Genomic DNA, 72089 nt, shown 5'->3' with positions numbered 1-72089 from the left:
ATCTGGGGAATCAGTGCAATGCTGAGCCAGTCCGAGTTTCTGCCTGGCCCAAAGCGGGTACCTGCCTGGAGGCACCGAAGAGAAATTGCGTCCCAGAGTAGGCATCTCACTTACCTGTAGGTGGTTCATGGGGTGGCTGCTACCTGATGAGACAGAAGCTAATTAACAGTATCCCTGGTTGTGAACTCTCATACATACTATGCACAAGGAAAAAGGTGGAGATCTCTATTGTTCACTTTTTGCCATGAAGTCAGTTATTTGCCTGAAATTACTTTTTCATCGCTTATAATGTCTTCCTATTTCAAAATGATGGTACAAAAACGATGCAATTTAAGCAATAATGAGGCTATTGTATCGTATTGTCAATCAATACATCTGGTTATGATTACTTGGAAAAAACTATAACTATGAAACTATTTTTAATATTTACATGGCTTCACATAAAAATCAGAGACTTTCATCAGAAGTTGTACTTTTTAACATTTGTATCGCTTCATATTAAAAAACCTCACCATCTATCATTTCCTACACACATGCTCAACAACCTCTATCAGTAAATAAACTACACATCTCTGGAGTACAATCAGCTAGTGTACAGATCATGCTACACTGCTGTAGCGTTATGTTGGGTGTATTTTGATAAGAGCATTTGGGCTCTGAGCTGAAGCACTGATCTAAAGAAGACCTCTCCCCCCAAAAGTAATCAGATTTCCTTAGCTCATCAGCTTGGAACTGGTTTGCATCAAAGTGACAGTTTTGGGGAGGATGGCACCGAGAAGAGGCCAAATAGGTTGGAATCCTGCTATGAAATGTCTGGAGAAAGGGACGAGAGCCGAAATCCCGACATAGAGCTATGAACCCGGGCCAACCGGCATTTCCAAAAGATGGCATGGATTGACATCAGTCATAAATCAAGCCCCCCTCCAATAGGACACTGGGGGCTTAAACCGAAATCCAATCTCAAAAATTCAAGAACCAATCACCTATTGATCTGACAGACTATAAGGAACAGCGCACGGCCTTTCTCTCTCTCTCTCTCTCTCCTGAACCAGTAACTCGCTGCCACAGCTCAACCTGTAGCTCTGTTGCCCGAACCGGAACCAGAAACCAACCAAGTCTTTGCCGGCAACAGAAGAGTTAAACTGGGAGAAGGAGATTGAGCCGTACGAAGAATTCTTTTAAAGGACTTTATTAAATAAAGAACTTTACAGACTGTGCATGCCGCCTGTGCCCACCTGATCAGTGGAGATTTACAGCTGGACAATTGACTAAGTCGACTGTATACGAAAGTGTCAGTCATTTAAATAGCTATTTGAGTCTTAAGAAACTTGACCCTTGGAACCAAACAGGGCCCTGCTTTCCTCAAAGACTTTGTCTTCAAGTAACTATGGTGGAACCCTGCTTACAAAGAAGATTTTGTGCACAACCTTGGAGCCTTCAAACCAGTGGAAAATCTGTTTGGAAAAGACTCTACATTCGCGAAACCCCAACTTCCAGGTGCATCAACTGAGTGGAAGTTCTTGGACAAAGCCGAACCGGACTGCCTTTGTTCCAACCACACGGACCTCGTGCCGTGTGCTGTTATCTGAGCCCGAAGACAGAGAGGCCTCTCTGCGACGAAGTTCATGATTCATGACATTTGAGAAATCAATTAGAAATGTTAATCTGTGATTCATAACTCTAGAATGTGTAATATCATTTAGTTTTCTTAAATATAAACGTGTGTTGCATTAAACTGTTTTGTTGATAATTTTAGAAATACAATCTGTCAACGCCGATAAATATCTTCTCATTCCTGTTTAACTGTTTAGTCTGAAATTGACACAAGTTAATAGACATTAGATTATTGGTGGCCCTGCCTATCCTTAATCATTGAATAATAATCAGTTAAGGGAAATTGTGGTAACAAGTAAAGATAGGATCTTTCTCGGCACCTAAACGTAAATGAGACTGATATATATATAACGAGAAGTTACCTGACATTAAATACTAACCTGCGTAGTTATTTAATGTCTGACTAACAATACTAATGAGAGACTCACCTTCGTCTTACTAACCGGTATTGTAGTCAATGTGTTTATAACCTTTTTTGTTGAACGATTTGTGTGATATCATATGCGATCCCATGGTCTTTGATTTGGTCACAAAAGTGATTTGTCTTTGATTTGTTGATCTAGAGTTGAATTTTAATTAGTTTTTCCCTTTTGTATAATTAGTGTAGTGCTACATTTAGTCTTGTTTTTGAATAAATTTGACAATTTATATCTTTGGAATTGGTGTCTGCGTCCAATTATTACAGAAATTGAGTTCTACAAGATTCCAGGATTCGTGATAAGGTGATACTATAAATTCACTTCTTAAATTGAAATTTATAAGTGTACCTTATGCTACACTGCTTCTCCCATGTTGATTGCTGTGTAGGGCATTGTTGACTTGATGTTTATAAAAGGCTGATGTCTTAGACCTCTACAAGAGGGATTCAAACCACTGTCAGAGTTATAAGAGCCAGAACAAGTGGAGAAAAATGTTGTACTTCATATAGGAAGCATTAATTTCAACTTTACTGCACTTCAAACGACCCGTGTATGCCTATAATTATATTTTGGTGAGTATCAGCAACAGACATTAATGTTGTATAATATTTCAATGCATTTACATTTTGAATGAAAATAATAACACTGAATATTCTTCAAAAGCAATTATGTGTGTGAAAAGTGGATACAAACTCAAATACTTGTTTAGGAATTGAAAAAACCCTCTGTTTTACAAACACCATATACTGTATAAAATAGTGCTTTCCTGTGCTCTTTCTTCCTTTCTATTTCTTGCCAAATGCATGCTTTGTTATTGGATGTCATCCTACAGTAGTATAGTTTCTATTAGCCTTAATACTTAAGGGAATTTTCAGTTTTTTTGACCTGAAATAATTAGTAATAATATTAATAATAGACTGGGGATTAGGAAAACGTGTTATAAAGTGGAGATGTTGATTATTTAAGCTGAAATTTAAGAAGGGAGCTCTGTCTTTATTCATCACTGTGGTTCCTATATAGAAAACAAACACTGTCTTCTTGCACAAAAAGGTAAATACAGGTACTAAGCTGTGTCTTCACTAACGCATCACTTCCACTCTCCCCTCCAGCACTTGCCCTTTGCTTCCCAATAGTTGTGCATGTCTCTTGTTCAGGTATTCCAGTGAAGTGTAACTTAAATCCCCAGCTTGTATAGTTGGGAGATAGAGTCGGGGGTGCAGGTGAAGGGACAGCAATGCAGGTGAGTCCATATGAAAATGTGACCAGGCAACGTGCACTTGGCAATTCATTAAATTAAACACACATCCAAACCTTAAACCAATTAAAATGAAATTAGGAAAAAGAAACATACCTGAAACCAAAAACAAGGTTAGAAAGCATTTCAAATTGACAAGGAAAATTTTGAAATATAATATTAAAGTGCAAACATTAAACAAAGTGAAAAACAAAACCATAAATAATTGAATAATAATAAGTGGTTAAAGCCAGTCACACCCCGCTTGTGACATTCATTCAAGAAACATACATAACAAACATATAATTCATGGAAAACACTTTTTATTAAACATGGTAAGAATATTAAAAATGATATCACATGTACTGTAAGTAAAGCTCATCACCCAATTTGTGTAACTAGTGCTCAACAATGCATTAGGTGTACTGTAGATAATGCAGATTTGCCGCACTAAAGGAATGCGTAAATTGGTGCCATCACTGAGGTCAGAAGTACTGATTGTCTTTAGACTGTATCTGTTTATCTTGTCTTCTTGCTCTCATCACCCTCATATTATTATTATTATTATTATTATTATTATTATTATTATTATTATTATTATTATTTATGTATTAGCAGACACCCTTATCCAGGGCGACTTACAAAATATAAGATCAGAGAGAGGACAGAGAGAATCAAGGGAGGAGGTGAGGGAGGAGAACAAAGAGGAGGTAGCACAGTTAACAGACAGATGGGAAAAACAGTCAATGGAAGGTAAGAGAGTGAGAGCAGTGGAGGCCAGGGTGGAGGGGGAGACAGAGATTATGGCGAAAGGTGACAGGGGTGGGTGGGGTGCGGAGGAAGGGGAGAGAAAGGTAGAAGGAGATAATGTGGTTGTCGGAGATGTCCAGGGGTGTCACGGAGAGCATCAAAGGGGAGCAGCCTCAAGAGCAGATGAGATGTACAGTAGCTGCTGGCCTGCCTGTGAGTGGGCGCAGATGGGAAGAGAGAGAAGTTAAAAAAGTGGAGGAGGGGAATAAATCCAGAGAGTGGGGGGGTTGGAGAGGTGGATGTTGAAGTCTCAGGAGGATGGTAGGTGAGGACAATGACAGAAGGGAGGAGAGTAGGAAGTCCTGTTCATCCAGGAAGGAGGCAAGTGGACCGGGATGGCGGTAGAGAACTAGAAGGAAGAGGTGAGAGGGAGAGGTGAGTTCCACTGCATGGAATTCAAAGCTGTTAGTCATGATAGAGGAGAGAATGGGGGGACAGAGAAGAGGAGAGAAGGGGAGAGCAGGAGCCCTGTTAATGACATAATTAATGGCCGCTTTTGATCTGAATACAGACAAGGGCAGTGCCAGACGCACAGTTACACTGATCAATAGCTCACAACAATACTAATAATAATAGCCTTCAATGTAAATGGTTCTGATTTACAGAAACTGCGTCGATATATGGTCAAAGTGTGCTAAGTAAGTCTCTAACTAACTAAAAAACAGTTGCTACCGTTACTACAATATAGGTGCAATATATATATATCTCTTAACTAAACAAGTAAACATGTAAAACTACCGATACTTAGCTGAGCTGAGCTAGGCAACTGCTCTGCTGGCTTGTGTGGACGTCCTGTGGCAAACCACAACAACAACTACACAATGGGTTAAGACTGCCTAATTTAACGTCGACAATAAACTCACAATTAATGGCCACTTTTGATCTGAATACAGACAAGGGCAGTGCCAGTCGCACTGTTACACTGATCAATAGCTTGCAACAATACTAATAATAATATTAGGGAGGTTGAACGTTCCCTAACAGCATTCATCAAAGAGTGTAGAAGCTCTCTGTGAAGAGGTTACAAGCATTTACATGCGCTGTTTTCAAATTACTATTAAGAAAAATTAAAATAAACATCCAATCCAAATACTAAATAAAGCTGTGTCTCTAAACTAAAGGCTTTTTCTCTGCACACCGGTGTGAAAAACCATCTTGTCCTATTGAGCGACAGAGAGCAGCGCCCAAATGGTGGTTTCACGTACACCTCTAAAGAAGGTATAATTTGATAGGTTACAACCCCACCAATAGCAGGTTAACAGGCATTTTGTACCCAAAGTCAGGAAGTTAGACAAAAATAGGTTTGTTTACTTTAACACGAGCGCTGCTAGTCTGAACATAAAACACCACTGATTGCCACTGATATGAGAGGTGGCCGTACCAGTCTAATTAAAATTTTATACAGACCTAAGCCATTCTTTGTGGGCTCTGTAATTCACAGGGTTTGAAATACAACATATGCCATACATTGCTGGAAAAGTATTTTTTTTAACATGAACCACCATTTCTCCTCAGCAGTGGAAGGCTGAACCCCAGAATTCCATTTACAAGATCAATGACTGCAATCATTTATAATGGGGTTAACCCACTGTTAAGTTTCGGCTCTTTACTATTTACTATTTAGTATTTTACTATTATTTCAGTTCATATTATGACTTATGTCGCTGTATATTACCACAAGGAATGCATTTAGAAATGACTTATTTGTAATATAAATAATATTTTACAAAATATGTGCTTGGAAAGGCTTGTGAAAATAAAATGTAATGAGTAAAGATCCTGTACGCTCACTCCATGCAAAAGTGAGTGGTCATCATAAATGACCATTACATTTATTTCTTTTTTATATCATCAGCTCACGAAGCTCATTTTAAAGTTCTCCAGACATTACAAACAGGCGAGGCTGTTAACAAGTAATGAAATTGAAATTATTTATGTTATTTAATCAAAGGACTTTAAAACGAGCTCTGTGAGCTGTGCTATCCAAGCACTGATGAAAGCATGAGATATCTGCTTTCAGAGCACGTTTTGCACTTCAAGATATGATGATTGTTTTAAATAAATAAAGGTAATTTCTCATGTCTGGTTGTTCTTTTACACACAGCTGTGGTACAATATCATGTTTTTTGCTTCCAATTTTGTATGAAATGGAAAATAATTGCTGATGTCAAGTTGTATACTATTTTTGGAAAGAAACATTTAATTACCAGACTGTCAATCTGTAAATCGATAGATTGCGATTGCAACCCCGTTAATCTGAAAAAGGAAGCATTTCCCAAGAGGGAGGGGTTTCTGTGCACTTCCATAGGAACCCAATCGAAAATGTCACTCTGTCAAAGTTGTCATTGGCCCCTGCGCACGTCACTCAAAACAGGTCCCTTACCACTTCTTGTTCCAGAGAACATTACGTCTGCGCAGGTTCATCTTTTTCCGGGAGCTAGGACTCCCACGCAACCTTGCAACCCTTGGGCAGTGCTTCCTTTTTCAGATAACCAGGGTTGCATTCGCATGGGTGCTCGACTGGAAGGCATAGTCCGGTGACAGGGGAGACACGGTTCAAATAGCTCCATCAGGATGCACTTAACAGGGGGGAGGAAAGGCAGCAGCCAGAGCCCATAGGCTACTGGGGCTCAACTGTAGTCAACACCAGGTTCCAAATGGAAGGGACCGGTCCCATCACATCCAACCTGTAGAACCGGGCAAATGTAAGCGGCGAGGCCCAAGCTGCAGCCACACAAATGTCTGCCAAGGGGGCACCTTGAAAAAGGGCCCAAGATGAGTCAATGCCTCGAGTCAAGTGGGCCACCAGGTGTTCAGGCACTCGGGTGGTGGAGGAGGTGGGGTTGGGCAAGGCCCCCTCCTATCACGAGCTGCCGTGGGCTGCCAGGGCCAGGGCGGCAAGCCTGGGGGGGCTCCTGCCTGCCAGTGAGATGCTGGCGGAGATCGGCAGTTGGGCAGAGCTGTGGGTGCAACAGGGCAAACCTGGGCTAGATGCAGGGCCTGTACCCTAACCTGGGAAGTGTGCATCAGCATCTCCTCCATTGAGGGACCAAAAGTAAAGCCCGGCGATATGGGCAGGGCCAGGTAAAGGGCCAGCAGGCTTTCAGTGTTACGCAGGCGATCCGCTTGGGCTTTGAAAGGTAGTGTATATACACTAATAATTATACACTATGTATCCAATTTCTCAATAGAACAAATATAAGGTGCACACAACCCATTATATCGACATATGAATCAGTTTAATTAGCCTATATTTTACATCAGATCAAACTTTTTTCAGTATGCCTACCAACAAAGATAGCTCATCCTATTTTATGTAACACAGGTGTGAACCTGTACTGTACATGTTAAATATTGGCCTGAACAGTTTCATGTTTTCCAGGATAAAAAAGTGAAGGTAGGTGCTGATGCTTTATTTATTTTAATTAACAATACATCAGAATTCCCGGCAATGTAATGAGACATATACAAAACAGAACATGATTCTGTACTGTAATGTATTTAAAATAGCTGCAAAATATATTGCAATTCAGGTATACATCAGTTAAACCAATTTATCAATGGTACTTATAAACTTATATCTGTTATATCACACAACAGTGCTCTTCCATAGTAATGGCTTCTATAATTAAGGATTAGAAAAACTATGGAAAGTCAGTCTGCAAAGAACTCCACAATTTCAAAAGTTTCTCAGAATGCTACATTTGTTTGACTTCTGTTCGTTTACTAGTAATTTCTCAAAATGGAAGGAAATGGATGAGGAATCCTTGTGATTAAGTCAACTATGCCAACTAAACTGTGTGAAAGCCATGGTTATTGAGAATTAGATTTCATTGTAATGAGCTTAGTGACTTCTAGCAGAAAATATGGAGGTTATTCGCTTAATAATAATAACAATAGTAATAATACTTTCATCATTGTAAACAGATTTCATTGAGTCATAGTCTATTCCATGTAATTCAAAGTGTGTGTCTTTATTGACAGGCTTGAGAATGTGGTTGTATGCACTATCAAAATGGTTGATCTATTAACAATTTGGACCCCAGCAGGCACCTTGATATCAATTTGATGTCAAATATTAGTCAAGACTTGATCAAGATGCTGTATAACATCATTTTAAATTCAGTTTGGATGGCAATTTCTTCCAGTGGTAATTGGGTGAAAATAGGAAGTTAATCCCACACTGAAACTGTTTTAATGTATATGTAGGCCAATACGTATGACGTTCAATATACATCAAATCAATGTGTGATTTTAGACGTCAAATTGATGTCATATAGACATCACATTGACATCAATGATTAGTATGTTTAATTAGGATTTATATAATATTTTGGCATAATATGAATTTGTCTGCAGCTTGATTAAGTTTAATTAGCATTTTTTCTTAACTGAGGCCTCGAAAACGCATCCATTTGGCACATCTCCTTTTGAACTGTGTATAGCTTAAGCCCCGGAAGCTCAGGTCTAACGACGCCACTGCATAATAGCCCGCCCTCTCATATCTTGTCATTGGTTGACTGCGTGTCTGATTGACAGGAACGACAGTTGAGGCTGTTAGTCTGAGCAGACAGTAAGTACGTATGTGTGCACTCGAGCATTCAGGCCTATATTATTTTATTTCTTTTTTCATTCTTTGAATTAGTTAATTCTATTAAATCTTTTGATTATTCATATTTTAATTTTTAAATATTGTTATAAATAGATTTGGCGATATGCGAGCCAGCTCTAGAGGTGACTCGTGAATGGCCTATCACTATTGGACAGCCTACATTTCGTTTTTCACTTTTGGAAAAGTTGTTGTGGTTCGGAGCTGTACACTGTGTGTGAAGGTAATTTAAACTTTAAAATAAAATGCTAGTTAGAAACAGAGAGTAGCTCATTTGAAAGTGTACATTTTCACTGAGGTAATATTTTGCTGGTTATATCGAGCAACATGCTAAAATGCTTAATTATGCTAGGCTAGAGAGCTATAGCTTTAGCCGCTGTTGAATATGATATATGTATTAACGTTTTTTGAATTGTGTGCTATCTCTAGCTATTTCTTCTATATATGCCGACTAGAACAGATACTCAAATGTCATGAATCACAAACTCCAAACTGTTAAACTTATCTGAACTTCGTCGCAGAGAGGCCTCTCTGTCTTCGGGCTCAGATAACAGCACACGGCACGAGGTCCGTGTGGTTTGGAACAAAGGCAGGCCGGCTCGGCTTTGTCCAAGAACTTCCACTCAGTCGATGCACCTGGAAGTTGGGGTTTCGCGAATGTAGAGTCTTTTCCAAACAGATTTTCCACTGGTTTGAAGGCTCCAAGGTTGTGCACAAAATCTTCTTGGCAAGCAGGGTTTCCATCATAGTTACTTGAAGACAAAGTCTTTGAGGAAAGCAGGGCCCTGTTCGTTCCAAGGGTCAAGTTTCTTAAGACTCAAATAGCTATTTAAATGACTGACACTTTCGTATACAGTCGACTTAGTCAATTGTCCAGCTGTAAAACTCCACTGATCAGGTGGGCACAGGCGGGCATGCGCAGTCTGTAAAGTTCTTTATTTAATAAAGTCCTTTAAAAGAATTCTTCGTACGGCTCAATCTCCTTCTCCCAGTTTAACTCTTCTGTTGCCGGCAAAGACTTGGTTGGTTTCTGGTTCCGGTTCGGGCAACAGAGCTACAGGTTGAGCTGTGGCAGCGAGTTACTGGTTCAGGTGAGAGAGAGAGAGAGACTGTGTGCTGTTCTTTATACGCCTGTCAGATCAATAGGTGATTGGTTCTTGAGTTTGTGAGATTGGATTTCGGTTTCAGCCCCCAGTGTCCTATTGGAGGGGGGCTTGATTTATGACTGATGTTGGCCCGGGTTCGTAGCTCTGTGTCGGGATTTCGGCTCTCGTCCATTTCAAAGAGTTTTTATTACCTACAGGCCCCCTTCCCCAGACATCTCACAACAGGATTCCAAACTATTTGGCCTATTCTCGGTGCTATCCTCCCAGACTGTCACTTTGATGTCAACCAGTCCCACGCTTTAAGGAAATCTGATAACTTTGGGGGGAGAGGTCTTCTTTGGATCAGTGCTTCAGCTCAGAGCTTAAATGCTCTTATCAAAATAACCCATCATAACGCTACACTGTTAACTGGTGGCGCTAAAATTAAACCAACTAATGCGGGGTGGCGGGAAGGTCTGTAACCTATATATAGACTATAGGGCTGACTTTGAAACATGCATGCAATGTTGACTTTGTCCCTAGATTTAGTAATTTTATTTGTTTTCAAATAAGTACCAATGCGACTTTTTGGACAAACCCTAGATATTTTCTAAAAGTCACCAGTACAGCCCCGCGAGCGTGAGGTCCTGTTTCCCCCTGTAGCTTAGGCTAGGTTTTAGCTTAGCTTTCCCGCTTTTTGTCTGTGCTCTGTGCAGTGAGGGGCAGAGAGAGGAGCATCACATTCAGTTGATGCTGTACTTTATAATGTCTTAAAACGGGTGATACAAATTGCTCCATCTTCATTCAGGTGCTGTACAGCAGTCAAAACCAGCATCGTCAGAGGCTGATATAAAAAAACACATGAAGAACCATCTCCAGTCTGCTCCCGACAGATATGGGGGTATGGGATGCCAAAAGGGCCGGACAGCAATTGATCTGTGTTCAGATTCAGAATAGGTAGCATTCGTCCATTTATCTTAATCCATCCATAGGCCTATATCATCTATATATTATCTTTTTTCCATTATAGTCCATAGTATTTTTAAATGTTCTTTTACATGCACTGTAGTCCCTTCTGTAATCCAGTTTATGTTTGTATTTTTGAATTTGTAGCTTGATTAATAAAACTTTTCTAACATTTTATTACTTTTGTGTCGTTATTTTGTTGGTCAAGAATAGGACAGTGTGTGGATCAGTTTGATTTGCATATTTGACCTGTGTTTTGACGTCAATGTTTGATGTCGATTTGATGTCTTTTCAACATCAATTGCCCACTGGGATACTTACACAGCCATCCCTATTAAAGGACAGCTCAAAGAGCAGTAAGGCTTAGTATGTTCAGTTCTTGTTATGTTTGAAGTTGGTATGTGCAGTGGCCAGTGTGCTTAACCTTGGTTCATTTGAGAAATTAAGAATTGTAGTGAAATAAGAAACCTAACACACTTCAGCTTTTTGGAACTGACCTGAAGAAGCCATTGTTCCCATGTTAAACAAAACTGCTTTATTAAAACCTAAAAAAAAAAAAAAAGAAAAGTGGGAGAAAAAAAAAAATCAACCACACAATTTAGAGTAAAGGATCTTCTGTAAGTAGTGAAATTCTCCAGTACAAAGGAAAAATTAATTCTGTCTCTGTAAAAACAGGTAGGACAGACTGTGTATTTGGGGTCCTCATTGAAGCTAACATTGGCCTACTTTACATCCTGCTGCGTACACTTTATTACCTCAGTGAAGTACTGCCATGAAGTCAATTAATTGCCTTTTTGATCTTTTATAATGTCCTCCTATTTGCAAATGTTGCTTCGTCGATTATGCACTGTAAGCAATAATGAGGCTATTGAATGTTGTCACCGTCGATCAATACATCTGGTTATGGTTACTTGGAAAGTAAAGCAGAAATCTTATCTTGTAATATTTTCATGGCTTCACACAAAATCTCACCATCTATCGTCTCTTTTCCTACAGACATGCTCAACCACCTCTATCAGTAAATTAACTACACATCTCTGGAGTACAATCAGCTAGTGTACAGATCATGCTACACTGCTTTCCCCATGTTGATTGCTATGTAGGGCATTGTTGACTTATGTTTATAAAAGGCTGTTGTCTTAGAAGACAGAGAGGATTTTGAACCAGTGGCAGCCAAATACAAACTGAGAAAAATGCTGTATGTCATACTTTTCTTGTTTTAAAAGAAAAAATTGGAAGCATTAATAACAACTTTACAGCACTTAAACTGACCTGCTTATGCCTATAGTTATATTTGGGTGAGTATCAGAAAAATACTTTAATGTTGTTCAATATTCCTCTATTTCAATGTATTTCAGTCTTGAATGAAACTAATAACATTGAATATTCTTCAAAGTAACTGTGTATGTGAAAAGTGGATAAAAACTCAAATACTTTTATACCCTGAATTTAAGTAAATGTGTGATACTTTCAATGACAGGGATATTAGTTTTTCATGACCTGAAATAATAATAATAATAATAATAATAATAATAATAATAATAATAATAATAATAATAATTATTATTATTATTATTATTATTATTATTATTTTATGTGTAAAATAGACTGGGGAATAAGAATACATTGCTATAAAGTTGAGATATTGATTATTTTAGTTGACATTTAAGAAGGGAGCTCTGTCCTTATTCATCACTGTGGATCCTATATAGCAAACAAAATACAAACTGGGAAGACACTTGCCTCATCTGATTACAACAACCACCTGATCTTATTAACATGAATTTAAGTTTTGTCTAGAACATATAAATGTTATTTTGAATTAAATTAAATAAATAGACTCATGGCTCTTACACTTACAGGTCAGAGAAAGCCCTGTGAAAAAAGTCTGCAATGAGCTCCTTCAATTCAGCAGTTTCTCCAAATGCTACAATTGTTCGACCTCCATTCTTTTTTGTCAGTGGCTTTTCCAATATTCCACATGTGAAGTACTATTACATTTTCATGTGTTTTGTTTATGCTGTAACTGTATTGGGAAACTCCTTCATCATGCTCATTATATACATGGACAGAAATCTTCACACCCCTAAGTATGTTATTGTTTTTCATTTAGCTGTAGTTGACTTGTGTAGCAGCACAGCTCTTATCCCAAAGTTTATTGACACTTTTCTCTTTGATAATCAGTTAATTGCTTTTGAAGCCTGCTTAGCAAATTTTTTTTTTGTACAATGCTTTACTTTCATGCAGTCACTTACTCTTATTCTTCTAGCTTATGACAGATTCATTGCCATATGCTTTCCACTGAAATATCATGTCATTATTACTAATGTTGCAATGGTTGTGATTCTTGCAGTGCTGTGGACTCTGTCATCGGGGCTGGTAATTGCGGCTGTAGTTTTCATGACCAGGCTTTCATTCTGTAAATCAATTGTGATTAATAGCTATTACTGTGATTATGGACCAATGTTTCGTTTGGCCTGTAATGACAATTCTCCAAATTACATAATATCCATAATGGGTATCACAATAATGTTTGTTGGAGCATTGGTTCTGATTGTAGCAACTTATGTCTGCATAATATTTGCACTGTTAAAAATTGCTTCTGCAGAGGAACGATTAAGAGCAATGAAAACCTGTACCTCCCATCTTATTGTAGTGGCACTGTTCTATCTTCCAATTTCTAGCATCTATATTGCTGCAATTGTCACCATCGTTCCTCCAAATGTCAGGATAATAAGTACATCTCTGTCTTACACCATTCCTCCAATGCTGAATCCTATCATTTATACGTTAAAGACAGAGGAGATTGTGCAAGCAATTCAAAAGCTTTTCAAAAGAGTCAAAGTAATTAAACCAGAAGTGAATCAATATCAATGAGCATGTTTTGAAGGACTAATAAATATATACTGTTGGATTAAACTTTGGATATACTTTTGAATATTGTATATCACTTTTCATTCTAACATACACAAGAAAATAAATGAACTCATTCCTCTGCTATCAACTTTTTTACAGGTAAGCAGGTTGCTACTGTCAATGTTTTGTTGTGGTTAGATCAATGTGTATATAAAGAGGACCTGTGCAGGTGTGAGTCTTATTTACTCTTCAGCACTGGTAGTCTGTAATATGTAGTAAACTTCAAAAGAGCTGGGAGATTGTATTTTTTCATAACACTTTAGTTTATCAGTTGCAATTCAGTTTATTAATAATAAATAAACACGTTTATTAACACTGAATTAAAAATGAATAAAATCTTGACATATGTGAACAAGATACCGTTTGTCAATATACAATTACATTGTGAGATGTTGGTTAATGCCAGGGTAATAATACTATGTCACTGATTTAATTTTACTGAGCTAACCCCTAATTAAAATGATCTCAATGTATTTTATTTTAGAGGATGGCTTGTATGTAACATTCCCATTTTACAAATTTGTTTGTATGTGTATTATTTGGTTTAAAAGATGTTTTGGAAATTGCATAATCGTCAATATGGTCCATGATCTATGAAATTCTGGACAGCTCATTAGAAACAAAAAGCACCACATCAGCAATGTTTCATCAACATTTTGAAATGGTTTCAGATTTTATGTAATATTAATGTAAACATAGCTATAATAAAGACATTGTTGTCATTGTGTGTTCCATTATTCAGTTCACAATTGATGGTGTATTTGTAATTTTGCATGTACATGTTCTGTAAAATAAACACAGTAGTGAAATAGGGTAATGACTTTTATAATTAAACATTAGAAAACTGAAAGAAAATCAGTCTTCCAAGAACTATTTTCTATTAATATAAACAGTGAAATAATATATTGTATTTACAGGTCACTAAAAAACTATGTATAAAAAGTCTGCCAAGAACTCCCCAAATGTAAACAGTTTCTCACAATGCTACATTTGCCAACTTAACTGTCTGAAATTATAATGAGCTTAGTGACTTTCCAGATCACATTTTTTGTAGAAATGAATGAACTGGAGAATAGTCCTTGATTAGTATGCCCCTCTGTACTAAACTAGTAATATACCCATTGCAATGAACTTGGTGGCCGAAGTTAGTCCTCAGCTGTGGACTAAGAAAGGTTTCCATTGCAACGAACCCCAAAATAACTGCTGCTGCCCTCTAGAGTACAAGACTAACTTGATACTAAATCGTAGGACAGTACTGTATTAAGGGGAACAAATTGTGAAAAATCATGTACAAAAACATTTTAAAAGAAGTGAAGGAGGCTTTGAGTACAGAAAATAGAATCTTTATTATGAGATCAGAAGAATTGCATTTGGGGACAATCCCATAGTGAGACTTTACAGATCAAATGATGTATGGTACTACATCCGGTATCCAATCACAAGATTTCAAAAAATGTGTGGGCTATATGTCTGTGGTGGATCCTCCCTGTCATGGAAGCAGATGTCTTCCTGTTATTGCATCCAAAATGTCCAATCTCATGTTTTTTAACAATGTAACAATACAAAATCTTCAGCCTTGAGTGAAAAAACAGGAAGTCCACAAAGGATGCCCACAAAGGAAGTATTGCAGAATCAGCTTATTTCATAGAAAAGTTTTAGTTTAGTCTTGGTGACCTTTAACATGTTAAGACAAAACATTTCATACCATATTAATCATTACACTGGTTTATTCAGTACAAATCTCTGTAGCCTGTTTAGTCATATTTTTTACATTTATTCCAGGTGGAACTACATTTTTTTTTTTAAAGTGCAAAAAGGTTTAAAAAAAGTTTTTATAGCAATAAATTAACTTTAGAATTTTACAAAACCTACAAAACATTTTAGATTACTTCACATATCTCTTACAAAGGTAACCAGCAAAATCAACATACAAACATTTTGTGCATCACTTTTTACAACAATTTAGATGTTTGAAAACAAAAAAGAGGAGAAATATGCATAAATATCACAACAATATACAAAAACAAAACAATCACCTACAAACGATACATTGTGCAATTGTGTTACAATGCTCAGTACCCTCTGTTGTACTTGAAGAACCCAGTGAAGAATTGTCTTGAAGCACAGAGGATATTGTATTTATTTAACATGCCCGACCTTGAAGGCCCCGACATGGAAGCTCTCCACCTGAGCAGTCTCTCTCAAAAATGTAACAGCCTTTATACATAGCATGACATGTAGTTCTGTGGGCAGGGCCAGTCACATGCTTCCCAGAAGTATTGCTTTGAGGTCAGGTCGCTAACCTTTGGATTGTTCGTGGTTGTCTTCCTGGGGGAAGGTGTGGGATGCAGAAACCAGATGCCTTCATTTGATATACTCCAAGAACTCTGGTCCCACGGTCATCATTAACAAGTGTCAATCAATCACTGTGATGTGACCTCTACAGCCTGAGGATAAGCCAGAGAACTCCATGAAGCCAATACTGGGATGGACTTCTGCAGCGTCAGCACTCGTAAAAACAGCCTTGCTAACATTTGCTTGTTTGACAATTAATACAATTGGCTTTGTTAACATATTAGTATTTCAAATATTAATATAAAACATTATACCAGCTCTTCAGTACTTTTTTAAGCATTCACCTAGGTGTAAGCCAGGCTTTCTGCTGCAGGTTTCGCAGAAATCTTTTTTCTGCCTCCTCTCGTCTTCATGACACTGCACAATCTTTTGTGCGTTTGGATTCATTCTTTTGGACGAAGTAGGACTGTCCATTCAAGCGCTCCTCTGTGTCTGCAGACGATAGGTTGCGTATGCAACCCCGGTTATCTGAAAAAGGAAGCACTGCCCAAGGGGGAGGGGTTTCTGTGCACTTCCGCGGGAACCTGATCAAAACGTCACTCTATCAAAGCTGCCATTGGCCCCTGTGCTCGTCACTCAGAACAGGTCCCTTCCCACATCCTGTTCTATAAAACGTGATGTCAGCGCATGCACATGCACAACACATGCACCACCGCAACACAATTATAATGAAGGCACTATATACAGGGCTGCCTCGTAAGGCAACATGCCTGTAGGCCGCACGACAAGCATCCGACAGACTCCAGGCAATCAATCACTCCCACTCAGAGGCCAGGTCCAGAGCTGGAGGAGGCCCGGATTTAGGTGCCAAAGCGTGCCCTGCACCTGGGACAACAAGTCCGCTCTCACTGGGAGCTGCCAAGGAGGAGGAGGATGGCGATCAGGTCCGCGAACCAGAATCTGCGAGGCCACCGTGGGGCTATCGCTCATTCTCTCCTGACCTGCTCCAGGACCACTGGGAGAAGGGGGAACAGTGGGAACGCGTAAAGGAGACAGCACGGTCACGTTTGGGCTAGCGCGTCGATCCCTAGGGTTCCTGAGAACCTTGGACGGAGAACCATAGTGGGCAGTGTGTGGACTCTGCCGAGGCAAAGAGATCCACGTCCACCCTGCCGAACCGACTCCACAGCTGTTGTACCACAAGCGGGTGGAGGCACCATTCCGAGACCGGGGGGCCTCCCCGAAAGAGGAGGTCCTCCGTTGTGATGGACAGGCCTGGGAGGTGAACTGCTCTGATGGAGCAGAATCGTGGTTGAGCCCACAGAAGCAGACGGTGTACTAGACAGTACAGTCTGCGTGACCGGAGACCTCCTTGCCTGTTGATATAGGCAACCACCGCTGTGTTGTTTGTCTGGACCAGCACATGTCTGTCCCACAGGACTGTCAGGAAATGAAACAGTCCAAGGAGTACTGCTTGTAACTCCAGGATGTTGATATGGAGGGCCCGTGCGGTCTCCGTCCACCTGCCTCGGACTCCACTTCCGTCGCAGACTGCTCCCCAACCCTGCTTGGAGGTGTCTGTCATCATGACTGCTCAGTGGTAAACTGGCCCCAGGGGCACACCAAGGGTCAAATTGTGGGGGCTCCGCCACCAACGGAGCACCTTCCAGCACGCCGGAGTGACTGTGACTCGGTGTGCTCGATCGCGGTGAGGGTGCATCCTGAGAGACCTGAACCACCACTGCAATGGCCTCAACTGGAGGAAGCCGAGGGGGAGAGTCTGTGATGGAGCCGCTAGGAGGCCCAGCAGCCTCTGGCAAAGGGACACCCTGACACGAGCTCTCAGTCGGAAGAGGGAGAGACACGTGTGTATTGAGGCAACTCTCTCTGGCACCAGCGTGGCGAGCATGGCAACGGAATCGAGGCGCAGTCCGAGGAACTGTGCCTGCTGAGTTGGCATCAGGCGGCTCTTCTCTCTATTGACCCGAAGGCCCAATTCGGAGAGGCAGCCTAAAATCAGGTCTGTGTGTATCCGAACCTGCTCACTCGAGTGAGGACAAACCAGCCAGTCGTCTAGATAATTGAGGATGCGGACCCCCTGAAAAAGTGCGTGGTGCTAGTGACAGGCCGAAGGGGAGAACAGAGAACTCGAACGCTCAGCCCTCGAAGGCGAAGCGGAGAAACTTCCTGTGCGCCTGCGCAATGGGGATGTGAAAGTAAGGATCTTTCAGATACACCGTGGTGAACCAGTCGCCGGGCTTCATGGCCTGGGACATGGTGCACAGGTTGAGCATCTTGAAGCGCAGCACCTTGAGGTGGTGGTTCAGACGCCTCAGATCCAAGATGGGGCGGAAACCGCCATCTTTCTTCAGCACAAGGAAGTATGGGGAATAAAATCCCTCGTGCTGCCCCGGCGGGGGCACTTTGTGGATTGCTCGCTTCTCCAGGAGAGCGGCGATTTCGACGCAAAGCGCTGCACACTGCAACGGGTCCCTCACTCGGGTCCACACCACGACCTGGAAGCGGGGTGGACATGTCTGAAATTGCAGGGAGTAGCCAACTGATACAATTTGGAGCACCCAAGAGTCTTGGGTGCAGAGTTGCCAATTGGGGAGTTGCTGGGGGGGTGTAAGGGTGGGCCAGAGGCTTCTGGGACGCCTCAGGGGCGGGGCTTGGATGGTGGAGGAGGCGGAGTCGGGCCAGGTCCCCTCTTACCACGAGCTGCCGTGGGCCGCCGGGGGTTAGGGTGGTGAGCCTGGGGGGGCGCCTGCCTGCCAGTGAGACGCTGGCGGAGATCAGCAGGTGGGCGGGGCTGTGACCTGGGCTGTGGCCTGGAAGCCACGATCAGGGGGCCTCCCCGCCGTCAAGCTGCCGCAGACGGCCTGTGTTGCTGAGCCTGAGGTGCCACTGGATACACTCGGGCCAGGACTGCTCCCTCTCCTGGAAGATGCGCGAGAGCATCTCCTCTACAGAGGGGCCAAAAGTAAACCCGGCAAGATAGGGGCATCCATGAGGCGAGTCCTGTTCGGCTTAGGGACCTGCCGTGCCTGGGACAGCCAAAACTGGCGGCGTGCTGCCACAATGGCTGCCAAGGATCGCCCTGTCGCCCTTGCCCCCTGGCGCATCACCATAAGCAGCTGATCCGCCGCCGCCACTATCTCCGAGATAAGGGGCGGGGTGGGTGATGCGCCATGTTGCTGGGCCAAGTACAAGGCCGGCAGGCTTTCCGTATTTCGGACCGGGAGGGCTAGCAGTGCTCTTTCTAAGCGAAATGAGAGAGCTAGATCTCCTACAGCCGCAGTTGCGGGCTGTAGTGCAGGCGCAAGCCGGCGGAGGAGCACCTCACAAGGGCGAGATCTCTTACGGCACACCGAGGCTCGGGCCGGGCAGCTGGGCCTCGGATTTTACTGAAGCTGCTAGCGCTCCTGCTGTGGAGGAAAAAACCCTGTGGACAAAAACCAACACAGCAAGCAGACGGAATATATAAGACACTATGTAAGCACGACTATTATTTTTATAGTGTGCTATTTGTAGCAGAAACTGAAACAGAAGCGCACCGGAGCCCCGAAGTGCGGACGGAACAGAGTCAGACTAGCTAATAAAAAGATAATAACTAATAACACAAATGGACACAAACAATAATAACAACGTTGGTGACAGCACAGCCGTGAAGCCAACCAACCGAGCAATAATAATTGTTAATAAACAATCAGAGTCTAATGCACAAGACAAGACACGGAGAGCTCATGTTCTCAGGTCAAGGCGAAGAGGCAAAAGAGGACGAACCTGCGCTGACATCATGTTTTATAGAACAGGATGGACCTGTTCTGAGTGACGAGTGCAAGGGCCAACGCCAGCTTTGATAGAGTGATGTTTCGATCAGGTTCCCGTGGAAGTGCGCAGAGACCCCTCCCCCTTGGGCAGTGCTTCCGACTTGAAAGATAACTGAATTAAATGTATGTAGGTTTAGTTTACTAAAACTAACAAAGATTTTAGTACGTTTTTGTAGACTAAAAATTAAGTGCATGACTAAAATGTGACTATATCTCAGACACTTTAGTCAACCAGACAAAAACTGGTGACTAAATTAACACTGAGTACACGTCTCTCTGGAGTACAATCAGCTAGTGTAAATATCATGCTGCACTGCGTCCCCCATGTTAATGGCTATATAGGGAATTGTCTCTTTATGTTTGTAAAATGTCTTAGACTGCTACAAGAGGGATTCAAACCACTGGCAGTGTTATAAGAGCAAGAACAAGCAGAGAATTTTTTGTACTTCATACTTTTCCTGTTTTAACCGAAAAATATAGCAAGCATTAACATCAATTATACAGCACTTAAACTGACCTACATATGCATGCCATTGTATCTTGGTGAGTATCAGAAAACAGATTTAAAGTTGTTCAGTATTCCACTATTTAATTGTGCATTTCAATCTTAAATGAGAAGAATAAGCAATTATGTACTGTATGTGAAAGATGGATAACACTGAAAAACTTGTTTCAGAATTTAAAGAACAAAAGTTCTGTTTCACACTCTTCCTTCTCCTTTAAAAGTAATATTTACAAAATAAATGTTTTGATTATGTCATGCTATAGTATATTATGTTACTCTTGAATTTAGTTGATGAATGTCCTTTTGTGAAAGGAGTTTTCATTTTCCTCATCATTGAAGTCTTATTTATTTTAAATTATTTATTGAATGTAAAATAGGTCAGAGAAAACCCAGTGAAGAAGTCTGCCATGAGTTCCTTCAGTTCAGCAGTTTCTCCAAATGCTACAATTGTTCGACCTCCGTTCTTTTTTGTCAGTGGCTTTTCCAATATTCCACATGTGAAGTACTATTACATTTTCATGTGTTTTGTTTATGCTGTAACTGTATTAGGAAACTCCTTCATCATGCTCATTATATATATGGACAGAAGTCTTCACACTGCTAAGTATGTTATTGTTTTTCATGTAGCTCTATTGGACATGTTTGGCAGCACAGCTCTTATTCCAAAGTTTATTGACACCTTTATCTCTGGTAATCAGTTAATCGCATATGAAGCCTGCTTAGCCAATATGAGTTTTGTGCACTTCTTTACTTTCATGCAGTCACTTACTCTTGTTGTTCTAGCTTATGACAGATTCATTGCCATATGCTTTCCACTGAAATATAACGTCATTATTACTAATGTTGCAATGGTTGTGATTCTAGCAGTGCTGTGGACTTTGATAGGAGGGCTGGTAATTACATCTGTAGCTTTCATGACCAGGCTTTTGTTCAGTAAATCAATTGTGATAAACAGCTTTTACTGTGATTATGGACCCATGTATCGTATGGCCTGTAACAACAATTCTGCAAATTACATAATTGCAAAAATTGACATTGCACAGTATTGTTTGTTGGACCATTGGTTCTGATTGTAGCAACTTATATCTGTATAATATTTGCACTTTTAAAAATTGCTTCTCCAGAGGAACGATTAAGAGCAATGAAAACCTGCACCTCACATCTTATTGTAGTGGCACTGTTCTATCTTCCAATATCTTCCATCTATATTGCTGCAAATGTGACCATTGTTCATCCAAATGTCAGAATAATAAGTACATCTCTATCTTGCACCATTCCTCCAATGCTGAATCCTATCATTTATACATTAAAAACAGAGGAGATTATTAAAGCAATTCATAAGCTTTTCAAAAGAGTCAAGGTAATTAAACCAGAATTGAATCAATATCAATGATATTAGGTTGTTTATACTTTGGACCCTTGGCACAGAATATTGTATATTCATTTTAATTCCAACACACGGAGGAAAATAAATGAACTCATTCCCCTGCTATAAACTTTAACAACTATGCAGATTGCTACTGTCAATGTTTTGTTTGTGGTTAGATCAGTGTATATCCAGAGGACCTGTGCAGGGTTGAGTCTTATTTAATCTTCAACATTAATAATAAATAAACAAGTTTATTAACACTGAAGTGCAAATGTATAGTCTTAACATATGTGAATGTGATACCATTTGTCAATTCCATCGGTTAATACCAGGGTAGTAATACTATGTCAGTGCTTTAATGATGTACTCAAAACACTGTGGTATCATGGTGGGTTGGACCCAGTACCGGGGATCACAGGCATGGGCTTACGAAACACATAGGCAGTTTTACAGTGCAAAGTGTGATTTCTTGCATCCAGTGCGCCATGCTCAAAACAAAAGGACAAACGGAAAATGCCATAGAAAACTCTAGCTCGTCTCGAGCCTAAACAGTTGAATGAATCCCTACTCTACACATATATCTAATCAAAACAGGAACAAGATAAAACAATAACCAAACCAGTCCATAATACATTGTACAATGCAAGGCCAAATCCCATACCATAAGCAATCCTTCTTCTCAATTCTCAAACAATATCACTCCTCTCCAACTCCTTGGCTTTCCTCCTACTTCTCCACATCAGGAAGCCATCCTCTTCCTGTTTTATTGAGGAGGGGAGCCATTAATCAAACTACCAGGAAATTGCCCCCACCAGGGTTCGGGGACTGCCAGAGCCTAACAGTGCGGTCCTTTACTGTAATGCCCGTCACTGCATCAAAATACTTTACAAACTATCATTGATCCTAACCCTTAATTAAAATGATTTCAACGTATCGTCTTCTTTTCTAGGATGGCCTGTATGTGACTCTCACCTTTTATGAATGTGTCTTTTATGAATGTATATTATCTGGTTAAAAGTATGTTTTGGAAAATTCAAAATTGTCAGCATGTTCCATGATCTGTGAAATCTTGGACCATTCTAATTCATTATAAACTAAAAAGCAGTTTTAGATCAAGATCTTGAAATGGTTTTATATTTTTGTAATACCATGTAAGCATATCTATAATAAAGACATTGATATTGCTATTGTGTTCAATTATTCACTTCACTATTGATTGTGGTTATTTGTATCCATACATGTACATGTGGTTTCAGAAATTCTCAGGATACACCAATGAAGAAGTAACAAGTTTATTACAAATGATAAATACAAGTTAACCCGGAGCCCTCTTCTCACATGAAGTGAAGAAAAGAACTAAGGTTGTGAGTTGGAGAAGCCTTTTTACATCTTCAGATAGACAATATATATATATCCAACACATGGAGGAAAATAAATGAACTCATTTCCCGGCTATAAACAACTATGAAGGTTGCTACTGTCAATGTTTTGTTTGTGGTTAGATCAGCGTATATCCAGAGGACCTGTGGAGGGTTGAGTCTTTTTATTCTTTAGTACTCTTCAGCATTAATAATAAATAAACACGTTTATTAACACTGAAGTGCAAATGTATAGTCTTAATATAGGTGAATATGATACCATTTGTCAATTCCATCAGTTAATACCAGGATAGTAATACTATGTCAGAAAGAAAAAAGAAACCTCAGAATTTCAACTTTTAAACATGATATATCAACTTTAATAGTTAAATGGTGGAATTCCCTCTTTAAAACTGCAAAGATGTAGCTCCAACAAATGCTAAAGTGAGGATTGCATTGTGCTTCTACTTTAGACGTGTTTAGTAATAAGAAGATATTGGCAATGGTAGCACATGTTCTTGGTGTTATCATAACTTACAGGACTTTGAAGAGAGTTTGACATAAATGTGGGACTTTACAGGAGAAAACCATATTCAGACTTGATTCATTCACAAAATGAAATTGAGAAATTAGGACAGATGCAGGGTTATCGGTGGTTACATCTATGCAATCCAAAGAGGGTTATAGTTACACAGGATCCAATAAGGCCAATTCTAGATGTAACTGATCCTCAGGGTGTACAACTCAGGTGAGCTTGCTGTTTAGGAAGACGGCAATTAGTATATTTATGGAGTTATCATCTAAAGAAACAAAACATTTTAGCTCGTATCAGAAAGTAAATAGTCTCCACTGAGCAGGAAAGAATGGAATCATATGAGGAAATAGCACTACACATAGACTGTTGCTGGAGGCCTGCATGGTCATTGTGTTTCTCCCTTGCTAGAGTGGTAGTCTATGTGCATGGAGATCAACACAGAGGCAGTGGTATCGATTGTGTCAGACAGTCACCAAAAAGACATTGAAACTCTTTCCACTTCACCCAGCAAACGTGGTATTAAAGACATATATCTGAGAATCTGTGGCCATGAAAGGAATCACTGAGGTTAGAGTTCAGTTAAATGGACATACACTCACCTAAAGGATTATTAGGAACACCTGTTCAATTTCTCATTAATGCAATTATCTAACCAACCAATCACATGGCAGTTGCTTCAATGCATTTAGGGGTGTGGTCCTGGTCAAGACAATCTCCTGAACTCCAAACTGAATGTCTGAATGGGAAAGAAAGGTGATTTAAGCAATTTTGAGCGTGGCATGGTTGTTGGTGCCAGACGGGCCGGTCTGAGTATTTCACAATCTGCTCAGTTACTGGGATTTTCACACACAACCATTTCTAGGGTTTACAAAGAATGGTGTGAAAAGGGAAAAACATCCAGTATGCGGCAGTCCTGTGGGCGAAAATGCCTTGTTGATGCTAGAGGTCAGAGGAGAATGGGCCGACTGATTCAAGCTGATAGAAGAGCAACTTTGACTGAAATAACCACTCGTTACAACCGAGGTATGCAGCAAAGCATTTGTGAAGCCACAACACGTACAACCTTGAGGCGGATGGGCTACAACAGCAGAAGACCCCACCGGGTACCACTCATCTCCACTACAAATAGGAAAAAGAGGCTACAATTTGCACAAGCTCACCAAAATTGGACAGTTGAAGACTGGAAAAATGTTGCCTGGTCTGATGAGTCTCGATTTCTGTTGAGACATTCAGATGGTAGAGTCAGAATTTGGTGTAAACAGAATGAGAACATGGATCCATCATGCCTTGTTATCACTGTGCAGGCTGGTGGTGGTGGTGTAATGGTGTGGGGGATGTTTTCTTGGCACACTTTAGGCCCCTTAGTGCCAATTGGGCATCGTTTAAATGCCACGGCCTACCTGAGCATTGTTTCTGACCATGTCCATCCCTTTATGACCACCATGTACCCATCCTCTGATGGCTACTTCCAGCAGGATAATGCACCATGTCACAAAGGTCGAATCATTTCAAATTGGTTTCTTGAACATGACAATGAGTTCACTGTACTAAACTGGCCCCCACAGTCACCAGATCTCAACCCAATAGAGCATCTTTGGGATGTGGTGGAACGGGAGCTTCGTGCCCTGGATGTGCATCCCACAAATCTCCATCAACTGCAAGATGCTATCCTATCAATATGGGCCAACATTTCTAAAGAATGCTTTCAGCACCTTGTTGAATCAATGCCACGTAGAATTAAGGCAGTTCTGAAGGCGAAGGGGGTCAAACACAGTATTAGTATGGTGTTCCTAATAATCCTTTAGGTGAGTGTACTGCTCTATGTTGTTAAAAGTGACTACCCTTCTCTACTGAAATGTTCATGGATGGAGAGTATCAAACTGGACTCATGGAGACCCCATCCCGGTGTACCCACCATTTTAAAGAGACATCACAAAGTTTTTAAAACTGAGCTGGGCAGCATGAGAGGCATTACAGTGAAGATTGATATTAAACCAGACAGCAAACTGAAGTTACTAGAAGCTATCAGACTGAAGGTGGAGACTGACCTCGATGCTCTAGTGAAGGACCGAGTATTGGAGCCAATCAACAAGAGTGAATGGGCAATGTTCATCGTACCTGTCCTAAAGAAGGATGGGTCAGTCAGAATAAGTGGAGATTAGTGTTGTCAGCTGAGGAGTATCTGCTACTGCACATTGATGATCTGTTTGCAGCCCTAGCTGGGGGTCAAATGTTCAGTAATATCAACCTCTGCCAAGCCTACCTGCAAATGCACGTGGATAAAAAATCAAGGAAAATGTTGACTGTTATAACACAAAGGGCTGTTCAAGGACTACAGACTTCCTTTTGGAATCAGATCCACGCCAGCATTGTTCCAGAGGGCAATGGATCCATTCTTAAGTGAACTGCCAGGAGTCCAGTGCTACCTGGACGATAGCCTGGTTACTGGAAAGGATGGAGAGGACCATCTCTGGAACCTGGATGCAACCTTACAGAGGCTGCAGGACTGTGGACTCCACATTCAAAAAGACAAATGTGAGATTTTCCTGTCATTGATGGAATATCTAGGACATGTAATCAATGCCACCGGTCTTCACAAGGTCTCCCTCCAAGACCTAAGGTTATCTTGGATGCCCCAGCGCCTCAGAACATCAGCCAGCTGCAGTCCTTTCTGTGCTTATTGAACTATTCAGACTGCTTATTCCAAACTTAGCAATGTTGCTAAAGCCACTACATTTGTTACTGAAAAAAATTGAAGAAGCATTAGTTAAAACAAAGCAAGCAAGTCAGAGGCCCTGACACACTTTGACCCATCACTGCCACTACTACTTGTTTGTGATGCATTACATTATGGCGTGGGAACAGTCGTATCTCACCTAACTCCAAATGGTGAGGAGAAGCTTTAGCATCTAGAACACTGAACAAAGTAGAATATAACTATACCCAAATAGAAGGAGAAGCCCTAGGCCTTGCTTTAAGCATTTGCAAGTTCCATCAGTATCTGTTTGGGAGGAAGTTTAATCTTCTGACAGATCATCTTCAACTGACATGTATCTTTGAGCTGCACAGGGGAATTCCATCACTGGCAGCAAGCACAATGCAAATGTGGACTTTATCTGCTCATACCTACGACATCACATAGCGCAAGCCTGAACTTCACTACATTGCAGATGGAATTTCCAGGTTGCCATTACCTGTGGGGAAACCAGACACACGCCAAGAAGTGGAAGTGCAATGGAAGTGGAAAACACACCTATCACTTCAAAGTAAGTGCATAGCTACACTCTGCTATCTGAAGTGATGGTCATAATCGTTCAAGGCAATGTGACGGGAGGCACTGCTGAGCTGCAACCATACCTATCCAGGAGACTGTCAGTGCAGTCTGGATGGCCTCTGTGGGGAAGGAGAGTGATTATTCCACTATAGCTGAGGAAAGCAGCGTTGCATGCAATCACAATAATGCTTCTATTGAAAAGACCTTTGCACACTAACTTTGACCTTCCCAGACCACATAAGGAAAAGGAAGTAGTGAGGCATCAACAGAGGATCCAAGTCAAGAGAAGAGAGAAAAGATCCTACAGTCCTCATGCGCATGTACTAGCATGGAACTACCTCCATGGACTGAAATGGGTTTCTGCCACAGTCATCACAAAGACTGGTCCTGTATTGTATACAGTAAAAACTGCAGACAATCTTATCTGGAGAAGACCTACAGACCAGCTGCTTTTGAGGAAGGAAACACCTGCAGAGCCGAGAGCTGTGGGTCCAGAACTGTTTCTGGATGACACCTTGAACCAACGGCCTTTGCTGATTGGCTCATCTTCCCAACAATTGTATATTTGATATCAGAAAGCATGGATTAAATGTCACACCGGCTTGCCATAAGATTGTCTACATTTTGTATTTCACTAGGACCAGAAAACATTGCCACACGGATGCTAATGTTAAGTCATTTACATCGCAACTTACATCAAACTATCATTGAATGAAAATTAAATTCATATTTGAAGAGAAATTGAAAAAGAATATCAGGTTACAGCTGTATTGTTGAACCCTTCTTGAAAATAATTGGAAAAGGTGTTGAGATAAAGCAAACAGAAACGGTCTGCATACTATTATTAATATAATCATAATACAGTCTCTTCATGTATTTACAAATTATTCAGTTCTTTTATATGCAGACATGAACTCTGGTGTCATTTTTGCGAGACACATATTGTATAAGCAAGGATTGCATAAAAAACTAAAAAATCCTCTATAGTTCATTTGAAATTGTAATTAACAGGAAAGGTTGTGACAATATCAGGAAACAATAACACTTGTTTACAAAATACAAGAGATGCGTTAGAGATGACAGGAATGTGTATTACTGTTGTCATTATGCTTAGTATGGGCTCAAATTAGCACCAAAAGTAATGAATTAAAAAAATGTATATATTGTAAACAAAAAAAAAGGTGAGAAAAAATTGATGTTGAGATCAAAAATAAAAACATCGAAAGCAAAATGTATAGAATTGTAAACAAAAAAAAAAATATCAAAAGCAAAAAAAAAACCTTTTAAGCAAATAATGTTAAATCGAGAGCAAAACTCGAACTGATTGAGTCCATTTCACTGACGTGCTCGCCAGAGTCCCTGTCTTTGGTTGCAATGCTGCAGTCTTTGCTTTCACCACCAGTTTTTTTGCTTTCAATTTTTTATTTTGTTTACAAGTTTTGGCACTGTTTTGTTGTGAGGGCGGGATTTACAGGGAGTGGATCATGGGTCTCCATTGGTCCAGTAGGTTTGAGTGACGTTCTTCCTAACCCAATCAGGATGGGCTGGTCTGCGTTGGATTTCTTGGTTCTCCGGTGATCTCCGGTGTGGGACGGAAATCGATTGTCTCGGTTTCAACAGTAGCGCCAATTCTAGCAACACCTTAAACATCCTGTGTGTGCATAGCCCTGCAGTCAAAACCTGGAAAATCCCCACACTGGATCCCACCGCCTTCTTCAAAATATCCTCCCCCCATACAGCACTGAAACAAAACACAGGATTCACCTGCTAAGTGCAGAGTAAAATGTTTAATATGTTCATATTAATGTAACCTACAGAAGCACTTTAATTCAGCTCCTCAGATAACATAGCGTCAGACTGATGGAGCTCACATCATTTAGCAAGAGGCAAATGGAGGGGCATCATATTCATTAAGAGCATGTGATGGCCCAGTTTATGTTTAGGTGATAAACACAAACACACATACATACATACATACATACATATACATACACACAAGCACACATACACATATATATACACCGATCAGCCATAACATTATGACCACCTGCCTAATATTGTGTAGGTCCCCCTTTTGCCACCAAAACAGCCCTTACCCATCGAGGCATGGACTCCACTAGACCTCTGAAGGTGTGCTGTGATATCTGGCACCAAGACGTTAGCAGCAGATCCTTTAAGTCCTGTAAGTTGCGAGGTGGGGCCTCCATGGATCGGACTTGTTTGTCCAGCACATCCCACAGATTCTCGATTGGATTGAGATCTGGGAATTTGGAGGCCAAGTCAACACTTTGAACTCGTGATTCATCAGACCAGGCCACCTTCTTCCATTGCTCCGTGGTCCAGTTCTGATGCTCACGTGCCCATTGTAGGTGCTTTCGGCAGTGGACAGGGGTCAGCATGGGCACCCTGACTGGTCTGCGGCTATGCAGCCCCATACGCAACAAACTGTGATGCACTGTGTGTTCTGACACCTTTCTATCAGAACCAGCATTAACTTTTTCAGCAATTTGAGCTACAGTAGCTCGTCTGTTGGATCGGACCACACGGGCCAGCCTTCTCTCCCCACGTGGATCAATGAGCCTTGGCCGCCCATGACCCTGTCGCTGGTTCACCGCTTCTCCTTCCTTGGACCACTTTTGATAGGTACTGACCACTGCAGACTGGGAACACCCCACAAGAGCTGGAGTTTTGGAGATGCTCTGACCCAGTCGTCTAGCCATCACAATTTGGGCCTTGTCAAAGTCGCTCAGATCCTTACGCTTGCCCATTTTTCCTGCTTCTTACACATCAACTTTGAGGACAAAATGTTCACTTGCTGCCTAATATATCCCACCCACTAACAGGTGCCTAACGAGATTATCAGTGTTTTTCACTTCACCCGTCAGTGGTCATAATGTTATGGCTGATCGGTGTATATATATACATATGCACAGTCACCTACAAAATTACTGGTGCCACTGATAAAGCTGAGAATAAGGGTTGTATAAAATAAACACATGTAATATTTAGAAAGCGATTGTCCACAACTTTGATTAAAAACAATCTTTGTTCATAATTAAATTCTGAAGCCATGTATTTGCACCCACTCAGTCTATGGGTACAGTCAGTGGTAAAGTCAAAGATGTGTTGCAGAGTTGTTACTGGCAGACCAGAACCGTGAATTCCAACGCCAATCAGCCCACCCTGCTCACTGATTGGATTAGGAAGAACCGTCACTCAAACCTACTGGACCAATGGAGACCCATGATCCACGACTCACTGTAAATCCCGCCCTCACAACAAAACAGTTCCAAAACTCGTTAACGAATAAAAAAAATCGAAAGCAAAGATTACAGCATCGCAACCAAAGACAGGGACTCCATGTGAGTGCGTCAGTGAAATGGACTCAATCAGTTAAATTTTTGCTCTCGATTTAACATTATTTGCTTTCAAGTTTTAAATGTTTTGCTTTTTATATATTTTTTTGTTTACAATTCTATACATTTTGCTTTTGATCGTTTTATTTTTGATCTCAACATTAAAAAAAATCAACTTTTTTTTTGTTTACAATTTGTTACTTTTGGTGCTAATTTGAGCCTATAGCTTAGGACCAGAACTGAACTAACTGTGATGACCTTAAAATGATTGACAGGAGGGAGGGACTAGTGACTCGATTACTACAGTCTCCTAATAGGAAGATATTTTTTACATTGCCTAATGTTTATTAATGTTTATTTTGTCTCATTCTGAATGGGTGGGGAGGGGGTGACTACTCTAATAGTCGCCGACCAACAGTTGTGGAATTATCAATAGTCAAAATATTTGCCATGCACATGCACAACTAAGATCTGATTAAAGACATGAAGGACATACTATGTCTTTGGGATCCTCATTGAAGCTAACATTTGCCTATCTTACATCCTGCTGAATGCACTTCATGACCTCAGTGATCGTAGAAATAACAAATGACAAAACAGACTCCCAATTAAAGTGTTTACTAATTGAAAACCTTCGCCTTAATGTACCTTGCTGATTTTATCAATACATACTATGCATGATGAATCAGGTATAGATCTCTATTGTTCACTTATTGCCATGAAGTCAATGTATGGCCTGAAATTACTTTTTTATCTCTAATGTCTTCCTATTTGCAAATGCTGGTATAACAGTTATGTACTGTTAATAGCAATAATGAGGCTATTGAATGTTGTCACCATCAATCAATAAAGCTGGTTAATGTTACTTGGAAAAATCAGAGTAAATCAAAGACTTTCTTCAGAAGTCATACATTTTAATATTTTCATGGCTTCACAAAAAAACTATTAAACAAATCTCACCATTCATCTTCTCTTTTCCTACACACATGCTCAACCACCTCTATCAGTAAATTAACTACTTGTCTCTGGAGTACAATCAGTTAGTGTACAGATCATGTAACACTGCTTCCCCCATGATGATTGCTATGTAGGGCATTGTTGACTTATGTTTATAAAAGGCTGTTATCTTAGACCTCTACAAGAGGGATTCGAACCACTGGCAGAGTTATAAGAGCAAGCATTAACTACAACATTACAGCACTTAATCTGACCTGCTTTTGCCTATAGTTATATTTTGGTGAGTATCAGAAACAGACTAATGTTGTTCTGTATTCCACTATTGTAATGCATTTAAATCTAGAATGAAAATAATAACATTGAATCATCTTCAAAGCAATTGTGTGAAAAGTGGATAAAAACTCAAAAACCATATGCTGTATCAAATAGTGCTTTCATGTTCTCGTTCTTTTAAATATTTGCAAAATGCATGCTATGTTATTGGATGTCATCCTACAGTAGTCCAGTTTCTATTAGACTTGAATTTAAGTAAAGATTGTGCGATGCTTTCAATGAAAGGGATTTTCATTTTTCTTGACCTGAAATTATTATCATTATTATTATTATTATTTTGTGTGTAAGATAGGGTGGGGGTTAAGAATACATTATTATACAGTGGAGATTAAGGATTAAGCTGCAATTAAGGATGGGAGCTCTGTTGTTATTCTGCACTCCGTTTCCTATATAGAGAACTGAGAAAAATACAAACTGGAAAAAATTACCTGATCTGGAACTATTCTCTCTAGAGGTTTAGAAAAATACATAGTCTCATGACTCTTACAATTACAGGTCAGAGAAAGCCCGGTGGAAAAGTCAGCCATGATCTCCTTCAGTTCAGCAGTTTCTCCAAATGCTACGATTGTTCGACCTCCGTTCTTTTTTGTCAGTGGCTTTTCCAATATTCCACATGTGAAGTACTATTACATTTTCATGTGTTTTGTTTATGTTGTAACTGTATTAGGGAACTCCTTCATCATGCTCATTATATACATGGACAGAAATCTTCACACAGCTAAGTATGTTATTGTTTTTCATTTAGCTGTAGTTGACATGTGTGGCAGCACAGCTCTTATTCCAAAGTTAATTGACACCTTTCTCTTTGATAATCAGTTCATTGCTTTTGAAGCCTGCTTAGCCAATATGTTTTTTGTACAATTCTTTACTTTCATGCAGTCACTTACTCTTGTTGTTCTAGCTTATGACAGATTCATTGCCATATGCTTTCCACTGAAATATCACATCATTATTACCAATGTTGCAATGGTTGTGATTCTAGCAGTGCTGTGGATTCTGTCAGCAGGGCTGGTAATTGCAGGTTTAGCTTTCATGACCAGGCTTTCCTTCTGTAAATCAATTGTGATTAATAGCTATTACTGTGGTTATGGGCCGATGTTTCGTTTGGCCTGTAACGACAATTTTCCAAATTACATAATGTCAATAATGGGTATCACAATAATGTTTGTTGGAGCATTGGTTCTGATTGTAGCAACTTATGTCTGCATAATATTTGCACTGTTAAAAATTGCTTCTCCAGAGGAACGATTAAGAGCAATGAAAACCTGCACCTCCCATCTTATTGTAGTGGCACTGTTCTATCTTCCAATATCTAGCATCTATATTGCTGCAATTGTCACCATCGTTCCTCCAAATGTCAGGATAATAAGTACATCTCTGTCTTGTACCATTGCTCCAATGCTGAACCCTATCATTTATACGTTAAAGACAGAAGAGATTATTAAAGCAATTCAAAAGCTTTTCAACAGAGTCAAGATAATTAAACCAGAAGTGAATCAATATCAATGAGAACATTTTAAAGGAGTAATACATTAGGTGGTTTATATTTTGAAGTCTTGGCTTCAAAATTGGCTTCTAGTATATCAGTTTACTGTTTACTGTAATAGTTTTCATTCCAGCACACACAGGAAAATAAATTAACTAATTCCTTTGCTATAAACATTAACAACTAAGAAGGTTGCTACTCTCAATTTTGTTGTTTTTATGGGGTTAGATCAGTGGTTCCCAACCTATTTAAGGCCTCTTATTTAAAGCCTTATTAAAGCCCCAGATCATCTTTGATCAACATTTTGAAATGGTTTTATATTTTATTTAATATTACTTTATGTAAACATGGCTATAATAAAGACAATGTTATTGTTTAAAATTTCACTATAGATTGTTTATTTATAATTTTACATGTACAATAATTAATTTTAAGTGTAAAATAAATACAGTAGTGAACAAGGGTAATGTGTTCTGTAATTAAACATCAGAAAACTGAAGGAAAATCATACATCATTTTTACATTGCCAACATATTTTTTATGAGTCATGAACAGTGGCAAATGCTCTGGTTTATATGGATATAATTAACACTACAGCTAACAATAAAATAAAATAACCAGTGTAATTATTGTCGATTGAAAGGTTTTATTAAATACCTCAGAATACATTTTGAAAGCTGTAGAGAAATGATTATGCGGCTGGAATTTGAATGTAATATTATATGAATAATATATTTGCAGTAATATAAAATAATGGTCTGTATGTAACCTAGAGCTGACATGTGTAAATAGAATATTAGTATACCATGCCCGGGGCAGGATGTGGTTTAGTTTTGAGCTCCAGCTGTGTTGGGAGGTGCCAGGTCCGAACCTTTAAATAAAAAAAAAAATGTATTTAAAATAATTCAGACCAACATCGTATTAAATGTTTAATTTAGATAATAGGTTTGAGGTCTCGTTTGGAAAAAAAATAAAAATGCAATGGGAAATACAATTTAGCCTAAGCTATGTTTTTGTGTACCATAAAAAACTAAAACAAATATTCTGAAGAGAAAATATGATTGACTTTACTTGTTAAACAAATGTACTTTTAAAATATAATATGCTGCACACGATCTCAGAATTCACTCTTCAATGACTTTCCATTTGATAACATTTGAAAACTTCCTTAGCACCATACTAAAGCTGTTAATCAGCTAGTCTCCAACTTTGTTACGCTTCTTCTCTTGTTGCAATAGGTACTAATTTAGTACTCACCCGGGGGTGATCCCAAGACCGTACTAGCTAGTATGCAACTTAGTATATTGCAATTGACCCTAAGAGTCTAACAGAATAAAAATCTTAACACAATTCAGCTGTCTAGAACTAACCTGAACTAACAAACATTAGAGTAAAGGATATTCTGTGAATAGTAAACCTTGCAGTACAAAGCAAAATATATTGTGATACATCTTATGCCTCATTATCAATAGGCCGGGTACGAGCTCCTGAACTTTTTTAACCACTTCAACTCCAGATGAAAAAATGAAAACCCTTCACAGGTACCAGATTTAGAAAATAATTATAATAATGTTTTAATGTTTTGAAATTGTTTCAAATGTGAACATACAATGAATGAAATACAAAAAATAAACCAAAATGTGTTTTTTCATTAACGCTTTATGATCCCGTGTACTACATATGCATGTTCAATAAAGAGATAAAAACAAGGGTGTTTTTGTTTCAACAAAGAAAACAAAATGCAATATAAATAGCTTTTTAGTTTACAATATTATACTTTATAATGAATAACAAACTTTTGTAGTAATAAAAGCAATGCACTAAAATGCAAATAATCATAATTACCAAAACACTTGAATCACAAATACAAATAATATGTCATAAAGTGGAACTCATATGAAAATAATAAACAATACACTGAAACGCAAATGAAAATAATACACTGAAAAGCTATCATAATAAACAATTAAATGTAATTATCAACTAAAACGCAGTCACTATCAAAACCTGTGCAATTTATTGAAATGTTCAAAATAACAAGCTTGGACTGATGCAATACAAATACGCTACAGGTCTTTGCGCAGCATTGTGATGGATCTTGCTGGTGCAGATGCCTGCGCTATTACTTTGTATTCAGCACTGTTTTCTTAACGTATCTCATCACATCATTTGTCACCTGTCTGTATGAGCTAGTAGATATGCCTTTCTGTAATTGATTGAGGAGACACCGTTTGTGGCTTTTAAACAGTGAAACTTGATTCCCTTAAATTATTATTCTCTAGATATGCATAGTATAACTGCCAACATATTATTATTGTTATTATTTTACGTATGCCCTTGCCCAGGGCAAATTACAGCTGAAACAAAATAAATACATTTCAAGAATAAACGTATTGTAAGAGCAGGTAGAATATAGCAGTTTTTAATTTAACTGTGTACACTTTTCAGTCATTGCATTTATAAATGTAAAAACTAGTCCTACTAAGTGCATAGTGCATTTGAACATAATATACACATTTCAATAATCCCATTACATTATATGCACTGTAAGCAATAATGACGCTATTGAATGTTGTCAACATCAATCAATATCACGTTAATGTTACTTGGAGAATACTATAATCAGAGAATTTCTTCAGAAGTCAGACCTTTTAATATTTGATTGGCTCCACAAAAAAAAAAAGATTAAACAATCTCACTATACACTCACCTAAAGGATTATTAGGAACACCATACTAATACTGTGTTTGACCCCCTTTCGCCTTCAGAACTGCCTTGATTCTACATGGCATTGATTCAACAAGGTGCTGAAAGCATTCTTTAGAAATGTTGGCCCATATTGATAAGATAGCATCTTGCAGTTGATGGAGATTTGTGGGATGCACATCCAGGGCACGAAGCTCCCGTTCCACCACATCCCAAAGATGCTCTATTGGGTTGAGATCTGGTGACTGTGGGGGCCAGTTTAGTACAGTGAACTCATTGTCATGTTCAAGAAACCAATTTGAAATGATTCGACCTTTGTGACATGGTGCATTATCCTGCTGGAAGTAGCCATCAGAGGATGGGTACATGGTGGTCATAAAGGGATGGACATGGTCAGAAACAATGCTCAGGTAGGCCGTGGCATTTAAACGATGCCCAATTGGCACTAAGGGGCCTAAAGTGTGCCAAGAAAACATCACCCACACCATTACACCACCACCACCAGCCTTCACAGTGGTAACAAGGCATGATGGATCCATGTTCTCATTCTGTTTACGCCAAATTCTGACTCTACCATCTGAATGTCTCAACAGAAATTGAGACTCATCAGACCAGGCAAAATTTTGGTGAGCTTGTGCAAATTGTAGCCTCTTTTTCCTATTTGTAGTGGAGAGGAGTGGTACCCGGTGGGGTCTTCTGCTGTTGTAGCCCATCCGCCTCAAGGTTGTACGTGTTGTGGCTTCACAAATGCTTTGCTGCATACCTCGGTTGTAACGAGTGGTTATTTCAGTCAAAGTTGCTCTTCTATCAGCTTGAATCAGTCAGCCCATTCTCCTCTGACCTCTAGCATCAACAAGGCATTTTCGCCCACAGGACTGCCGCATACTGGATGTTTTTACCTTTTCACACCATTCTTTGTAAACCCTAGAAATGGTTGTGCGTGAAAATCCCAGTAACTGAGCAGATTGTGAAATACTCAGACCGGCCCGTCTGGCACCAACAACCATGCCACGCTCAAAATTGCTTAAATCACCTTTCTTTCCCATTCAGACATTCAGTTTGGAGTTCAGGAGATTGTCTTGACCAGGACCACACCCTAAATGCATTGAAGCAACTGCCATGTGATTGGTTGATTAGATAATTGCATTAATGAGAAATTGAACAGGTGTTCCTTATAATCCTTTAGGTGAGTGTATATCGTCTCTTTTCCTACACACATGCTCAACAACCTCTATCAGTAAATGAACTACACGTCTCTGGAGGACAATCAGTCAGTGTACAGATCATGCTACACTGCTTCCCCCATGTTGATTGCTGTGTTGGGCATTGTTGACTTATATTTATAAAAGGCTGTTGTCTTAGACTGCTACTAGAGGGATTTGAACCACTGACAGACAGACAAGAGCAAGAACAAGCTGAGAAAAATGTACTTTACGCTATTATTGCTTTAACAGAAAAAAGGAAGCATTTACTACAGCTTTGCAGCATTTAAACTGACCTGTGTACTGCTGTAATTATATGTGGGTGAGTATCAGACACAGACTTTAATTTGTTCAGTATTCCTTCATCTCATTGTCCACAGAACACAAATCAAAACAATGTATGTGAAAGGTGGATAAAAACTCAGATACGTGTATCAGGATTTAAAGAAACTCTTTCACAAACAGCACATACTGTAGCACATATAGTGCTTTTCTGTTCTCTTCCTTCCTCTTTTTAAGTAGTATTTACCAAATGCATGCCTTGTTGTTTGATTACGCCGTGTAATACTTTTTTTTTTTTTTGGTGTTCCTGGGTAGTAAGTGTTATTTCCTAATTGCTTATGCCTCAAAAGTATAGAAAATGGCTATTATTCCCTACAAACTTTTGTGACCAGGACAGTGACATTTTGAAATGTAACTATTTCCAATGAGAAAATGGGTAAATTTTTGTGTCTTTTCGTTCGCATAAAGTCAGAAATAACAACGTATGAATCCAAATTAACATGTATTTTTACTAAAGTAATACAAAAATGACTACAAAAGATTTAGAAGTGAGTAGTTTTACAAGATTCACGATAATACTGTAAATACAGTATAACCGTGAATCTTGAAAAACTACTCGCTTCATATGTTGTTTTTTTCTGACTTTAAGTGAACGAAAGACACAAATTTGCCCGTTTTCTCATTGGAAATAGTTACATTTCAAAATATGACTGTCCTGGTCACGAAAGCCATTTTCTATACTTTTGAGGCACAAGCAATTAGGAAATAACACTTACAACCCAGGAACAAAAATTGTGTTACATAGTGTTATTATTATTATTATTATTATTATTATTATTATTATTATTAATATTTATTTATTAGCAGACGCCTCTTGAATTTAGTTAATGAATGTCTGATGTTTTCTTGTGAAGGGAATGTTCATTTTTCTCAATGTGGAAGTTTTCTTTATTTGTATTGTAAAATAGGTCAGAGAACCTTGTGAAGAAGAAGTCTGCCATGAGCTCCTTCAGTTCAGCAGTTTCTCCAAATGCTACAATTGTTCGACCTCCGTTCTTTTTTGTCAGTGGCTTTTCAGATATTCCACATGGGAAGTACTATTACATTTTCATGTGTTTTGTTTATGTTGTAACTGTATTAGGGAACTCCTTCATCATGCTCATTATATACATTGAGAGAAGTCTTCACACCGCTAAGTATGTTATTGTTTTTCATTTAGCTGTAGTTGACATGTGTGGAAACACAGCACTTATTCCAAAGTTAATTGACACCTTTCTCTCTGGTAATCAGTTAATCACTTATGAAGCCTGCTTAGCCAATATGTTTTTTGTACACTTTTTTACGTTCATGCAGTCACTTACAATTGTTGCTCTGGCTTATGACAGATTTATTGCCATATGCTTTCCACTGAAATATCATGTCATTATTACTAATGTTGCAATGGTTGTGATTCTCGCAGTGCTGTGGACTCTGACAGCAGGGCTGGTAATTGCAGCTGTAGCTTTCTTGTCCAGGCTTTCGTTCTGTAAATCAATTGTGATAAACAGCTATTTTTGTGATCATGGACCCATGTATCGTATGGCCTGTAATGACAATTCACCAAATTACATAATTGCAAAAATTGCTATCACAATATTGCTTGTTGGACCATTGGTTCTGATTGTAGCAACATATATCTGTATAATATTTGCACTGTTAAAAATTGCATCTAGAGAGGAACGATTAAGAGCAATGAAAACCTGCACCTCCCATCTTATTGTAGTGACACTGTTCTATCTTCCAATATCTATCATCTATATTGCTGCAAATGTCACCATTGTTCATCCAGATGTCAGGATAATAAGTACATCTCTGTCATCCACCATTCCTCCAATGCTGAACCCTATAATTTATACGATAAAGACAGAGGAGATTATTAAAACAATTCAAAAGCTTTTCAAAAGAGTCAAGATAATTAAACCTGAAGTGAGTTAATGATTATATATATATATATATATATATATATATATATATATTAGTATACACCGATCAGCCATAACTTTATGACCACCTGCCTAATATTGTGTAGGTCCCCCTTTTGCCGTCACAACAGCCCTGACCCGTCGAGGCATGGACTCCACTAGACCTCTGAAGGTGTGCTGTGGTATCTGGCATCAAGATGTTAGCAGCAGATCCTTTAAGTCCTGTAAGTTGCGAGATGGGGCCTCCATGGATTGGACTTGTTTGTCCAGCACATCCCACAGATGCTCGATTGGATTGAGATCTGGGGAATTTGGAGGCCAAGTCAACACCTTGAACTCATGATTCATCAGACCAGGCCACCTTCTTCCGTTGCTCTGTGGTCCAGTTCAACGGATGCTCACGTGCCCATTGTAGGCGCTTTCGGCAGTGGACAGGGGTCAGCATGGGCACCCTGACTGGTCTGCGGCTACGCAGCCCCATACGCAACAAACTGCGATGCACTGTGTGTTCTGACACCTTTCTATCAGAACCAGTATTCACTTTTTTCAGCAGTTTGAGCTACAGTAGCTCGTTTGTTGGATCAGACCATATGGGCCAGCCTTCGCTCCCCACATGCATCAATGAGCCTTTGCCGCCCATGACCCGGTCCACCGCTTTTCCTTCCTTGGACCACATTTGATAGGTACTGACCACTGCAGACCGGGAACACCCCACAAGAGCTGCAGTTTTGGAGATGCTCTGACCCAGTCGTCTAGCCATCACAATTTGGCCCTTATCAAAGTCGCTCAGATCCTTACACTTGCCCATTTTTCTAACACATCAAATTTGGGGGCAAAATGTTCACTTGCTGCCTAATATATCCCACCCACTGACAGGTGCCATGATAACAAGATTATCAGTGTTATTCACCTGTCAGTGGTCATAATGTTATGGCTGATTAGTGTATAACAATTTGGTTACAAAGATGTCTGAACCTGCATTCCCTTCTTATATGTTCTGAAGATATAGTTGGATTTTTTTTTGTTTTTTTGTTTTAGGTATAATGCTTTCATTTTCAGCAGGCTAATGTTAGCAGTGTGTCGCTAGCTTAGACATGAATGTGAATGATATAGGTTAGCAAGGAGAGATGCTAGTATCACCTGGATTGACAGGTAAAGAATCCAGTATAATTATCTATATATTAATTAAACATTACAAGTAATACTGACATAATAACAAGCAAACTGTTATTTTGCTAACCAGGCTGTTTTTCATAGGCTGGCCTCTCAATTTCACAGTGCAGGGTACATCTGTTTCAACGATACAGGAACCCAAAGCCCAGAGACCTGACCCTAAGGCAACACTTCTTGCAAGCACGTGACTGGACCCTGCTCACAGCACCACATGTAATTTTTTCTGTGAATGCTGTTACATTTTGTTATTCGGAGTGACTCATCTGAGGTTGTGGGCTTCCATGTTCCATGCTTCTATGCCGGCATACCAAATAAATATATTATTCTCTACTTTGAAAAGCCTGCTTCTTTAAAAATGATCAACAGGTAATAAACAAATAATAAAGTGAATTAAGCACGTCACACCACGCTTGTCACATAAGTACTTAGTATTTCAACAATTCATTTTCAAACACAGATGTGCAGGATTTGTATAAACACTTAAAGAGGTGTGAGAATGGAACCCCATCTAGCTACTAGGATAGTTCTGCATAGCACTACATACTCCGGTTATACCAGATTCTCATATTTAAAAAATGTATCATTTTAAAAAGCTGTAATTTTGACTTGTATGGCCTCACATAGTTAGTACAGTAGTCTTAGCAGTGAGTTAAAGACTATAGATCAAACACACCTATGTTTTATGTAAAAATACATAACTCAGACCATGACCATGACACCGAACTCCATAAAACTATATTCATTACTATTTTTTACATAATAATGTACATTAGTACTGAAACTATTCAAGTATGGAATTCATTGTATGACACAGATAATTATTAATAATAATAATAATAATAATAATAATTATTATTATTATTATTATTATTATTATTATTATTATCATCATTTATTGGCAGATGCCCTTATCCAGGGTGACTTACAACATAAGTGCAAAACAAAGTGCAAAAATACAGTTAAGTAAAGGCATCAAACATTACAAATTCAATTTACATAAAACATAGCAATTCAAAATATAATTCATTTTACAACTTCCAATTTACATAGGCAAGTACAGTAAGTGAGGTCCTACATCCTGGATGGTGAAAGCTAAGTGCTGTCAAGATGTAGGGTCACAGTCAAGGGCTACGGGAAAGGTAGCAAGGAGGAAAACAATCAAGAATGCAAGAAGCATAATAAAACTCTGAAGTGCTATCTAACGGGGATTAAAAGGACTAATATTATAAGTACTGTCTGAAAAGATGTGTCTTGAGTAAGCACTGGAATGAGGTCAAGGACTCTGCTGTTTTGACTTCAGTGGGCAGGTTGTTCCACCATTTAGGGGCCAGGGATGAGAAGGAGTGGCTCTGGAGGAAGGAGAGTGGAGAGGAGGTAGAGTTAGTCTTCTGGCACTGGAGGAGCGCAGTGGTCTGGAGGGGATGTATGGAGAGATGAGGGACTGAAGGTAGCTTGGTGCAGTGTGGTCGAGACAGCGGTAGGTGAGGGTCATTGAACTGAATGCGTGCCAGTATCGGGAGCCAGTGGAAGGAGCAGAGCAGTGGAGTAGCGTGTGTGAATCAGGGCGGAGAGAATACCAGGTGAGCCGCAGAGTTCTGGATGAGCTGGAGTGGTGGGTAGTAGTTGCAGGTAGGCCGGCCAGGAGGGAGTTGCAGTAGACCAGGTGGGAGAGGACCAGTGGCTGCGTTGAGTAGTCGGTGAGGTAGGGACGGATTCGGCATATGTTGCTCTGGAAGAATCTACAGGTGCGTGTCAGCGTGGTGATGTGCTGGGTGTAGGAGAGCGCAGGATTGAGGGTGACTCCGAGATTTTTAGCGGATGAAGAAGGAGAGAGTGGTGGATTCCAAGGGGATCGAGATGGAGAGGTCAGCAGAAGGTGAGGAAGAGTGGGGGAAAAACAGGAGATCCAATTTGGAGAGGTTGAGCTTGAGGTGGTGTGACTGCATCCAGGCAGACAGGTCGGTAGTTCTGAGGAGAGGTGGCATCAAGGGTTAGTTTCTTGAGCAGTGGGATGACTGCAGCTTGTTTAAATGCAGAGGGGAAACAGCCAGAGAGGAGTGAGGAGTTGAGGAGGGAGGAGATGAAGGGGAGAAGATCAGGAGCAGTCGCTTGGAGGAGGCGAGAAGGGAGAAGGTCCAGGGCACACATTTTAGTTTGTGAAGTAGGAGGAGAGCGGAAACTTCAGCATCTGAGAGAGGTGAGAATGAAGAAAAGGTGATCAGTTGGAGGTTTGGGTGAGATGGGAGAGCAGGGGGGATTGTTAAAGAGCTTGCGGATGTCTGCAATCTTGGAGGAGAAGAAGGAGGCGAAATCATCAGCAGTGAGAGATGAGGGAGGAGGAGGGGGAGGGGGAGCAATGAGGGAGGAGAAGGTGGAGTAGAGTTTGTGGGGGTTGTTGACAGTGGATTCAAAGAGTGATTGGAAGTAAGACTTCTTGGCTGAGGTGAGAGAGGACGAGAATGTGGACAGTAGAGAGCGGTAGACTTCGAGGGCAACTGGGAGTTTGGTCCTTTTCCACTTCTGTTCGGCGGCACGCAGACTAGTTCGGGTTGAGCGGAGAACAGCAGAGAGCCAAGGCTGAGGAGGGGAGGGACAGGCAGGACGAGACATGAGAGGACAGAGAGAGTCAAGGGAGGAGGTGAGGGAGGAGAACAGAGAGGAGGTAGCACAGTTGACAGATAGATGGGAAAAACAGTCAATGGAAGGTAAGAGGGTGAGGGCAGTGGAGGCAACGGTGGAGAAGGAGATGAAGTGGTGGTCTGAGATGTCCATGGGTGTCATTGAGAGTGTTGAAGGGGAGCAGCCTCTAGAGAAGATGAGATCTAGCTGGAGGCCAGCCCTGTGAGTGGGGGGAGACAGGGAGAGAGAGAAGTTAAAGGAGTGAAGGAGAGGAAGAAGTCCAGCACAGTGGGAAAGGTTGGAGAGGTGGATGTTGAAGTCTCCCAGGAGGATGGTAGGTGAGGACAGCGAGGGGAGGGAGGAGAGAAGAAAGTCAGGTTCATCCAGGAAGGAGGTGAGTGGACCAGGTGGACGGTAGAGAACCAGAAGGAAGAGGTGAGAGGGAGAGGTGATTTCCACTGCTGTAAATGATACATATTGAGAATTACACCATATTTATATATTTTTAAATATATTCACAATAAATAAATAGAGTGGTTAAATAGAGAGTACTAATAAAGTAGTTGGAATACTTTTCAGCAAGAGTGATTTTTTGTTATGTTTAATCTACAATACCACTGGATCAGTTGGTGTGGCTAAATGAGTCTTCAGATACTAATTTACATATACTGTAGAATCTTTTTCAGAGGGTTTCAATAAAAGGAGTGGCTTCTAACTGGAGTGAGGTTGTTAGTGGAGTTCCACAGGGATCAGTATTAGGGCCTTTGCTTTTTCTAATCTAGACTCTGTAATAGTTAGCAAACTTTGCAAATGATACTAAAATAGGTGGCTCAGCCGATACAGTTTTGGTAGCACAGGTTATTCAATGGGACTTAGATAATATTCAGCTGTGGGCTGACACCTGGCAGATGAAATTCAATGTGGTCAAGTGCAAGGTATTACATGTGGATAATACAAATGTCCACTATAATTACAATATAGAACTGGAAGACATAACACATGAGAAAGACCTAGGAGTCTATATGGACTCCTCACTTTCTCCATCCATGTGAGGAAGCAATAAAAAAGGCAAACAATATTAGGGTATATTGTCAAAAATGTAGAATTTAAAACAAGGGAAATAAGATGTACAATGCACTAGTTAGAGCTCATCTGGATACTGTGTACAGTTCTGGGCTCTACACTTCATGAAAAATATCACTGCTCTAGAGGCAGTTCAGAGGAGAGCAACCAGACTTATTTCAGGTCTGAAGGGAATGTCCTACTGAGAGACTGAGGGAACTGAACCTTTTCACCCTGGAACAGAGAAGACTACGTGGGGACTTGATTCAAGTCTTCAAAATCATGAAAGGCATTGTCCACATCAAACCAGAGGAGCTTTTCCAGATCTGCAGGGACACAAATGAAAAATGGGGCTTCAAGGCATTCAAGATAGAAAACAGGAGACACTTCTTCACACAGAGTCATCACAATCTGGAACAAACTCCCCAGCGATGTGGTTGAAGCTGAAAACTTGGGAACATTAAAAAAATAGACTGGATAGGATCCTTGGATCACTTAGTTGTTAATTGACACCAAACGAGTACAATGGGTCGAATGTCCTCCTCTCGTTTGTACATTTTCTTATGTTCTTATGTTTTAAAGTTAGGATTAGGGTAAGTGCGGGTTCAGGTGCTCCACATCAGAACTCAGATGATAATCATGAAATTGTGCATGAAATTGACCAATAGTCTCTTATGCACAGAAATTAACACTTTATAAATGTGTAATTAAGTCTTAATATACTTTATGTGTTATTAATGTAACCTTTTGCAAACCATCAACTAAAGTGTTACAAATTAATACATATCAATAAATCAACTAATATCCCAGTTCATTGTCTGGATAACTGGTGTTGTAGAGTAAATGACACTCACCAGTTTAGCTCCTGTTTAAATATACAATGATCTAACTGTAAGAAACATTGAGAGTGTATCAGCTCCATTTTATTTTCTCCTGTGTGATGTAATACAGTAATTCTGTATATAACTCGAAACCTGTATTACTTACGTACAATATACACCAATCTGCCATAACATTATGAGCACCTGTCAGTGGGTGGGATATATTAGGCAGCAAGTGAACATTTTGTCCTCAAAGTTGATGTGTTAGAAGCAGGAAAAATGGGCAAGCGTAAGGATCTGAGCGACTTTGACAAGGGCCAAATTGTGATGGCTAGACGAATGGGTTAGAGCATCTCCAAAATTGCAGCTCTTGTGGGGTGTTCCCAGTCTGCAGTGGTCAGTACCTATCAAAAGTGGTCCAAGGAAGGAAAAGCAGTGAACCGGCGACAGGGTCATGGCCGGCTAAGGCTCCACGTGGGGAGAGAAGGCTGGCCCGTGTGGTCCGATCCAACAGACGAGCTACTGTAGCTCAAATTGCTGAAAAAGTGGATACTGGTTCTGATAGAAAGGTGTCAGAACACACAGTGCATCACAGTTTGTTGCGTATGGGGTTGCGTAGCCACAGACCAGTCAGGGTGCACATGCTGACCCCTGTCCACTGCCGAAAGCACCTACAATGGGCACGTGAGCATCAGAATTAGACCACAGAGCAACGGAAGAAGGTGGCCTGGTCTGATGAATCATGATTTCAAGGTGTGGCCTCCAAATTCCCCAGATCTCAATCCAATCGAACATCTGTGGGATGTGCTGGACAAACAAGTCCGATCCATGGAGGCCCCACCTCGCAACTTACAGGACTTAAAGGATCTGCTGCTAACGTCTTGGTGCCAGATACCACAGCACACCTTCAGAGATCTAGTGGAGTCCATGCCTCGACGGGTCAGGGCTGTTTTGGTGGCAAAAGGGGGACCTACACAATATTAGGCAGGTGGTTATAATGTTATGGCTGATCAGTGTATATCTAGATGTTCTTAAAAACCCTGTCTTAAAATAACTAAATTTGAAGAAACAGGATATGTAGATTATCAGTTTACGTCTTTATTTCTAACTGTCAACATACCAGACCAAGCTCCTCCGATATCCAATAGTGCCCCACATATATAACCCCACTACAGCATGTGTGCATGGACAAACATAGTATACAATAAAATGAATTGTTATATCTTAGTTCTGCCTCTAATGACTCTGTAAAGACATTAATGTTTATTTAACAACGTTTTTTAAAGTTGTTCTGTTAGCTAAGAATTTTGTAATTAAGTTCAGAACTTATTGCAATAGCAGTACTTGTCTCATTGCAATATGGCACATTTAATTTTGTCTCATTCTGAATGGGCGGGGAGGGGGTGACTACTCTAATAGTTGCCAAACAACAGCTGTGGAATTATCGATAGTATCAAAATATTTGCCATGCACATGTACAACTAAGATCTGATTGATCTTAGAAATGGCTCTGTAAAGACATGCAGGACATACCATGTCTTTGGGATCCTTATTGAAGCTAATATTGGCCTACTTTATGTCCTGCTGAATGCACTTCATGACCTCGGTGATGGTAAAAATAACAAATAATAAAACAGACTCCCATTAAACGGTTTACTATTTGAAAACCTTTAGCTCACTGTACCTTGCTGATTTTATCAATACATACTATGCATGAGGAAATAGGTGGAGATCTCTATTGTTCACTTATTGCCATGAAGTCAATGTATGGCCTGAAATTAATATATATATAAATATATATTAGAAAAACTCTCACCATCTATCATCTCTTTCCCTAAACACATGCTCAACAACCTCTAACAGTAAATTAACTACACATCTCTGGAGAACAATCAGCTAGTGTACAGATCATGCAATAATGCTTCCCCCATGTTGATTGCAATTAAGTCATTGTTGACTCATGTTTATAAAAGGCTGTTGTCTTAGACCACTACTAGAGGGATCAGAGTCTAGAGTTATAAGAGCAAGAACAAGCTGAGAAAAATAGTGTACTTTTCTTGTTTTAACAGAATAATAGGAATAATATAGGAAGGATTAACTATAACTTTACAGCCCTTAAGCTGACCTGCTTATGCCTATACTTATATTTGGGTGAGTATCAGAAACAGACTTTAATGTTGTTCAGTATTCCACTATTTAAATGCATTTAAATCTAGAATGAAAATAACAACATTGTATTCATCAAAGCAATTGTGTATGTGAAAGGTGGATAAAAACTCAAACAGCGTATACTGTATTAACGGTGTTTCTGTTCTCTTCCTTCCTCTTTTTAAGTGTAATATTTTCCAAAGGCTTTATTTGTTCTTTGTCTTCCTACAGTAGTACAGTTTATATATCCTTGACCTGAACGTTTTTATTTTTTATGTAAAAAAGATTGGGGATTAAGAATACATTGTTATAAAGTGGAGATGTTGATTATTAAAGCTGAAATCTAAGATGGGAGCTCTGTCCTTATTCATCACTGTGGTTCTTATTCAGCAAATAAAAAAACAGGAAAACAATTGCCTAAAACCCTGATGTTATTAAAATGTATTTAAGTTTAGTCTGGAACATGTAACTAAAATAAGTCTCATGACTCTTACAATTATAGGTCAGAGAAAACGTTGTGAAGAAGTCTGCCATGAGCTCCTTCAGTTCAGCAGTTTCTCCAAATGCTACGATTGTTCGACCTCCATTCTTTTTTGTCAGTGGCTTTTCAGATATTCCACATGTGAAGTACTATTACATTTTCATGTGTTTTGTTTATGTTGTAACTGTATTAGGGAACTCCTTCATCATGCTCATTATATACATGGACAGACGTCTTCACACCCCTAAGTATGTTATTGTTTCTCATTTAGCTGTAGTTGACATGTGTGGTAGCACAGCTCTTATTCCAAAGTTAATTGACACCTTTCTCTCTGGTAATCAGTTCATCGCGTTTGAAGCCTGCTTAGCCAATATGAGTTTTGTACACTGTTTTACTTTCATGCAATCACTTACAATTGTTGCTCTAGCTTATGACAGATTCATTGCCATATGCTTTCCACTGAAATATCATGTCATTATTACACATTTTGCAATGGCTGTGATTCTAGCAGTGCTGTGGACTCTGACAACAGGAATGATAATTGCAGCTGCAGCTTCCTTGTCCAGGCTTTCGTTCTGTAAATCAATTGTGATAAACAGCTATTTTTGTGATCATGGACCCATGTATCGTATGGCCTGTAATGACAATTCTGCAAATTACATCCTTGGAAAAATCGCTATCACAATATTGCTTGTTGGACCATTGGTTCTGATTGTAGCATCTTATGTTTGTATAATATTTTCACTGTTAAAAATTGCATCTAGAGAGGAACGATTAAGAGCAATGAAAACCTGCACCTCCCATTTTATTGTAGTGGCACTGTTCTATTTTCCAATATCTACCATCTATATTGCTGGAAATGTTACCATTGTTCATCCAGATGTCAGGATAATAACTACATCTCTGTCATCCACCATTCCTCCAATGCTGAACCCTATAATTTATACGTTAAAGACAGAGGAGATTATTAAAGCAATTAAAAAGCTTTTTAAAAGAGTGAAGGTAATTAAACCTGAAGTGAGTTAATTATATATATACAGTGAGGGAAAAAAGTATTTGATCCCCTGCTGATTTTGTACGTTTGCCCACTGACAAAGAAATGATCAGTCTACAATTCTAATGATAGGTGTATTTTAACAGTGAGAGACAGAATAACAACAAAACAATCCAGAAAAACGCATTTAAAAAAAGTTATAAATTGATTTGCATGTTAATGAGGGAAATAAGTATTTGATCCCCTATCAATCAGCAAGATTTCTGGCTCCCAGGTGTCTTTTATACAGGTAACGAGGTAACTCTCTTAAAGGGAGTGCTCCTAATCTCAGCTCGTTACCTGTATAAAAGACACCTGTCCACAGAAGCAATCAATCAATCAGATTCCAAACTCTCCACCATGGCCAAGACCAAAGAGCTGTCCAAGGATGTCAGGGACAAGATTGTAGACCTACACAAGGCTGGAATGGGCTATAAGACCATCGCCAAGCAGCTTGGTGAGAAGGTGACAACAGTTGGTGTGATTATTTGCAAATGGAAGAAACACAAAATACCTGTCAGTCTCCCTCGGTCTGGGGCTCCATGCAAGATCTCACCTGGTGGAGTTTCAACGATCATGAGAACGGTGAGGAATCAGTCCAGAACTACATGGGAGGATCTTGTTAATGATCTCAAGGCAACTAGGACCATAGTCACCAAGAAAACAATTGGTAACACACTATGCCGTGAAGGACTGAAATCCAGCAGCGCCCGCAAGGTCCCCCTGCTCAAGAAAGCACATGTACAGGCCCGTCTGAAGTTTGCCAATGAACATCTGAATGATTCAGAGGAGAACTGGGTGAAAGTGTTGTGGTCAGATGAGACCAAAATCAAGCTCTTTGGCATCAACTTAAGTCGCCGTGTTTGGAGGAGGAGGAATGACCTCAAGAACACCATCCCCACCGTCAAACATGGAGGTGGAAACATTATGCTTTGGGGGTGTTTTTCTGCTAAGGGGACAGGACAACTGCACCGCATCAAAGGGATGATGGACGGGGCCATGTACTGTCAAATCTTGGGTGAGAACCTCCTTCCCTCAGCCAGGGCATTGAAAATGGGTCGTGGATGGGTATTCCAGCATGACAATGACCCAAAACACACAGCCAAAGCAACAAAGGAGTGGCTCAAGAAGCACATTAAGGTCCTGGAGTGGCCTAGCCAGTCTCCAGACCTTAATCCCATAGAAAATCTGTGGAGGGAGCTGAAGGTTCGAATTGCCAAACGTCAGCCTCGAAACCGTAATGACTTGGAGAGGATTTGCAAAGAGGAGTGGGACAAAATCCCTCCTGAGATGTGTGCAAACCTGGTGGCCAACTACAAGAAACGTCTGACCTCTGTGATTGCCAACAAGGGTTTTGCCACCAAGTACTAAGTCGAAGGGGTCAAATACTTATTTCCCTCATTAACATGCAAATCAATTTATAACTTTTTTGAAATGTGTTTTTCTGGATTTATTTGTTGTTATTCTGTCTGTCACTGTTAAAATACACCTACCATTAAAATTATAGACTGATCATTTCTTTGTCAGTGGGCAAACATTCAAAATCAGCAGGGGATCAAATACCTTTTTCCCTCACTGTATATATATATATATATATATATATATATGTACTGTATGTAAGTAATACAGGTTTTGAGTTATATACAGAATTAGAAAATAAAATGGAGCTGATACACTCTCATTGTTTCCTGCAGTTAGATTATTGTATATTTAAACAGGCGCTAAACTGGTGAGTGTTATTTACACTACAAGATCAGTTATCCAGAATATGAAATTAACTGTGATATGAATTTATTTATTTATATTTATTAACAATTTAGTTTATGGGTTGCAAACGTTTACATCAATAACACTTAATTACACATTTATAAAGTTTTAATTTCTGTGCATAAGAGACCATTGGTCAATTTCATGCACTTACTCGTTGGTGGATGTGGGATAATACCAGTGCAATAACATTGCATCAGTACTTAAATAATATATTCCAGATGTTACAAATTACTCACTTATTATAGATACTGGCCTGTATTTGATTCTCAGTTTCAATGAGTTTGCATGTTTACTTTTTGGTTAAAAGGAAATGTTTTGAAATAGTCATCAATGAAAATATGTTCTGTGGTTTGTCAAATGGTGAGCAGCTCAGTACATAAACATAAATTCACTGGATACACATTCCTGCCCTAGGTTGCATTATTTATACCAGTTAAATAAATTAAAACATTAAAAACACTGACTAACAAGCATTTACAAACATTAAGCCGATACATTTCAAGCTTTCCTTTTTGATCAAGCGCTATTTGGTCTAAAAAATCTCTCAATTTTAAACCTGCCTCTATGGGTAACTGATCATGTTGGTGACGTTAAGCTATTTAGTTTTGTCCCCCCTATGACAGATATAGCAGATCGAACAATACAAAAAAACACATTGCAGATATCTGACAAAAGGTGCTTACAATTGAATGAAATGCAAAAAGGAGCTACTTACAATGTCTTGCAAAAGTATTCATCCCCCATTTTTCCTATTTTGTTGCATTACAACCAGTAATTTAAATAGATTTTTATTTGCATTGCATGTAATGGACATACACAAAATAGTCCAAATTGGTGAAGTGAAATGAAAAAAAAAAACTTGTTTTAAAAAATTCTAAACATAAAAAATGGAAAAGTGCATATGGTGGTGCATATGTATTCACCCCCTTTGCTATGAAGCCCCTAAATAAGATCTGGTGCAACCAATTACCTTTAGAAGTCACATAATGTAGTTAATTAAAGTCCACCTGTGTGCAATCTAAGTGTCACATGATATATCACATGATCTCAGTATATATACACCTGTTCTGAAAGGCCCCAGAGTCTGCAACACCACTGAGCAAGTGGCACCACCAATCAAGCGGCACCATGAAGACCAAGGAACTCTCCAAACAGGCCAGGGAAAAAGTTGTGGAGAAGTACAGATCAGAGTTGGGTTATACAAAAATATCTGAAACTTTGAACATCCCACTGAGCACCATTAAATCCATTATTAAACAGTGGTAAGAATATGGCACCACAACAAACCTGCCAAGAGAGGGCTGCCCACCAAAACTCACAGACCAGGCAAGGAGGGCATTAATCAGAGAGGCAACAAAGAGACCAAAGATAACCCTGAAGGAGCTGCAAAGCTCCACAGTGGAGATTGGAGTATCTGTCCATAGGAAAACTTTAAGCCGTACATTCCACAGAGCTGAGCTTTATGGAAGAGTGGCCAGAAAAAAGCCATTACTTAAAGAAGAAAATAAGCAAACATGTTTGCTGTTCACCAAAAGGCATGTGGGAGATTCCCAAAACATATGGAAGAAGGTACTCTGGTCAGACTAAAATTGAGCTTTTTGGCTATCAATGAAAGCGCTATGTCTGGCACAAACCCAACACCCTCATCACCCCAAGAACACCATCCCCACAGTAAAGCATGGTGGTGGCAGCATTGAAGGAATGCTGGATGGCGCTAAATACAGGGAAATTCTTGAGTTTCTATCTTACAGAGATTTGAGACTGGGACAGAGGTTCACCTTCCAGCAGGACAATGACCCTAAGCATATTGCTAAAGCAACACTCGAGTGATTTAAGGGGAAACATTTAAATGTCTTGGAATAGTCAAAGCCAATCCAATTGAAAATCTGTGGTATGACTTGATGATTGATGTACACCAGCTGAACCCATCCAACTTGAAGGAGCTGGAGCAGTTTTGCCTTGAAGAATGGTCAAAAATCCCAGTGGCTAAATGTGCCACATAAACCCCCCAAAAATCTATTTTAATTCCAGGTTACAAGGCAGCAAAATAGGAAAAATGCCAAGGGGGGTGAATACTTTCGCAAGGCACTGTACTTTATCTAACATTACTGACAACAAGTGGTAATATATGGTACCACATTTTTTTAGTTTTTTCTCTGTCAATCATTCAAAAAGTAGCATATTCTGCGGAATTCTGAACGAGGAAGAGAATTCTGCATAACAAGGCAAATTCTGTGTCAAATTCCAATCGCTGAATTGTGCTTTTCTAGAGGTAGTATTAAATGTTTATGAAAATGCCCTTTTAGAGACATGTATGAATCCTTTGGGTAAGAGAAAAATACAAGTAACATCTAGAATTTCAGATAAAATCTTTGAGGATTACATTTCCAGGTTGCAGGGAATTTTCATTTTTTGGTTCATGACTTTTACTTTTACAGACCTGATAGCGCTTTTCCACTGACAAGGAGCCGGTGCTGGAGCCGGAGCCGGTGCTGGAGCCGGAGCCGGTGCTCGGCCTGGGAACCAGCTGACTTTTTTTGAACCGACCCGCTTTTCCACCGGTTTTGGAACCGAACGCTGACGTCACTGAATGTGGACGTTCCCAAGCACGGAGTAGAAGAGAAACACAGCAATAATAATCAGCACAGAGGCAACTGCGTCTTTAAACCCTATTTAACATCACAATCAAACTCATTGTAAAAAGGAAAACAAGAAAAGCTGCGCTCAGTCATCTCTCATTGCTGATATTTGCCAACTCCTAACTAGTAATTGACCTGGTGAGACCATATTGTTACTGTAGTGTCTCTCTCTGACAGACCGCTGTTTGCTGCTGATTTAGCTCATTTTTAATCAAAACTCTCCTGACTGCTTGCGTCTCTGCTGGCATTTTAAACATGGCGGCTGCACTCCGGCAAATAACTTTTTGTGGAGATGACTTTACCCCGCCCCCCGGCTCCTGACGTCACTGGTTCTTAGGTTCCAGACCAGCAAGTATTTGGTGCCAGAAAAACCGGCTCCGTGCGACACCGAGCCAGTTCTTTTGCGGTGGAAAAGCAAAAAATGGTTCCAAATTAGGCACCGGCTCCGAACTAGCACCGGCTCCTTGTCAGTGGAAAAGCGCTATGAGAGAACCTGGTGAAGAATCAAGAGTGCCATGAGCTCCCTAAATGCAATGGCATCTCTCAATGCAACATTTATTCAGCCAGAATTCTTTTACATCAATGGCTTTTCCAACATCCCACATGTGAAGTACTTTTATATGTTCTTGTGTTTATGTTTATGCTGTAACTGTATTAGGAAATGTCTTCATCCTGTTCATTATATACATGGAGCGAAGCCTTCACACCCCTAAGTACATTGCTGTTTTTAATTTAGCTGTAGTTGACATTTGTGGCAGCACAGCTCTTATTCCTAAATTGATTGACACCTTTCTCTTTGATTCTCAGTTTATTGCCTATAAAGGCCTGCTTGGCCAATATTTTTTTGTGCATTTATTTACCTCTCTACAGTATCTTAATCTTGTTGCTTTAACCTATGACAAATTTGTTGCCATGTGTTCCACTGAAATATCATGTAATTATTAGTCATACTTCTATGACAGGTATTGTAGTTTTCATATGGGCTTTTGATGGAATTATAACACTGATAGCAGTGGTTTTAATTACCAGAATGTCATTCTGTAAATCAATTGTGATAAACATCCACGTTTGTGACCATGGACCTGTGTATCATATGGCCTGCAACGACAATTCTCCAAATTCTGTAATGGCTAAACTGTGTATCACAATATCACTTTTTGCACCATTGATTCTGATTATATTATCATATTTGCGTCTCAAGAAGGATGTTTGAAGGCAATGTAAACCTGCACCTCCCATCTAATTTTAGTAGCAGTATTTTACATTCCATTATTGGCATTGCAATTACATTGCTGCAATGACTTCCACTAATAAATGGAATGGATGTAATAAATACATCTTTGTCTTCCACCATTCCACCCATGCTGAACCCGATCATTTACACATTAAAGACAGAGGAGATTATGGAGGCAATAAAGAAACATTACAAAAGAAACAAATTAACTATGACTTTAGTGAATCAGCAAATATTTGTCAAGGAACAAAAATTATACTAAAATGTAAGTATTTATATTCATTTCTTGATTACAGGCTAATTAAATGTTTCCTTTTGGCAAAGCTATGCATAACAGTCAGTAAACATATCACCTTGAAATTTGAAATCTGAACTGGCCTTATTGTAAATTTTAAACACTGACAACCTATAAAGCTTATGACACAAACTGGACAGGATCTGTGGATAGGATATACTGAATACATATTGTCTTATTTTGTATTAAACTACTATGCACTTCACTATGGAAAACTTGGAACAATTATTTCAGATACTGAAATTACAATTGTTTTTAAAATTGTGCTTACTTATGTACATGGTCCTTACTGACTTAATGTCAAAGGAGAATCCCTAGATAGTAAGTTTCCAGTCCCTCTGCAGAGCAGTGATTGCACCATGTACACCGTTTTGTTTTGTTTTTGTTTTTGTTTTTCTGTTCCTGGGTAGTAAGTGTTTTTTCCTAATTGCTTATGCCTCAAAAGTATAGAAAATGGCTACTATTCCCCACAAACTTTGCTTTTGTGACAAGGACAGTGATATTTTGAAAATTAACTATTTCCAATGAGAAAAAGGGCGAATTTGTGTCTTTTTGCTCACATAAAGTCAGAAAAAAGCAACATATGAATCCAAATTAACATGTATTTATACTAAGGTAATACAAAAATGACGACAAAAGATTTAGAAATTAGTAGTTTTTCGAGATTTACGATTAAACTGTATTCCCATTTTTGTAGTCAGATAGTCATGATAGTCATGAATGACTGTACATATAAAGTTGTGCCACACCAAACCCATTTGAGTCATATGAGTCCTTGCATGGGAGCCTTAATATGTTGGCACATGTGTTTTCTAGTGGAAAACATGAACCATCATGCAGAATCTCTACAGTTGGATTAGGGTTAAAACCCTATTGTCACTTCCTGTGGCAAAGATTAGTATGTCTTCCAGGATAACTCCACACATTTCCACAAATGGTGTTCCTAATAATCCTTTAGGTGAGTGTATATATATATATATATATACACTCACCTAAAGGATTATTAGGAACACCATACTAATACTGTGTTTGACCCCCTTTCGCCTTCAGAACTGCCTTAATTCTACGTGGCATTGATTCAACAAGGTGCTGAAAGCATTCTTTAGAAATGTTGGCCCATATTGATAGGATAGCATCTTGCAGTTGATGGAGATTTGTGGGATGCACATCCAGGGCACGAAGCTCCCGTTCCACCACATCCCAAAGATGCTCTATTGGGTTGAGATCTGGTGACTGTGGGGGCCAGTTTAGTACAGTGAACTCATTGTCATGTTCAAGAAACCAATTTGAAATGATTCGACCTTTGTGACATGGTGCATTATCTTGCTGGAAGTAGCCATCAGAGGATGGGTACATGGTGGTCATAAAGGGATGGACATGGTCAGAAACAATGCTCAGGTAGGCCGTGGCATTTAAACGATGCCCAATTGGCACTAAGGGGCCTAAAGTGTGCCAAGAAAACATCCCCCACACCATTACACCACCACCACCAGCCTGCACAGTGGTAACAAGGCATGATGGATCCATGTTCTCATTCTGTTTACGCCAAATTCTGACTCTACCATCTGAATGTCTCAACAGAAATCGAGACTCATCAGACCAGGCAACATTTTTCCAGTCTTCAACTGTCCAATTTTGGTGAGCTTGTGCAAATTGTAGCCTCTTTTTCCTATTTGTAGTGGAGATGAGTGGTACCCGGTGGGGTCTTCTGCTGTTGTAGCCCATCCGCCTCAAGGTTGTACGTGTTGTGGCTTCACACATGCTTTGCTGCATAGCACGGTTGTAACGAGTGGTTATTTCAGTCAAAGTTGCTCTTCTATCAGCTTGAATCAGTCGGCCCATTCTCCTCTGACCTCTAGCATCAACAAGGCATTTTCGCCCACAGGACTGCCGCATACTGGATGTTTTTCCCTTTTCACACCATTCTTTGTAAACCCTAGAAATGGTTGTGCGTGAAAATCCCAGTAACTGAGCAGATTGTGAAATACTCAGACCGGCCCGTCTGGCACCAACAACCATGCCACGCTCAAAATTGCTTAAATCACCTTTCTTTCCCATTCAGACATTCAGTTTGGAGTTCAGGAGATTGTCTTGACCAGGACCACACCCCTAAATGCATTGAAGCAACTGCCATGTGATTGGTTGGTTAGATAATTGCATTAATGAGAAATTGAACAGGTGTTCCTAATAATCCTTTAGGTAAGTGTATATATATATATATATATATATATATATATATATATATATATATATATGTTACTGGGCATGTGTATCACAGAGATTATCTAAAGATTTGTGTTTGTTGATTTGATTTTGATTTGTTTTGTTATTCCTTTGTTTTGTTATGTAAATTAGTTTTTGCCATCAATAACAACCTAATAATATCCTTATAGTGTATGCCACACATGCACTCAACCACTTGTCGAGAACACTAGCCAGTTGAGTGTCTTTGTGACTGAAGCTCCTGCCATTTGTGCCCCAATAATGACCCCTCTTTCAAAGATCCTTTCTTTTTGCCATTTTGATTCATAATCGAGGTCAACTGGGCCTGCTCATCATTTTTATACATGCCACAGAGCATGATAGGATGTTAATTGTTGTATTTAGTAATTATGATAATAGATTTGCAAAGTGAAAACTAAAGTAGACTGAGGTATAGCTAAAGCCTTGTTGTCAAATGAATGGAGATTTTCTAAAAGATTTTGTACAATTGCAAGGAGTGCATTTTCTCACTCATACCTGATCTACATCAGTGCTGGTGAGATCATGCCAAGTACATTTGAGAACATGGCTTACAACTTCCAAGCATCTCCCAATCAGGAATCTCAAACACCTTCATTCTACTGTATTTGCATTTTTGTACTGACTTTTTTAAATGATCTATTTACAACACAGACGACTGACATGCATGGGGGATGAGGGGATGGGGGGATGGGGGGCTGGTAGGTCTTAAGCCCCTGCCCTCCTGTCCTCATGCCCCAAATCCTCCCCCCGGATTTATTCTTAATAAGGGCTGGTATAATAGTGTGTCCCAGATCACAAGAATAACATGCACAAGACTTTTATCTTGTATCTGTTAAGTTTCACATTCTAAGTTTCTCATTTACAGGTGCTCACATGTTTATCAACAAACTAATGTCTCAGGAGTGCAGGTCAAAGGGACTGGAGGACCCCATACTGTGTTTCCCTGGCTGATTACAATGTGATAGAACATCAAGTCATTTTCTATTAATGGGTTCTGGTCTGCTGATACAAATACATACAAAAAGGTCCTGGGGTGACAGGACCTTTTCTTTGCTTTGCAAAGTAAACAAATGGGCAGCTTTTAAAGAGAACTGTATTTTATTAGATTATTTTTATTATTTTACCTGCATTGTCAGAACCCTCTAGTTACAGCCTGGTGAGTATCAGACAATATTATTTAATTATTTGATCATCTTTTAAATCAGGACTAAGTCTTTCACTTTTGTTTTCATAAGAGGTGTTTTCTCATTATTAGCACCAGGCAGTACTGGGTTGTAATTAGCAATTAATGTTAAATAATAAAATACAACTTAGAACTCATATCACAAAATAAGATAAATACGTGTTAACACTTTACAATAAGGTACCATAATTCCTCATCAATTAATATATGTATTCCATAGGATTTAAAGATCACTACACCATGAACGATCACCTGAGTTTTGATTTTGAACACATGAAACCGCACTTACCCTAACCCTAAATCTGTTATAAATGCGATTAACATAAGAACTCAGATGAAGTGCATGACATATTCATGTGTTTATTCTGTGGTATTCATATCCTAATTAATGAGTAATCACTGTACATTATTGTAAAGTGTGATCCTTTTTTTGAAATACTTTTTGGTTATGAAGACAAAAACATGATCTAACATTTACCTTGATAAAATTACTTCTTCTTCAAAAACAGTTTTGCTTTTTGAGATATTTCAGTCATTTAAAGCAATCTGTTTCAGTGCTATATAATATAATTTTACTGCTGTTAAAAGTACATTTTCTTTTAATATATTTTATGATTGCAGGTCAAGGCCATGAGTTCCTTGAATTCAACAGTTTCTCCCAATGCTGCATTTGTTCGGCCTCAGTTATTTTACATCAGTGGCTTTTCCAACATCCCACATGTGAAGTACTATTACATTTTCCTGTGCTTTGTTTATGGTGTAACTGTGTTTGCAAACATTTTCATCATATTCATTATATACACAGAAAAAAGTCTTCATACACCTAAGTACGTTGCGGATTTAAATTTAACTGTAGTTGACATATGTGGCAGCACAGCTCTTATTCCAAAGTTAATTTACACCTTTCTCTTTGATTCTCAGTTCATCACATATGAAGCCTGCTTGCCCAACATGTTCTTTGTTCATTTCTTTACCTCCATGCAGTCACTCACTCTTGTTGTACTCGCCTATGACAGGTTTGTTGCTATATGCTTTCCACTGAGATATCACATCATTATGACAAATACTTCAATGTTTGTGATTATAGCATGTGTCTGGGTTTTCACAGCAACCCTAATCATAACACTTGTACTTTTAGTCACCAGACTATCATTTTGCAGATCCATTGTCATAGAGAGCTATTTCTGTGTATATTATGGCCTGTCATGACAATTCCCCAAGTTTAATTCAAGCAATATTTACTACACTATTTACCTTGATACCTTTTATTCTAGTTGTGCTGTCTTATGTGTGTATACTATCTGCACTGTTAAAATTAGCATCAGGTGAGAAACGGTTAAGAGCAATGAAAACCTGCACCCCCCATTTTATCTTAGTTATTTTGTATTACGTGCCATTTTTCATCACATACATTTTTGCATTTGTGTCTGCTATTAATCTGAATACCAGGATAATCGGTACATCCTTATCCTCCACCATTCCTCCAATGCTGAACCCTATCATTTATACATTAAAAACAGAGGAGATTATAAGGGCAATTAGAAAGCTTTACAAAAGAAAGCTATATATAATGTGCAGTTGTGTTGCAATGCTCAATGATCTATCTGTGATTTTGCTGTTTATGATTCATGTGTAAACCAGGATTACTGCTGCAGGTTTTGCAGAAGAATATAGTCTCATTTCTGCCTTTATGTAAATAACTAGTTAATTCACTGTCTGCTTATTCTAACATCTGTAACAGTTGTGCAGATGTGCGTGCTGTTTTCTGATGCTGATGCGGATGTGTTTACCCTGCAGTGACAGCATGCATCTCTATCACTTCCTGACTCCAGACTCTCACAGAGGGGGCTTAGCCCATAAGCTTTGAGTTTTTTCCAACTTATTGCGATGTTTCATAGGCTTTTTCCATAAGAGAATTGGCTTTTTCAATGCAAAAGACGCATTTAAAGAAATGTCAGACTATGTCCGACCCAGGACCGCAACTGCATTTTTACAATGTCGGATATAATCTGACATAAGACCGCAAAGGGTTAAAGATACAAATACAAAAACAAGAGATACTACAATGTATGTAAAATTATTTTTTAAGTCAAATTTAGTTACACCTACAGATCCAGTGGTAAAGTAAATTAAACACAGCAATTCAAAAAATCACTTTTGCTGAAAAGTATTTTGACTAGAACATAGGAACATAAGAAAGTTTACAAATAAGAGGAGGCCATTCGACCCATCGTGCTTGTTGGTGTCCATTAATATCTGAGTGATCCAAGGATCCTATCAAGTCTGACTTTAAATGTTCCCATATTTTCAGCTTCTACCACATCGCTGGGGAGTTTGTTCCAGATTGTGACAACTCTCTGTGTGAAAAAGTGTCGCCTGTTTTCCGTCTTGAATGCCTTGAAGCCTAGATTCCATTTGTGTCCCCGGGTCTGTGAACTACTCTCTTAGTTCTCTCTATTTAACCACTTTATTTATTTATTGTGACAAGATCACAAGAATATCCATATATGGTGTACTTCATGTGCTTATGAATTATGTATATGGTATCTAGGAGAAATTGAACTTTTGTAAGATTATTAATGTACTGTGTCATATAATGAATTCCATATTTCGGTTGTTTTCTCATTACTGACATACATTAGCATTCATTATATTTCAAGTGCAAGTTTAATAAAGGAATTCATATTTTCTTTTTGGAGTGTGGCATTATGCTTAAAGTCTGAGTTATTTATTACCTAAAACAGTTTCAGATGTAAAGTGTTTAACTCACTGCAAAAACTCCTTCACTAACTATGTGAGGCCATGCAGTCAGAATTGCAGATTTGTATTATGGCAAGCATTTTGTTTAGTTTCTGTCTGAACTAAGCGTATTTATTGCCATCCCAAATTATCCTTTCTGGCAGTGCTTTTTGAGTATTCAGTGTTATTGAAAATGCTGCACATCTGTGTTTGAGAGGTGAATTAATCCTGCAGATACTTATAGTGCTGGAAAAGCAGAAGGAAACCTAAAAAAGTATTTTAGATTTTATCGATGCATATTTTCATATAACAGGAAAACCTAAATAAGATAGAAGTAACTCTGGAATTTCAGGTACAATAAATACCATTTTCAATAAAGGAAACCAAATCCCCACAGCAGGCTCAGACAGATCTCAGGACAGCAAGCTCAGATACCATGTTAAAACCAATGTTTTACTTTAGTTATATTCCAGAATTCACATACTCTACCTAAATACTCAATCTATATCAACACTCACAAACCCCACAAATAAACATCTTGCTCTCAACATTCTACAGTTTATGAGCAGTAAGAAGGAAAAAAAGTATTTAAGGAAAGTGCAGACAGCACCTGTTAGTCTCTCCTGTATGGGCTCCTTTTCCACTGGCACATATGATCCGACCCGGGACCAAGCCAGAACCTACCCAAGTTGGCCTGGTGCAGGTCGGGTGTTTTTCCACTGCAGTTCCCAAGCTGAGTTAAACAACACACTGTGGACATCTAGCATGATGCTGAAAGTTAGTTGGGTTTTTCAGAAGACAACAATGGAGGATCTTGAAAGTGTGGGTGTTCTCTTATTATTATTATTATTATTATTATTATTATTATTATTATTATTTTATTTATTTATTTATTTATTTTTTTTTACTGGCCTGTCTACCAAACTGTAATAATGAACATGCAAAGAATAATTAAAACATATTCTCAGATTAAGTGTGACAAATATAACATATGATACATATAACACAACATGATCAAGATTGAATTCCAAAGGAAGGTTAGAAACTTACTGAGCCGATCAGGACAGGTAGAGGAGAGCTATATCAGGTGCAATCTGCTAATAAAATAAATAATTATAATAATATATGAATATATGATGTGTAGGAAATCATCTGTTTCAGCAATCAACACAATTATAAATCTTTCACAATTATTCGTGTTATTACAAAGCCCAGATTGACGGCTATATTATATTCAGTACAGCCTACCACATAAACTGCGGGTCTGGAAGTTGGAGAAGAAAGAATTAATTTAAATATTAATTTTGACAAGTTTACAGCTGAAACACTGTATATATATTTAATTCAAATATGTTGTAATATATAAGAACAGATATGTGGGAGAAATTCAAATACAGAGATATTTACTTTAGAATTGCAAAAGGGGCACAAAAAGTGACTATGGCAGTTCTAGTGTTGACTTCACATTTCTACCTCTCCCTCTCGGTTTCTGCGCACTTCCATAGGAACCTGATCAAAACATCACTCTATCAAAGCTGCCATTGGCCCCTGCGCACATCACTCAGAACAGGTCCCTTCCCACATCCTGTTCCATAAAACCCTGTCCCTGAGGTGTTCCAGCAGCCTCTGGCCCACCCTTACACCCCCCAGCAACTCTCAAATTGCTGGATGCTCTTGGATGCTGCAAATTATATCAGTTGGCTACTCCCTACAATTTCAGGTACGTCTACCTCCCTTCCAGGGCGTGGTGTGGACGCGATTGAGTGACCCATTGCAGTGTGCGGCACTTTGTGTCAGAATTGCTGCTCTCCTGGAGAAGCAAGTAAACCATGAAGTGCCCCCGACAGGGCAGCACGTGGGATTCTATTCCCCATACTTCCTTGTGCCCAAGAAAGATGATGGTTTCCGCACCATCTTGGACCTGAACCGTCTGGATCTGAAAGATGCTTACTTTCACATCCCCATTGTGCAGGCGCACAGGAAGTTTCTCCGCTTCGCCTTCGAGGGCCGAGCATTCGAGTTTGCTGTTCTCCCCTTCGGCCTGTCGCTAGCCCCACACACTTTTTCCAGGTGCATGGACGTCGTGTTAGCCCCCTTGCATTGTCAGGGGGTCCGCGTCCTCAACTATCTAGACGACTGGCTGGTTTGTTCTCACTTGAGGGAGCAGGTTCAGGAACACACGAACCTCATTTTAGGCCGCCTCTCCAAATTGGGCCTTTGAGTCAATCGAGAGAAGAGCCACCTGATGCCAATTTAGCAGGCACAGTTCCTCGGACTGCGTGTCGATTCAGTTGCCATGCTCACAACACTGGTGCCAGAGAGAGTTGCCTCCATGTGCACGTGTCTCTCCCCCTTTTGACCGAGAGCTCGTGTCAGGGTGTCCCTTTGCCAGAGGCTGCTGGGCCTCCTAGCGGCTGCATCACAGACCCTCCCCCTTGGCTTCCTCCAATTGAGTCCGCTGCAGTGGTGGTTCAGGTCTCTCAGGATGCACCCTCGCTGCGATCGAGCATGCCAGGTCACAGTTACTCCAGCGTGCTGGATGGCGCTCCATTGGTGGCGGAGCCCTCACAATTTGACCCTTGGTGTGCCCCTGGGGCCAGTCTACCACCGAGCAGTTATGAAGACAGACGCCTCCAAGCAGGGTTGGGGAGCAGTCTGCGACAGACATGGAGTCTGAGTCAGGTGGATGGAGCCAGCATGGGCCCTCCATATCAATGTCCTGGAGTTACAAGCAGTACTCCTTGGACTGTCTTATTTCCTGCCGGTCCTTCGGGATGGACATGTGCTGCTTTGGACGGACAACACAGCGGTGGTCGCCTCTATCAACAGGCAAGGGGGTCTCCGGTCATACAGACTGTACTGTCTAACGTGCTGTCAGCTTCTGTGGGCACAGCCATGGATCCGTTCCATCAGATCAGTTCACCTTCCAGGCCTGGCCAACACGGCGGCGACCTCCTCTCTCGGGGAGGCCCCCCGGTCTCGGAATGGCGCCTCCACCTGTCTGTGATACAACAACTGTGGAGCCGGTTCAGCAGGGCGGACATGGATCTCTATGCCTCGGCAGAGTCCACACACTACCCACTATGGTTCTCTGTCCAAGACCGCGCAGGAACCCTTGGGATCAACGTGCTAGCCCACACATGGCCGCACTGTCTCCTTTATGCGTTCCCATCGTTCTCCATTCTCCTGGTGGTCCTGGAGAAGGTCAAGAGAAAAAGAGCAACAGTTCTGCTGATAGCCCCTCGGTGGCCTCGCAGATTCTGGGTCGCAGACCTGATCACCCTCCTTCACGGAGAGCCTTGGCAGCTCCCAGTGAGAGTGGACTTGTCCCAGGTGCAGGGCTTTGGCACCCCAATCAGGGCCTCCTCCAGCTCTGGGCCTGGCCCCTGAGTGGGAGCGGTTGATTGTCTGGGGTCTGTCAGACGCAGTAGTAGCCATTATTCAGTCGGCGAGAGCTCCCTCTACGAGGTCGCAGTATTCCTAAAGCTGGCGGACGATTGGCACCTGGTGCCAAGACGGCGGTCAAGACCCAATTAATTGCCCCATCGGGGTCATATTGCAATTTCTACAGGAGCTGTTGGACCAGGGCAAGTCTCTGTCCATGCTCAAAGTGTATCTGGAGGCCATATCTGCATGTCATGTCCGGATTGATGGCGAGCCCCCTGAGTCTCATTTCCTGGCTGTGCAGTTTTTAAAGGGAGCTCGGTGGCGGCGGCCTCCTTGCACCCCTTCACTGCCCGCATGGCATCTTGATGTAGTGCTGGACGCACTTTCCCAAGCCCCATTTGAGTCACTGAACACGTAAGACTGTGCTGGCAATCACCTCTGCAAAATGCGTGAGCGAGTTACACACCCTGTCTGTACAACCATCATGTGTCCATTTTGAGGGAGATGGCTCCAGGGTCACGCTACGGCCTAACCCTGCATTCGTCCCGAAAGTGACTTCTCTATTCCATGTCAACAGGCCTAATGAGTCATGGGTTTTCATCCTCCTCCCTTCACTTTCACTCATTAACATGCAAATCAATTTATAACTTTTTTGAAATGCGTTTTTCTGTTTTTTTTTTTTTGTTATTCTGTCTCTCATTGTTAAAATACACCTACCATTAAAATTATAGACTGATCATTTCTTTGTCAGTGGGCAAACGTACAAAATCAGCAGGGGATCAAATACTTTTTTCCCTCACTGTATACTGTATAAAGCCTAAAATAAATGCATTACAGTAATATGTATGACTTAATTTAAGATCTCCCTTTATCTATGTATCTTTGTATATTTTTCAAAATAAGTAGGTACAAAAATACTATATTTAACTTACCTTGACAAATGTTTGTCCGCCATTGCTCTGCGTTGAAATGTCTGACCAGTTTCTTTGGGAACATTGTTAATCATACGGTCTGCATTTTCATGTTCATAATCATGTTCATAATCATTTTTATTATTATTATTATTGTTATTATTGATATTTATTTATTGGCAGACACCCTTATCCAGGGTGACTTACAAAACATAAGTGCAATACAAGGTGCAAAAATACAGTTCAGTAAAAGGCATCAAACATTACAAATTCAGATTTTCATAATACAAAGCAATTCAAAGCATAATACATTACACAAGTGAATACAATAAATGAGGTCTTACATCATGGATAGTAAAAGCTAAGTGCGGACAAGATAAAAGGTCACAGTCAAGGGCTACAGGAAAGGGAGCAAAGGGGAAAACAAAATAATACAAGCACAAGTAATGCAAGAAGCATGTTAAAGCATAAAGTGCTATCCTACAGGAGAGTAAAGGACTAATATTACAAGTAATGTCTGAAAAGATGTGTCTTGAGTAAGCGCCGGAAGGAGGTCAAGGATTCTGCTGTTTTAACTTCAGTGGGAAGGTCATTCCACCATTTAGGAGCCAGGGATGAGAAGGAGCGGCTCTGGAGGAAGGGGAGTGGAGAGGAGGCAGAGTTAGTCTTCTGGCACCGGAAGAGTGCAGTGGTCTGGAGGGGATGTATGGGAGACAAGGGACTGAAGGTAGGTTGGTGCAGTGTGGTCGACACAGCGGTAGATTAGCATCAGTGTCTTGAACTGAATGCGTGCCGGTATTGGGAGCCAGTGGAGGGAGCGGAGCAGTGGAGTAGCGTCTGCGAATCGGGGCAGAGAGACACCAGACGAGCCGCAGAGTTCTGGATGAGCTGGAGTGGATGTGTAGTAGTTGCCGGCAGGCCGGCCAGGAGGGAGTTGCAGTAGTCCAGGTGGGAGAGGACCAGTGACTGGAAGAGCTGCAGAGTTGAGTAGTCGGTGAAGAAGGGATGGATTTGGCGTATGTTGCTCAAGAAGAATCTACAGGTTCGTGTCAGCATGGTGATGTGCTGGGTGTAGGAGAGCGCAGGATCAAGGGTGACTCCTAGTTTCTTAGCGGAAGAAGAGGGAGAGAGTGTCGTAGATTCCAAGGGGATTGAGATGGAGAGATCAGCAGAAGGTGAGGAAGAGTGCAAGAAAAAGAGGAGATCTGATTTGGAGAGGCTGAGCTTGAGGTGGTGCGAATGCATCCAGGTGGAGATAGCAGACAAGCAGGAAGAGATACGAGAGGGGATGAGAGGGTCAGAAGAGGGAAAAGACAGGAAGATCTGCGCATCATCTGTGTAGAAGTGGTAGGAGAAACCATGGGATGCGATGAGGGGGCCCAGGGAGCGACAGTAGAGAGAGAACAGGAGGGGGCCCAGGACGGAGCCTTGGGTTACGCCCATGAGAAGAGGTTGGGGGGTGGATGAGGTACCTCGCCATGTCACTTGGTAGGTCCGGTCGCTGAGGTAGGAGGAGAACCAGGTGAGAGCAGTCCCAGAGATTTAAAGGTCAGCGAGGCAGGAGAGGAGGATGGAATGATTGACAGTGTCAAATGCTGCAGAGAGATCAAGGAGGATGAGGACTGAGGAGAGGGAGGCACCTGAGCACAGCTGAGGGAGTCAGTGACTGCCCGGAGAGCTGTCTCAGTGGAGTGAGCCTTGCGGAAGCCGGATTGCAAAGGAGAATTCAGAGAGCTGGTGAGGACAGCAGGCTCAAGGGTCTTTGAGTGGAAGGGGAGTAGGGAGACAGGGCGGTAGTTCTGAGGAGAGGTGGCGTCAAGGGTAGGTTTCTTGAGGAATGGGATGACAGCAGCTTGTTTAAATGTAGGGGGGAAACAGCCAGATAGGAGTGAGGAGTTAAGGAGGGAGGAGATGAAGGGGAGTAAATCAGGAGTGGTTGCTTGGAGGAGGCTAGAAGGGAGAGGGTCCCGGGAGCATGTTGTAGGTTCGTGGAGGAGAGGGGAAACTTCAGAGTCTGAGAGAGGCGAGAATGAAGAAAAGGAAGCTTGGTCGGTGGGAGGTTTGGGTGTGATGGGAGAGGAGGGGGGACTGTTGAAGAGTTTGCGGATGTCTGCAATCTTGGAGGAGAAGAAGGAGGCAAAATCATCAGCAGAGAGAGACGAGGGAGGAGGAGGGGGAGGGGTGGTGAACAGGGAGGAGAAGGTGGAGTAGAGTAGTGGGGGTTGTTGACAGTGGATTCAAAAAGTGATTGGAAGTAAGACTTCTTGGCTGAGGCGAGTGAGAAGGAGAATGTAGACAGTAGAGAGCGGTAGAGTTCGAGGGCAGCTGGGAGTTTGGTCCTTTTCCACTTCTGTTCAGCGGCGCTTAGACTGGATCGGGTTGAGCATAGAACGGAAGAGATCCAAGGCTGAGGAGGGGAGGGATGGACAGGAAGAGATGTGAGAGGACAGAGAGAATCATGTTCATGTTCCTCTTCATAATCATGTTCAAGTTCATAATCATCTGCATGTTCATCTTCATTTTGGTACTGATCACCCTCCACACAATTGGAAGGGGTGCATTTTCTCACCATACATCAATGCTAGTGGGAACATGCCAAGTACATTTGAGAATGTCTTAGATCACAACCTCACAGTATCTGCCAATCAGAAATTGCAAACACCTTCATTCTACTCAGGATTTGTATTTTTGTATTGGCTCTTCCAAATGATTTGCTATATAATACAGAAGAGTGACGTGAACAGGGGGTAGGAAGCTGGGGGGTCTTAAGCCAAAGAGAGGAATCCCCCCCACACGAGCAATGATTTAAAAGTGCCCTTTTTTCAAAATGATGAGCCTGTTCCCTTTTCATATTTTTTTCACATTACTGACCCAGAATACTCTTGAGAGTTGGGTGGTCCTTTGTGTATTTTTAATAAGGCCTGGTATAAAAGTGTACACGTTTCCGAGTTATCTGGGATACAAGAATGTTGCATCTGTTAAATTTCTAGTTAACATTCTAAGTTTCTCATTTAAAAGTACACACATCTGTATCAAAATACTAATGTCTCAGGAGTACAGGGCAAAGGCCCGAAGGATCCCAAACTGTGTTTCCCTGGATGATGACTTGATGTTGTGTCACATTGTAATTTTCTATAAAAGGTTCTGGTCTGCTGATACAAATACATACATGTTTCTGGGCTGACAGGACCTTTGCTTTGCTTTGCAAAGTAAACAAATGAACAGCTTTTAAAGTTAACTGTATTTTATTAGATTATCCATTTATTAATTTACTTTACTCATATTCATCTTGTTTCAGCCTGGTGAGTATCAGACAAAGATTATTTCATTATTTGGTCATCTTTTGCTTGGTTGTTTTGTTAGTTTTCTCATAAAAAGCACCAAACATTACTAGGGTGTAATTTGCAATTAATGTTAAAAATTGAAATGTTCAAGCTAAATGATTTATTTATCAATAAAACAAACAATTGCTATATAATTTAACTACTGTTAAAAGTACTTTTTGTATTTTTTTAATTCAGTTTACCTTGAAATCTGTATATAACTTTTTTGATTGCAGGTCAAGGAAAAGCCAACACAGTCTGCCATGAGCTCCTTGAATTCAACAGTTTCTCCCAATACTGCATTTGTGCGGCCTCAGTTCTTTTACATCAATGGCTTTTCCAACATCCCACATGTGAAGTACTATTACATTTTCCTGTGCTTTGTTTATGCTGTAACTGTATTTGCAAACTTTTTCATCATATTCATTATATACACAGAAAAAAGTCTTCACACACCTAAATATGTTGCTGTTTTAAATTTAGCTGTAGTTGACATATGTGGCAGCACAGCTCTTATTCCTAAGTTAATTCATACCTTTCTCTTTGACTCTCAGTTCATCACATATGAAGCCTGCTTGGCCAACATGTTCTTTGTACATTTCTTTACTGCCATGCCGTCACTCTGTCTTGTTGTACTCGCCTATGACAGGTTTGTTGCTATATGCTTTCCACTGAGATATCACATCATTATGACAAATACTTCAATGTTTGTGATTATAGTATGTGTCTGGGTTTTCATAGCAACACTAGTCATAACACTTGTATTTTTAGTCACCAGACTATCATTTTGCAGATCCATTGTGGTAGAGAGTTATTTCTGTGATCATGGACCTCTGTATCGTATGGCCTGTAATGACAATTCCCCAAGTTCAATTCAAGCAAAAGTAAATATTACAGTATCTACCTTCATACCTTTCATTCTAGTTGTGCTGTCTTATGTGTGTATACTATCTGCACTGTTAAAAATAGCATCAGGTGATGAACGGTTAAAAGCAATGAAAACCTGCACCCCCCATTTTATCTTAGTGATATTGTATTACATCCCATTTTTCATCACATACATTGCTGCATTAATGTCTGTTATTCATCCCAATACCAGGATAATATGTTCATCCTTGTCCTCCACCATTCCTCCAATGCTGAACCCTATCATTTATACATTAAAAACAGAGGAGATTATAGGGGCAATTAGAAAGCTTTACAAAATAAACAAAATACAGCTGCAGTAAATCAATGAATATGTGCTCTTAAATCAAGAACAAAACATAAGAAATATAAAAAAGTTTACAAACGCTGAAACGAATTTATGAACCGGTTGGATATTTAGAACATAAGAAAGTTTACAATCGAGAGGAGGCCATTCGACCCATTGTGCTCATTTGGTGTCATTTAATAACTAAGCATTCCAAGTATCACGTCCAGTCCATTTTTGAATGTTCCCAAATTGTTGGCTTCAACCACATCACTGAAAATGTATTCCAGATTGTAAAAACTCTCTGTTAGAAGAAGTGTCTCCTGCCTTCTGTATTGAATGCTTTGAAGCCCAATTTCCATTTGTGTCCCATGGTCCGTGTGTCCCTGCAGATCTTGAAAAGCTCCTCTGGTTTGATGTGGTTGATGCCTTTCATGATTTTGAAGATTCAAATCAAATCCCCACATAGTTTCCTCTGTTCAAGGGTGGAAAGGTCCTACTCGAAGAGACTGAGGGAACTGAACATTGCCTTCAAACCTGGAATAAGTCTGGTTGCTCTCCTCTGAACTGCCTCTAGAGCAGCGATATCTTGTGTGGAGTGTGGAGCCCAGAACTGTCCACAGTATCCAGATGAGGTCTAAGTAGTGCATTGTACAGTCTGAACATTACTGCCCTCGTTCTCAATTCTACACTTTTTACAATATACCCTAGCATTCTGTTTACCTTTTTTATTGCTTCCCCACATTGTTTGGATGGAGAAAGTGAGGAGTCCATATAGACTCCTAGATCTTTCTCATGCATTACTCCAGCTAGATCTATTCCTCCCATAGTGCAATTATAGTGGACATTTTTGTTACCTGCATGTATTACCTTGCACTTGTCCACATTGAATTTCATCTGCCAGGTGTCGGCCCACAACTGAATGTTATCTAAGTCCCTTTGAATAACCTGTGCTGCTGAGATTGTATCTGCTGAGCCACCTATTTTAGTATCATCTGCAAATTTGACATGTTTGCTAACTATCCCAGAATCCAGATCATTAATATAGATCAAAAAAAGCAAAGGCCCTAGTACTGATCCCTGTGGAACTCCACTAACAACCTCACTCCAGTTAGAAGCCGCTCCTCTTATTGACACTCTCTGAAAATATACTATAATCACTCTTGCTGAAAAGTATTCCAACTACTCTATTAGTACTCTCTATTTAACAACTCTATTTATTTATTGTGACAGTTTAAAACATATGTAAATATGGTGTAATTCTCACTATGTATCATTAATGAACTGTGTCATACAATTAATTACATATTTGAATATTCTCATTACTGATGTACATTATAATGTAAAAAAGTAATGAATATAGTTTTTTGGAGTTCGGAATCATGGTCATGGTCTGAGTTATGTATTTTTACATAAAACAAAGGTGTGTTTGATCTATAGTCTTTATCTCACTGCTGAGACTCCTGTACTAACTATGTGAGGCCATACAAGTGAAAATTACAGATTTTTAAAATTATATATTTTTCAAATATGAGAATCTGGTAAACCCGGAGTATGTAGTGCTATGCAAAACTATCCTAAAGTAGTTAGATGGGGTTCAATTCTCCCACCTCTTTAAGTGTTTATACAAATCCTGCACATCTGTGTTTAAAAATGAATTCTTCAAGTACTAAGTACTTATGTCACAAGCGTGGTGTGACGGGCTTAATTCAATTTATTATTTGTTTATTACCTGTTGATCCTATTTTAAAGAAGCAGGCTTTTCAAAGTAGAGAATAATATATTTTTTTGGCATGCCGGCATAGAAGCCCCTGACATGGGAGGCCCCAACCTCAGTTGAATCTCTCTGAACAACAAATTGAAACAGCATTCATATAAAAAATGACATGGCTGTGAGCAGGGTCCAGTCACGTTCTCGCAAGAAGTGTTGCCTTTGGGTCAGGTCTCTGGGCTTTGGGTTCCTGTGTCATTGAAACAGATGTACCCTGCACTGTGAAACGTCCAGCCTTAAATTGGAAAACTGAAAACCCACAGACACTGAGAGGCCAGCCTCTGAGAAACAGCCTGGTTAGCAATATAACAGTTTGATTGTTATTATGTCAGTATTACTTTTAATGTTTAATTAAAATATAGATAATCATACTGGATTCTTTACCTCTCAATCCAGATGATACTAGCATCTCTCCTTGCTAACCTACATCATTCACATTTGCTCTGTCCTTATTCACCACTGTGGTTCCTATTCAGCAAATAAAAAACACCCTGATATTATTAAAATGAATTAAAGTTTAGTCTGGAACATGTAAGTATTTTCTTAAAAAAAAAAGTAAAATACATAGTCTCATGACTCTTACAATTACAGGTTAGAGAAAACGTTGTGAAGAAGTCTGCCATGAGCTCCTTCAGTTCAGCAGTTTCTCCAAATGCTACAATTGTTCGACCTCCATTCTTTTTTGTCAGTGGCTTTTCCAATATTCCACATGTGAAGTACTATTACATTTTCATGTGTTTTGTTTATGTTGTAACTGTATTAGGAAACTCCTTCATCATGCTCATTATATACATGGACAGAAGTCTTCACACCCCTAAGTATGTTATTGTTTTTCATTTATCTGATGTGTGGAGACACAGCTCTTATTCCAAAGTTAATTGACACCTTTCTCTCTGGTAATCAGTTCAGCACTTATGAAGCCTGCTTAGCCAATATGAGTTTTGTACACTGTTTTACTT

General features: G+C 39.9%; 4 protein-coding genes and 1 pseudogene across 4 annotated transcripts in view; all 5 read left to right on the top strand.

Annotated features, from left to right (window-relative positions):
• The first annotated feature begins 12630 nt into the window (after nt 1-12630).
• LOC136747197 (olfactory receptor 51F2-like) lies at nt 12631-13614 on the top strand. Its single transcript, XM_066700150.1, has one exon. It carries the CDS (start codon nt 12631-12633, stop codon nt 13612-13614), a length of 984 nt encoding a protein of 327 aa, XP_066556247.1.
• A 7079-nt stretch (nt 13615-20693) lies between these two features.
• Nucleotides 20694-23113, top strand: LOC136747344 (olfactory receptor 1M1-like; annotated as a pseudogene).
• An 8880-nt stretch (nt 23114-31993) lies between these two features.
• LOC136747196 (olfactory receptor 51F2-like) lies at nt 31994-32977 on the top strand. The gene has a single exon (XM_066700149.1). The coding sequence runs from the start codon at nt 31994-31996 to the stop codon at nt 32975-32977; it is 984 nt and encodes a 327-aa protein (XP_066556246.1).
• A 5166-nt stretch (nt 32978-38143) lies between these two features.
• On the top strand, nt 38144-39118 carry LOC136747194 (olfactory receptor 51F2-like). Its single transcript, XM_066700148.1, has one exon. The coding sequence runs from the start codon at nt 38144-38146 to the stop codon at nt 39116-39118; it is 975 nt and encodes a 324-aa protein (XP_066556245.1).
• Nucleotides 39119-68430: 29312 nt separating this feature from the next.
• Nucleotides 68431-72089, top strand: part of LOC136747193 (olfactory receptor 52E4-like) — a 14011-nt gene continuing 10352 nt past the window's right edge. The window contains exon 1 of the mRNA XM_066700147.1: nt 68431-69392. Coding sequence (XP_066556244.1) covers nt 68431-69392 — 962 coding nt within the window. The remainder of the gene's footprint in view (nt 69393-72089) is intronic.

The sequence above is a fragment of the Amia ocellicauda genome, chromosome 3 (assembly GCF_036373705.1).
Source record: "Amia ocellicauda isolate fAmiCal2 chromosome 3, fAmiCal2.hap1, whole genome shotgun sequence".
NCBI lineage: Eukaryota > Metazoa > Chordata > Actinopteri > Amiiformes > Amiidae > Amia > Amia ocellicauda.
The sequence above is the reverse complement of the archived record's forward strand: the minus strand, read 5'-3'. Positions and strand labels throughout refer to the sequence as shown.

Excerpts from the sequence above, each read along its gene's own strand:
- LOC136747197 (XM_066700150.1), top strand. The coding sequence starts at position 12,631 with ATGAGCTCCTTCAATTCAGCAGTTTCTCCAAATGCTACAATTGTTCGA.
- LOC136747196 (XM_066700149.1), top strand. The coding sequence starts at position 31,994 with ATGATCTCCTTCAGTTCAGCAGTTTCTCCAAATGCTACGATTGTTCGA.
- LOC136747194 (XM_066700148.1), top strand. The coding sequence starts at position 38,144 with ATGAGCTCCTTCAGTTCAGCAGTTTCTCCAAATGCTACAATTGTTCGA.